Here is a 72,089-nt window from a genome sequence, read left to right as displayed (position 1 = left end):
AAAGTGTTTTGAAATGCAAGGTGTGAAAAGCATTTTTGAATTTTTTGAGTTGAGCAAGCAATTGGGAGTTACCTACCCTAAGTTCGTAAGGTCTTTCTTGTTCTTAAAGTCTTTCGTTTAAGGGAAATAGATTATCCACACCATTAGTTAGTGGGAAGTCCTTTCATTGGATGTAAAGGGACATCGAAGGGTCATCGAATGGTCATAGAAGGCAACTTGTAAGGATGTCTTAGCATTCGAAGGGACTATCATCATTCCCGTAGGCAACTCGGGGGACTAGATTATATTTCGTAGGCAACATCGAAGGGTCATCGAGGGACTATGATCTTTTTATCGAAGGGACTATGATGATATTAATCGGAGGCAAACTTGCTAAGGCATCCTTACGTTCGAGGGACTTGACCATTTAATCGAAGGCAACAAGAGAGGGTTACCCTAAAGGTGAGTGTGTGAACAAGTAAAAAGAATGTGTTTGATTCAGTTATTTAATCTTGAGGTTAGTGGGCTACGTCCAATTATTATCTTTCCATACAATCCTATTAGCATACATCTAAGCAGTTTATAGGTGCGAAAAGTATGCGGAAAATAAAATTAATTTGAAAATAATTAAAATAAGGAAAATAAAAAAGAAAATAGGTTAGGAAAATGTGTGAAGAGAAAATAGGGCAAAAAATAGAATGCAGTCCCTGGGTTTTGAACCCAGGACCCAAGAGTTAGCACGGAAACGTCCCAACCATCTGCGCTGCAGTTACCTATTCATAAATAACTCTTCATCAAATAATAAATAGAAAACAAAATAAGTAAATGGTTAATTCAAACTTAGTCAAAGTGGACCCCCCTGCATATTTGAACGAACCAATCACAAATGGATAGAGGGAGAGATTTTGTTTACCAGCCAACAACAACACCACACATGACATGCCCCCTGTTCATCATCTTATTTTTTCTTTTTCTTTTTTTTCTTCAGATTTTGCTACGATTTACCTAGGGTTTTGCTATGCTTTTTGCTACGAAATTTCATAGCAATCTCTGCAAAAAATCAAACTCAAGAAAAACATGTTAAACATAAACCAAAAGCGCCCAAATCAACTAAAATGAGCCTCCCGAATCCAATGGTGACATCTTTTTGTTATGAAACACCCTGTAGCTAGGGTTTCTACAGCTTCACGACCTTGAACCCTAATAATGGTAGATCGTGGTTCCTGCGTCAAAACTTAGCAACGATGATTCAAAAGGGTCCTAAACATCATCCTAATCATAAATTTATGCATGAGATTTATTTATATTGCATGAATGAAAGGCTTGGATTTTAAAAAGTGATATGCAAATCGTGGTTTCAAAGAGAGCACTTGAGTACGCTTTAAGCTTCAAGGAGTGTATGGTTGATCTCCTGGGACCTTCAGGAGCTGAATGGGATTGATGGTTTCTCTTGAATATGGCTAGAACCCTTTGATACGATTCTTGCACCTTTCCTTTGAAAATTTGATTCTTGGAACCCTAGCCTCCTTGTAATTTTTCGTCCTCCTGCTTCTGATTAGCTTTAGGTATATATGGAGAATGAATTAGGTTAACAATTTTAGAGAGAAGTTAAATAACTCCCATGATTGAGATTTGATGGAAATTTGATTGAAATTAGTTTTTAAATCTTTCTAAATTTGTCAAAATCTATTTTCCAAACCTTTCTCCACGTTTTAGCTGCTCCCTAATATTGATTTGAATTGATTAAAATCTTAACAAATCAAATATATGGCCTTTATCACTAATTTATGATTTACTTGATTTAAAAGGAATAAATTCAAAATTAAATAAAATAAAATCATAACATAGATAGGGATTGGTTTATAGGCTTCCTATGAGGCCATAATCACGTGGGAACTTAAATTGTTAAGGTCCAATACTCAAAAGTTGGAATTTTGCCAATTCTAGTTTCAAGCATTTCTAAAAAATAGCCCAACTTGCACCATCCATAGCTTTCTTAATTTTGATCATATAAAGGTGTTCTAGGACTTTTTTGAAAGCTCAAGGTGTCCTCTAAATGATCTTTTTGGTTTCATCTCAATTGAGTCTTCCATGTTCATTTATGCTTCATTTGAAAAAGATGACTTTTTGGTTGACTTTTGAAAGGACCTATAATGTCTTGAACCATATCTTCCAAATTAAGCATTTTTGGCCAAATCCTTAGAGAGACAAAGTTGTAGAGAATGTAATTTTCTTCCAAATGAGATTTGGTTGGACAATTTCTGATGAAGCATGTTAAAGTTATGGCTGGTCAAAGTTTGGTTGACTTTTTCATCCAAAACCCTAATTTAGCAACTATGAGTTTTGTTGATTTCTGAGATTTTCTTGATAAATCATGACCATCCCTTGATCAAATGATGAATTTAACTTCAAATCCTTGATGTTGACCAAAAACCTCGAAGTTTGACTGTACTTTGACCATAGTTGACTTTTAGGTCAACATTGTCGAGTGTTGACCATCTGAGCAATTGATTGAGCAATCTTGTGATTCAAGGCTTGAAACTTGGTATGAGGATACTTTGAGTCATATGAGATACCATGAAGTCCACTTGAGGCCTTAGAAGTTCAATTTCCTCTGAGAAAAGCAAAACCCTAATTTGAGTCCTGTTGTTTAGGAGAAGGATAGGTGTGCTTAACTTTTGTATAATCTTGAACCACCAATGAGCTTGTGAGCTTGAGGAGATCTTGAAATAAAAATGATTTGAAAATATGAGGGCAAATCTGAGGGTGCAACACACTGCACCAAAACCTTCCCCACTAAAGATGAACCATCCTAATACATCTAGAATCCGTAAATCCAAACGTCTTTTAAGTTCAAAAACCACCAAGTCAAACAAAAATGATTCTGATGAATCTGATGGTGATCTTTGTCCTGAAGATACTGCCGTGGATCCTTCTCAGAACTTTATGTTCTCAAACAATCGTTCCCTTAATTTGTTTAACTCTAAGTGACGCAACAAGAGTGTTATTCCTGGTAAACACATGCATTTTAAAAGCTTTACCACTAAAGGTTACAACATTGAAGAAATCATTTTTGTTCAATGTTGGAAGAAAATGATAACCCTAAAAATTGATACCTACCCCAAACTGGTTCGAAGCTTCTATGGGGAAATGGAGCAAAACAACTCTAACATGGTGATAAAAGCTTCTCTTAAAGGTGTAACCATAACCCTAACCCCTCCTCTAACATGCAAAATCCTTAAAATTCCAGATTCAGGAATTTATTTGTTTTCAAAAGAATGGGTTGCTACCTATAACACTAACCTAAACAACATTTATCTTGATCTTTTTATAGATGTTACAAAACGTTTTGTGTTATCTAATCTCAAACCACTTCCTCGCATCCTTCACAAACTCTCTGTTCACAACATACTTCCTCGTGCAGGGAGTCTTGAAAAAGTATCTAGGTATGATATTTTGATCATCTTCATCTTCTGAGTCGTCACTCTTGCACTTAGGTTATTTAGTTCTCAACTTCATGAAACATGCTCGTAAAAAAGGACGTAGTGCTTCCTATGGTATGTTATTGACCCTAGTATTTCAACACTTCAATATTTCTATTGAAGGAGAAAATTCTTTCAAAGGAACTGGATCCATTCATGAAAGTAAATTAGGAAAAATGAACATCACTATTTTTCCAAACCCTCAGAAATGAAAAATCCAACCTAGAACATCCATCCCTAAAAAGGAAGTCAAAAACACAAAAAACCCTATTCCAGAAAAGGATCATGTCTTTGAGGATTTGCTTTCGGGCAACTCATCAGTAGGGCCCAAAGTATACATTCCTCCAACTGCCGAAGTCACTAGTGGTCTCAACAAAAGTCTTTCCCCACCTTTTGAACAAACTATGTCTCCCTTGACAGAACAAATCCCAACTACTCAATTAGAAAAAACAAATGTTGAAACATCTTGCATCCCAATCATCAACTTACCTCTCCAAACAAATGTTTCCTCACCTATCACTTTGTTTGTCATTCCTCCTAAAGAAACTATAGTAGTTGAAGAAAATTCTGCTTTTTGTCCTTCTTCACCCATAATTCCAACTGAAAACCCTTGCACAGAATCATCTTACCCTATCAATCCTCAACCTGATCACACTCTTCATGTATCTCCTTTGTTTGACCCCTCACCAAGAGAATCTCATGATTCCTCTCCTATGCCCAATTTAGACCTAAATATAGCTTCACAACACTCTCTGGCCGAAATAAATGATAATCTTGACATGCTTCTATTTCAACATCAAGTACTTACCAACACTCATTCTCTGCCTTACTCAAGTGGGTTTGATCCTCATGCTAAAATCCTTCTCTATAATACCTCCTAAAAATCAAAACACCTACTCAACTCCTCCAACTATCAAACCAGATGATGGATCAGTTTTCACTCAGAACCCTTTTGCACTGTTTTTTTCTCCTTAAAAGGCTGACTCCACCTTTGAAAACACTCTAAATGATTTTCTAGGGCCTTCTCCCATTTATGACACATATGAATCACCCCCAAAATTCACTACTCATGGACCTGCTACTCAAGAAACTCTTGCGTCCCTTAATTCCTCCTTTTTCAAGAATACCTCTAAAAATCATGTCAATCCCTCTTTTCATCCTTTCAAGTATGAAAATCAAACCACTCCAGCTTCTCTCAAGACAACCTCTCAGCACTCTAAAAGGCTATCGTCATTATTGGTCGTCAAAATCAAGCCTTCTTTGACTGGCACTCGTCTGTGTTCCTACCAGCATCTTTTCCTCTCATTCCTCCACCTCAGATTCTTGCTTTTGAATTTCCTTTTCTGCAAACCTCCACCAACAACTCTGATGCTGAAGATTGATTGTCCATCTTCTTTCCCCCTTCTTTTTGTTGGATTCCAAAGGAGGGAGTATTAATTAAGTTTATATATTTCTGTTTTTTAAGCTTATATGTTCTTATCTTCTGCTAGATATATGTTGTGCACTCTTGGTAGTTATACCAAGTCTTTTTTTTTTTGTATCTTCCTCTATTACCTCTCAACCATGTAAACCTGGTATTTGATGGAAAAATAAATGAGGAAATTTTGTATTAAATATGTAGTCTCAACCAAGAATCATGTTCCAAATTTTTTCTTAAAAGAAACAACATCTTGCATATAATTAGGGGAGCATAACATAAAAACATTAGTCTTCGAAAAGATAAAATATATTTGTTGTAGGGGAGCTTTTACAAAAACAAAATCTATGTTATTTTTGTCATCCTCAAAAAGGGGGAGAATGTTGAAACATCTCATAATTTTGAGGACATCAAACTATTTGTTTAACACACTCTACAAGTTTATGTTTGATATCTTAAACAAGTTATTCAAATCATTTGATTCAAGATATTAACTCTCACATAAAATTTTGTTTATGCTACAATAGGAATATCTCAATATACTTTGAGTAAATTGTGATAACATCCAAGATGTTTCACTACTCAAAGAAAAGGAAACACGTGGATCTTCCTCTTACAAACAAATTCAAACATGTTGAGTTTTTATTAAATTCTCTGTTTCATCTACTCAAAGGACAAGTATTATGTAGCCTCAAAGGAAAATTCTCATAAAGCACCCTCAACAGTTACTTATAAAAATGGCTATAAAAACTCCATCACACCATACTGCAAAGATCATCAAAAACTGTGAAGAAAAGATCAATCATACTAAAAATCTTGATCATTCTCATTTGTAACTTAAGTTAAGAAGTTCTTTTCAAAAGAAAAGTTTCTCACTGCCAAATAGTGAGGTAACAATTTGTTAAACTATTACATTCTGTATATCCTCAAAAGATATAAAACCTTGAAAGAAATAGTGTAATCAAATCCAAAGTGAAGAAAACTTTAGTGGGTATAAAAGCCTTTTGAGGCTTAGTAAATATTTGCCACATATATCCCCCTTTAGGATAGAGTGTGAGGAATAGAAAAATCTCACTGTGTGTGAGGACTGGACTAACCAAATTGGTCAACCAGGATAAAAACACTGTATGTTATCTGGTTTACTATTTTTATTTACTTGTCAATACTATTTCTAACTACTCAAAATTGTTTTAAAAAAATGGGTCACTTTTCAAACCCCCTTTTCTAGTGATATTTCTTGTTCCAACACTAAATTGGTGCTATGTTTGACTTTTGTGAAACACAATCGCTTAGCAAACATTTGGGTGTCCCTTTTCTTGGTAGAGCACCAAGAAGAACTGATTTTAATTATATCCTATAGCAAGTTAAGTCAAAGTTGGCCCCTTGAAAAGCTAGAAACCTTTCTTTTGTTGGTCTGGTAACTCTCTAAAGTTATTATTGAAGCCCTTCATATTTATATTATAATGACTACAAGAATTCCTAAAGCTTGTTTACATGAGATTTAAAATTTACAACATTCTTTTATCTGGGGAAATAGCAAGGGGCATACAAGAGTTCATTCGGTAAAGTAGGACGTGATGACACTACCAAAGTTCTTAGGAGAATTGGGTATTCGACCATTGGATGTTATGAATAATGATTGTCTTTTGAAAGTAATGAATAGTCTCTTTGTTGTGAAGTTATGCGTGGAAAATATATAAAGAACGATGTTGGTTATGAGGACGTGATTGTTAAGGCAAATGATTCCAGTTTGTGGAAGAATTTCAGTAACTTATGGTCTAAGTTTGTTTAGCTTGTGTATTGGTCTATAGGAGAAGGTGCCATTATATATGTTTGGTCTCTTTGTTGGGTTGAACCAAGTATGATGTTAGTGGATATTAATAAAGATAGTGTCAATACAACTTCTTATCAACATTTAGAGGACTTATTTGATTAACATGGTCAATGGAATGTGGATCTTGTAAAGTACATGTTTCCTTAAAATATGCTAACTAAAATTCTACCTATTCTTCTACGATGGTAATAGTGGAAGAGATATTTTTTGTTGGCCAAGTGATAAATTTTTTTGAATATATTGTTTCATCAAATTATAAATAAATATGTAATTTTGGTAGGCAAAATGGCGAGGATAGTTAGAGGTTGATATGGAAACTTTATTTGGTTGGTGTATCATGGTAGGATAATAACCAATGAGAGAAAAAACAAAATGCAACTAGGAGGACTTTTTGTAGTCAATGTAGAACAGAGGTGAAATCAAATATACATGTCTTACGTGACTGTTCTTTGACTTTTGCTATTTGGACTAATGCGGTTAAGTTGAATACGAGACACTTTTTTTCGCTAGTAATATTAAGGAGTGGGTGGATACTAATTTGCTTTCGGAATTTGATATTAATGGAGATTTATCATGAACCAAAATTTGGGCAATCTCTTGCCATGCACTTTGGATGTGGAGGAATAAGAAACAACATGATGAAATTTTTTGAGACCTAGAATTCTGCGGTGGTATGTTATTAAGTTGCTCATGGGTACTTTTTGACAGCAGTGCTGAATGATAATAAAATGGAGTTGGCTCGAGAGCCTAAGTAAATAAGGTAAACTCCTTCTTCTTCGAGTTAGGAAACATGGATGGAGCTAGTAAGAATGACTTGATAGCTTGATGTGGTGGTCTTTTAAAAGGTTGTATGAGTGAGTGGCTTGGAGGATTCGCAAGATATTTGAGTTCTTATAGTGCATATATTTTTGAACTTTGATGTGTGCTAGAAGGATTAAGATTAGCAAAAGAGCTTGGTTTCTGAGTTATTGAACTTTATATAGATTCTAAAATGGTCGTTCAAAATATTTTGGATTTTGGACAAGGTAGTATAATTGGATTGTGCGAGTTTGTCATATTTACTGTGAGTGGAATACTTGTGCAGATGCACTTGCCAACAAGAGATGTGATCTAGGTCTTAATTTGATGTTTTATGAGCGAGTTAATGCTCAAATTTCCCATCTTTTCTTAATCAATAGTATCAAAATCCCTACTCCTAAATTAGTTATTATGTAATGTTTTTTCTTTAGACTTTGATCCTCTTTTCTTTTAAAAAAATCCAATATGATCAACAGACAATTTCATGCAAAAGAAAATATGTCCTATTTATAAGAAGTCAACAAGTTTAAAATAATTTAGGTATATTATAATAATCAATAGCTAGTTTATAAATATTAATATAAAAATAAAAATAAAACGTTTACACAAATGTTTATACCTCATCCCAAATATGAATGTTTATATTTATTCTGCATAGTTTTTTATATATAAACATAATGAATATATTATGGATTAATTGTGTCTAAAGTCACTCTAACTCTAAAATTAGGTTTTTTAAAAAATTTGTTAAAGAATCGTCCCACTAAAATTATAAATTTTAACTTTTGTTACTCCTCTTAAAACTGTCATTAATTCAGTTGTTAAGTAGTAAATCGTCGTTAAAAATTATCGCTAATTCAGCCACTAAATTGTCGAAGAAATCAAAAATTAAAATTTTTAACTTTAGAAGAACGATTCTTTAACGAAATTTTTTAGAATGACGAAAAATGAAAATGTCTAACTTTAAAAAAAATTTAAATATATTTAACCCATATATTAATATGGGTTAAATAAGTTTCTAGTCCCTATAAATAAGGCACCCTTCAATTTTAGTCCTTATAAAAAATTTTGTCGAACTTTGGTCCTCCCAAAATTTTCCGTCACAATTTTTAGTCTCTCCCGTTAGATTGCACTAACGGAGGCTTACGTGGCACGCCACGTATGACGCCACGTCAGGTAAAGTCAAAACTAAAAAAAAAAAGACAGATTGCGGGGGTTTTAAACCCCTTTAATTAACTTAAAAACAATAATTTTAAAACACCAATTCCCAGCATTGTCCTTCTTTTGAAAGATTCTACTATCTTAGATTTTAGTTTTTTTGCTGTATGAGAATTTTTTTTTTTTACTATGATATATAAGAATGTTTTTTTAGTTGTTGTTGTTTGGATTCTGATACAGGAAAGTTTTTTATTTTTTGATGTTAACATATACAAGGTGAATTTGTCATTTGATGGGAGGCTCCTGTGCTCTATCTGTAGGAAACTGATAATAAAGATGAGCATACAAACTTTAGATTTAAAGAAGTTAGATATATCTAATTTAAAGCATTGTTACGAAACTGTTGAAGTCACAAATTGTTTCAAAACTTGGAATTTAATAACTAGTCAACTAATATGAAAACTTTGAAAATTACCATAAAGGACAAATAAAAAGGTTGTGTAGTAGATCATTTGCAGCTTTGGATTCTTTGTTTAACAAAAGAAAGATCATTGTTGCACTTTCTTTTACTTGGTCTTCATCAAAACCAAACTAAGAAAAAGAGACCTTATTCACTATTATTTTGTGAGTATATCCATGTTATGTTAAATGTCCTTCTACAAAGTTTATTGTATCAGCACTTTTTCTAACTTTTTTTTTAAGCTGAGTCTTTTGAGACTGTTAAAGGTGTGAAAGACATTAGCACCGCGAACGGGAAGCATCACCTATCCAACTATGGAAAGTGGAAGTCCTCTAGGAAGCTTTCTAATGGCGCACGTCTCTGTCAACAAGAAGCTGTTCGTGCTTCCCTTCGATAAATTTTGCAATCGCGTAATGCTCATAAGATGTTTGATGAAATGCACGAGAGAATGTAGGGATTTAGGGAGGTTTGTAACACCCTGAATCTAAGTATTTTTTTTACTTTTGGATTTAAGTGACGTGGCATGTCACATGGCGTGCCACGTCAGCTTCCGTTAGAGCAAATAGACGGCAAGGACCAAAATTAGAGACGGAAAATTTTAGGAGGACCATTCTTTGAAGAAAAATTTTAAAGGGACAAAACTGAAAGTTAATATATTTTTTTGACAAATAGTTTAATTTTATTTAACTTTATGAATTTAAATAATACTCAATTTATTTTGAGTTTGTATTTTTTTTCCTTCCTATATGCATATGGTAAGAAAGGAAATATAAAAACATTTAGTTTAGTTTATATTATTTAAATTGAATATTTTTAAATCTTATCCTCTTTACCTCTTATAACTTTTTGTGTTGCTGGGAATTTAAAAAAAAATGATCGAGATTAGAAATTAATAAAAGAAAATACAAAAATTTATCAGAAAAACTGACTATTTCCTATATAAATTACTACCATTTTCATATTAGATTTACAATAAAACAAAATATAATAAGAAAAAATCATTTTAAAAAATAGAAATATAATACAACTATATGAAGAAGAAGAAAAATTTCTTCTTTATCAAAAGCGCGAAATCAAACTAAAATATCATTCTCCAATTCAAAATCTGATTAAAATCTTTTTAACTTCAAAAATGTTTCGATAAATAGCTGGAGCAATCTGAACATCTTCAATATCAAATACATAATACAATTAAATAAAATATAAACGAAACCAGAAAGAGTATGAATGAAACAAAATGCATAAATAACAAGTTTTCATAGTTTTCCAAAGCTGCCACTGAAATTTCCTTTACAACTAATAACCAAACAAGAATCTGAACACGTCGCCTATGGAAATGACCCCTTCCACACGCCTGCTGCCAGCCTCCACCACTACCAGTTCTTCAACATCTGAATTAGCCAAACGTTCCATCACCAAGTGCAGTGTATCGGTCCTCACACACACTGGAAGTAGTTGTTGGTCAATCATTGCGCATGGCAATCGATGATCACGAAACATTTGCTGAAAAATTAAACCAACATTACTCGTTATAAAAATATTTCATGACAACTTGACAAGTTACCGATGCAGTTCCATAATTATCGATAGGACGAGAGAAATTACCTGATAGATACAATATTTATCCAGACTTATCCAAGCATACCCTTCATTTTTAGCCAGTGCAGTAATATCACTGGAGAAAATAGAAATACATAAACATATATGCTTTAGATATGTCTAGATGTTCTCAGCACAAACATTGGGACAAGGAGGAAAAGAAAAGTTTCTACCTTTTTGAATATATATAAAGTAATGAATTATCAACATTCACAATTGGTATTGAGCTAACTTCACCTGCAAAACGATAGTATATGTAAGATGACAAAAGATAGAGAGAGTAATCAATGTAACTTTTGCTTCTAAAATGGATATATCGCTACAGTAATAAACTCGAGTACCATTTAACGTCTAAACTGAAAATATACTAGGCCCTAATTTGAATAAGAAAAATGGTCACCTTGAATCAATATAGATATAGCATCGCTAACAGAAGCAGCTGGCTTTAGCATTGCAGGTGGCTGCTTATCGGATTCCCCCACTTTTGGAACCCACGTGCCCAAGGGTATTGAACCAACCGGTAGTTGAAGAATGGGCAAAAAACCAGAACAGTTCTTGATATGCCTGCATATACCTGAAAATTAAGTCCATGGTCAGTTCCAAGTTATTTATACATAGCCAACAAATCTAGAAGCTTACATTTTAGAATGTCTGTGAGAGAAGCTATGTGTAGCAGCTGAGGAACTGAACCACCCTCGGAAGAAGAATCTATAACAGGAACTGCTGGCACCTTGTTTTGCAAAAATTTTAAAGCAATGTCTTTTAGACTCTCATCGGGCACAGCCTGCAGATTACAAATAAATAGAGAATGAAATACTATAAAATCATAAAGGATAAGCATAACTAGAAATTGGGAAATTTTTTTGATACACAATTTTTTTCTCATATAACTCTTGAGGAGCACTTACATCAACAAACCTCCAAGGATATGTTCTCCCGCTACTACCAGTTCCGCATTGGTGTAATTCCCTCTCTCTCCATGCTGCTATAGTATGTGTCTTAAGTTGTTCTTCAGGCATAGTGGAAGTAGATCCATGACTCTCCAGCTGAAATTAAGCATGTTAGATGACTCGGAATTTAAAAAACCATGCACTACGTGTTTCTCTAAAAGGTAGGCAACCAATCATTGACATTTTAACAGAGATTAGCTTGGAAATAACACAGTCAATCTCTTAATTACTCTTTGATTATAACAAATCGATAAAGAAAGGAAAAAATCTAGCATAGGGCGCAGATTTTTATGGAAAAATGTTCCAATGACAAAACAAGCCATGCCAATTGTGAAGGACAAGAAACACCATCAATAGAGGCGCCATGAGTGAAATAGCATAAAAAGAGAAGGATTTGACATTTGTTCGATAAATTAGGAATTTTTGGTCATACGCAACACCAAATAAAACAGCTGCTAGAACGAAGGCCAAAAAGAGGAAATTGTCACGGGAATAAGGACACGGAGGAAAAGAAAAAAGAGAATAGAGAGAGGACACCAAACAAAGGGTGGTACAGACTTATTTAAAGCTTAACCATAATCAATCAATTGTGTAATCAAAAATCTACTAAGGATTTAATCAGTAGCCTGTTTCTAGCTAAGAATGAGAAATCATCACAATTACTTACGGACATATCTTTTACTATAGCAGTGAATATTCTAATAATAGATTGAAGGATAGCAATGGATCTATCATGACAATATGCATGATCATGATCCCAGCCAAAAATATCTAAAATGGAAGAACTAGAAATCATTTTTCAAGAAGAAAATAGTATTACGGGGAGCCAAAAGGTGCATATTTCAAGGATCGCTCCTCCCAAATAAATTTCTCTATATAATTCATTCAAGCCTAAGTAGTCTTACTTGAACCTACTCCATTAAATGATAGGTAATTAGCCAAAAATGATGATAATAGGATTCAATGGCGATGACAAAAAATTTCAAATCAAATTTACACGATCAATGTATGCAATAAATGATAAAAAAAATTACTCAGCATAAATCAATATTGTCATCTGCCTTATAGTTTCTTTCTACTTCACATGGATTTAGGCCTCAATTAAGTTACCATATAATAAAAAACTTCCTTCTTCGACCATATTTACCAACTGTTCAGTTTTCTTTTTTTCATTCAGTTTACTAAAAATCTCCACGAACCTGTTTCAGTATTTGAATAATGTCCATTGCACTAAGCACTCCAACAAACTTGCACTTGCTAGAATCCCACACAGGAGCTACAGATACTTCCTGAAAGCAGATTAAGTTACAATTTATAATGTGTGTGCGTGTGGACGGACAAACACACACAAGGTAAAAGTCAACCATGCAGATTAACATACATTACATGTGCATGGATATGTCTTCTGATATAAAGAGAAGAATGAATAACACATCGTATAAATAGTGCAGTGAGGGAGAGGTGAACATACCTGTTCATAAAGAGCATGGAATGCTTGCTGAATTGATAAATCTATATCTAACACAATAACCTGAAATTATCTGAAGCAATTAGCTTCACTAAAGAGCAGATAACTTCCTACTGAATGGATACATTGAAGAGACAATGGAGAGAAAGGTATCAAATTACCTTGCCGGACATGGGAATCAAATCAAACACAGTATTTGATGACATGAATTTAGATAGATGGTAGCGAGAGAGATGCAGGGCAGACTCTGATGTCCTGGGAAAAGCTTCCTGGAAAAGCTCCGAGGGTAAGGTACTTTCTTTTATGTAGTATAAGTTTTAATACTAGAAGGATTATGGGATCAAATCTGACACCCATTTGAGAAGAGGATATTAGAATACAAAGGAAGATATATTTTTTCAAAGCAAATATAAACATTTTTAAGATTTGAAATTTCTAGCATCATTTTCTTTAAATAAAAGAATTTTTGTATGAGAAGCAAAAGTTAATAAAACAAAAATAATCATTCACAGAATCCGGCTCTCCATTCTCTTTGTACGCGCCTAATTAAGAGTCCCTTAAATAAACAATAGGCCTAATATCAAAGAGATGCTAGAAGAGCAATATCCCATATTAGATATAAGGGCTGAGAAGAGTTTTTGAAGACACGACCATTGCTTTGCTTTAATGCCAAACTACCAAAACCCGTGAAGATAATCAAAACAAATTGTTCCACAAAATATGCTAGGGAAGGTCCACATTAATGCTATCTCGCTAAGAAAAGGAGATGAAGTCCTTAAGGGAAGGTCCACATATTAGAGCTTGTGAGTTAGCCCAATAATCCAATGAGAATCAATTTGGTTTCTTCTAGATTTCTCATGCTATGCCATTGTGGTAAGAACACAATTATCGGTATGAAGTAAAAACTTCCCAAAAGCTTAAGTTATTAGGTGAAAGCTTGTGATAGGTTTTATGACTACATGTCACAACTCAATACTTCTTTGGAGTTGAAGAGTTGTGACAATACAAGCTTGCTTTACCTGGTGCCCAAATTCAACTTCTATGTTTTGAAAGATGGTCTTAGAATCCATGCTTAGGCCTAACTAAACCTTAGAAGCCACTTCATGGGTGGCCCGACAACAAATCTAGGATAGGCTCTGGCTGCCACCTTTACCCTCATCTTTTGAGCTGGATCTTGGGGGTAGAGTTAGGCCTAAACCCAAATTCTAAGTAATGGGTTGAACTCCTAATCACATTGTCATGAAATGCATAGATACCATGCCAAATATCAACTACCCCGAAAGGTTAAGATAATAGGTAAAGGACAAGATTGGTTTTATATTCCTAAAAGTAGCAAAATGTATCACCTTAAAGTAAATAGGTGCTCTTTATTATTAATAACTGGTTTATAACTCTCAGTCTAAGATAAATGATATCTTCGGTAGTTCAATAAACTGGGATTTACTGTCATGTGTATGATAGTTTTTTAGTAGTCCATTCCTATTAACTTAAAGACAGAGAAGGATCACACATTTTTTTTACGGATTCACACCACAATAATTAATGACAATTTTCACTGTTTAAATATGTTATGTCAGTATGTTTCTTCCTTTCTTTCAGATTCTGAAACACCCTCTTTATATAGATATTTTTTTAGTTTTTTAAACATTAATGGAAGTTTTGAAGAAAATAACACACCATTTTGAGTATAATAATAATCATAACTGAAGTTGTTGACCTATAACATGGTTTAGAATCCTACCCAAGCACAATATATGCAACAATGCAAGGGGGAAAAATGGGATGGAAGAAGAAACTTACCATGTGCCCAGGCACAAAATGGCCAAGCTCCATGTGGGATCCACTAGGTGTTCCAGCATTGATGATGGAAGGTAAAATATATGGTTGCTCAACAAAAATAGTATTCACTACTCCAAAGCTCGCATTTATAAACTGCTTCTGCTCATCGTGCAGCCACACGCCATCCACAATAAACTTGTACTGTACATATTTGGTAATGATGTTATCCTCAACAACATGAATATGCAATATTAAGTATTTCAGTTTTTCCATAAAATATCTGATATTGCACCAAACAGGTGGATTTTATTTTAAATACCAATCCATTAGTCACTGTGACAGGCCACAATGTAAATGCATCATTGATAAACTAAATAACAAATTTACGATAAATTATATATTTAGTGACGACTGTTTTCGCTGTCGTATGTAATGAATAACTTGTAAACATAGTTATTGGATCTATACATACCATTTATGTTATATAAGATAAGATAACCTTTGTCCTGATGAATGTTGGTCAAACAAAAGTACATAACAAAAACACAGTCTACAATAAATGCCCTTTTCCGTAGGTGGCAACTTGAGCAACATCACCGTCTTTAGATTCATATACATATACTAAAAATGAAGATAAAAAGAAATCTAATCTACTATTCTAAAATCTAATGCATCAAAATCTTAATCGGCACAAATATGGTTTAAAGTAAGTAGTTACAAGCACACACTTCATTCAGCCTTTCTTTCCTTTTCCTTTAGCAATATGAAAAAACAAACTCAATGATCCCATCCCCTCTTTGATCTCCAAGAAGAGAAAGAGGGTATCCTGACCAATGTATAAAACACATAGATATAAAAATTTCAAACAAAAGTAGTTTTTTCCTCAGTTTTTCCAGATTCATAGAAGCCAAACTACCTGATGAAACCCCGGTGGCAAGCTACAAGTAGCTTGAAATGCATTTGGCTGTCCTTCAATCCGAGACATAGGTATAATCGTCGACCAGCTGTGCATAACAAATATCATAGTTAAGTCAATTCTAGCATGCAATAAACAAAAAATTTACAACAACAAAAAAAGCAAACTGACAGCAACACACATCTACCATAACGTATTACTAATACTACTACCATTACCAATCTATGAAGCATAGACACCCCGAATGCGACCTGACACTTACACGGCGATACTGATAATAATTTTAAAAAATAAATAAATTAAACATAATCACAAGTGCCGGTACAAGTGTTCAACACCGACACAGACATGTCTTTTTCAGAGGTGTCAGTGCTACATAGCTTTGATACACAAATAACATAATTAAGCTAACTCAAGCATGCAATAAACAAAAATAATAACAAAATAATAGAAGTTTTTACCCGGTGAAAGAACCAGACAAAAACACAGCTGTTCCTCCATGAGGCCAAATAAACAAGTGAGGAATCAAAAAGGGTTCAGGTACTCCTCCACGACTTCCCTGACCTCCACCTGCAGCCACTGAACCAGACATTTCCATCTCAAACAAGTGAATAATTGAACTGAACAAGTTTGAAAAGTAATGAGTAAGCAAATAGCATAACCTAGTTTGAATTTATATGAATTTAGGTTGGGAGAACGAAAGCATGAAGAACGTGAAATAGCATTGTGAATTGTGCTGCGAATAGCGGTTACAAGATTATCAACCAAGTGGAGTGAAAAAAACGTGATGCAGCGAACAAAAATGGAAAAAGAAGAAGAGTGAGAAAGGATTGACCGTATCTAGAAGAAGCATCCAAGTCAAGTCTCGTTGATCATGATGATGTACGAGTATTGGAAAACGCATTTTGAAGAAAAATGAGTTGTGTTGTTTGTCTTTGTATAAACTGATTTTGGGACTTTCCAACGGCCACGCGAATATGCAATTATCTTATGTCACACAACCTATATTTTTTTTTATTTTTTATTCTGAGAAAATATAATATTGCGAAGAATTTATTTTGGTGTATTGAATTGATAATTACATATACAAATTGTAGCATAGCATTGTATTGAAGAATAATTAAAAATATTAATATGTTAAAAAATTAAAAAAAAAAAAACAATTTGAAGAGACGACCATTGAAGTATATATCTAGAGTTTTTAAAATATATTCGGACACAAAATTCAATCAAATAATTAATTAATCTAATATGTGGGTAAATTATATTTAAATACTAACTGTTAAATTTAAAATTTAACCTATCAATTTATAAGTATTTTTTAAATTGAAAATAATTTTAAAAATGAATTTTTATTTAAAAAATAAAAATTATTATGTAAATATGTATTATTGTTGAATTAAAAAAATTTAAATAACCAAATATTATATAATAATTAAAAGAGATAATATACATTTACCCCATGTCATATAGGCGAGATTCGGGTTACCCCCTATTAATTTTTTTTTTTGGATTACCCCCTGTATTTTTAGGGTACCCCCTAAGCGTGTAAAAAACAGTCAAAAATCAGAGGGTAAATAAAAAAACAAGTTTACAGGGGGTCATAGGGGGGTAAATCATAGAACTTTTCATATTTCAATGGGGTAGTCAAAAAAAAATATATTAATAGGGGGTAACCCGAATCTCGCCTATATGGCAGGGGATAAATGTATATTATTCCTAATTAAAACTATTATACTTTGTTGTATGTTTTAAAACCCGGATCGCTGCGATCGATCAGATTGGTTAGAGCGAGAACCAGAGGGTAGAGCGGTCCGGTAAAATGATTGAACCCAAGTTGTAATTGATCCAGTGAAAATCAGTGTGACTTGGCCCGTTCACTGGTCAGACCAGTGAACTAGTGGATTTCCAAAGTTTAACGTCAAAATGAACTTTTATATAATATTAATTTTGATATAATTCATTGACATAATAAATCATTATAGATTAATCTCAAACTTTATAAGTATGATCTATAAGATACTATGTTTCAATTTAATAGTTGATTTTAAAAAACATTTATTCGAAATGAAGTTATTGAGCGAGTGTAACTCGTGGTGTAACTCATTCGGTGTAATTTGATCCCTCCTTATATATACATGGCCGTTTTTGAGGACGTGTAATGCGGACTACCGCAGGGCCTCAAAATTTTAATGGTTAAATAGGACCTCATAAATCTTTGCCACTTATTAAAATAAAGTTAAATAGGGTCTCTAATTATTTTGTCATGATTGAACCATGACTAATCTACACAAGACCTCCAAAAAATAGACGACCTTATATATATATATATATATATATATATATATATATATATATATATATATATATATATATATATATATATATATATATATATATATATATATATATATATATATATATATATATATATATATATATATATATATATATATATATATATATATATATATATGAGGAGGGATATATTTACTCCAAGAGTAAGTTATCAATACTTACTCCCCATCTTAATCATTTATTCTTCTCAATCTAATGGTTAAAATTAATGAGTAATAGTTTTCTCTCTCCACATTTAATTACTCGTTAATTTTAACCATTAAATTGAGAAGAATTAATGATCAATATGAGGAGTAAGTGTTGATAACTTACTCTTAGAGTAAATATATCTCTCATATATATATATATATATATATATATATATATATATATATATATATATATATATATATATATATATATATATATATATATATATATATATATATATATATATATATATATATATATATATAGAGAGAGAGAGAGAGAGAGAGAGCATTTTATACGTAAGAATGATAAGAATACTTATCAACCTTTTGATAAAAAATAGATGGTTATGATTAAAAAGATTTATATGTGATTCAATCTACTCAATCATTTCATATTAATTGAGAAATAATTGAGCACATTGATTCACATATGCGTTCTCAATCTACTCAACCATCCATTCTTGATCAAAATATTGATAAGTATTTTTTTCATTCTCACGTATAAAATGCATTCTCATAGGATATATATATATATATATATATATATATATATATATATATATATATATATATATATATATATAGGGGTGTAATCGGATTGGTTTGGACCGGTTTTTGATCAAAAAAAGGTCCGAACCAATAATATCTTCATCGATTTGGTTTGGTTTGGTTTTTAATATTTTTCAAAAATGGAACCGAACCAAACTAATTGGTTTGGTTCGGTTTGGGTTGGTTCGGTTGATCGGTTTTTAATATTATTTTCAAACATTATATTCATCCATGTATTTTCCAATATTGTATTTTTTGGTATATTTTATGTTATTATTTTTTAAAATAACATATTTCATGTCATTTATTTCATGATCTAATTTTTCAAACAACTTACAAGTTGCACTTAATCCATATAAGAAACAATGACATAGTTTCATTGCATAATGAAACAAATTCACTATAAAAGTTGAATTTTTACATCGGAATGTTGAAAATAGATTTGAAAGTTTAACAAATAGAACACAGAAAAACACACATCAATTAATATGTTTCCGTCTTAAATACACATAAAAACTATTTTGTAACAAGACAAGAAGAAGTTTTGTTGAAGAAGAAATCAGAAAGGTAAAAACAAATATGAAAATTAACGAAGAGAATTTGAACCCGAAGAAGGATACCATAAGATATCATAGTGGCGATAGTGAGAGCAATATTTGAGGTAGACAACTAGAGAAGTAGTTTAGTGAAAGCAAATTTTTGTGACTTATGATTTTTACTTTATATATTTTGGAGTTTAGTTCTAAATGCGTGTTTTTCTTAAAGGAAGAAAGTGAAAAGAAAGATGGAGAATGGTTGGAAAGGTACAAAATTTGAGCTTAATGAAGGGTGGAATAAAGGATTTAGAGCGTAATTATTTCCATTGGTTCGGTTCATCAGTTTGGCGGTTCCTAAAAACTAAAACCGAGAACCGAACCAAACCACATCGGTTTTTATTGGTTCAGTTCGGTTTTAGAATCGAACCATAAACAATCGATTTTATTTCGGTTTGGTTTGGTTTGGATTGTTGGTTTAATTGGTTTTTTCTTATCCGCTTACACCCCTATATATATATATATATATATATATATATATATATATATATATAGAGAGAGAGAGAGATATTCTTACTCCAAGAGTAAGTTATCAAGACTTATTCCACATCTTGACCATTAATTATGCTCAATCTAATGGCTAAGAATAATAAGCAATTAAATGTGGAGAGAGAAAATAATACTCATTAATTTTAATCATTAGATTGTGAAGAATTAATGGTCAAGATGTGGAGTAAGTCTTGGTAACTTAATCTTAGAGTAAGAATATCTCTCCTTATATATATATATATATATATATATATATATATATATATATATATATGTGTGTGTGTGTGTGTGTGTGTGTGTGTGTGTGTGTGTGTGTGTGTGTGTGTGTGTGTGTGTGTGTGTGTGTGTGTGTGTGTGTGTGTGTGTGTGTGTGTGTGTGTGTGTGTGTGTGTGTGTGTGTGTATGTGTTCGCTACGAACAGAACAGGTGGCCAGCAACCATCAGTTTGATCTTCAGTGATGGTTGAGAAAAAATGGGTTGTACCTGCAAGGCCCTCCGATGACGAAGTGAGTAAGAGAACAACAAGGTACAACATAAAGTATGAGAGTTTGGGTGAAAATTTGGATTACCTTGTCATCTAGGGATAAAGGGCTATTTATAAGTGTTTCCATGGAGCATAATGGGTCTCCTATCTTTGTGGGCTTGGGCGTGATTTCTGGCCCATAATATAGGGGACCTTTGACTAGGGCTTGGGCGGGATCTCAGCGTGCTCGACTAATCTCCAGTTGTGCTTGAAATGTGGGATAAATGGCATACCCTTGTGGCTTTGGTGAGTTGGGTCAATTCTCATTGGGCCGCCTTTGCCAAAGAGTGGGTTGGGTCAATTGAAATATTTGGGTCAGTCCAGAAATATATATATATATATATATATATATATATATATATATATATATATATATATATATATATATATATATTTATTGAAATTTTTATTTTTTAAAGTTTCCCTTTATCTCTCTTTTTTTTTATATCAAAATATTCAATTTATGATATAATTTTACATTTTCTAAAACTATAAGTATAACAATAAAAGACTTTTGTTTTTAACAAATGATAATATTCTATCACTCTTTAAAAAAAAAAAATCAAACAAACTATGAACTATAATATTAATAATTACAAAGATAATATTAAAATATCATCTCATTTTATTTTATTTGAAATTAAATAAAAGATAATATTCAACATTTCTCTTACTAATGTATAGTGGAAACATCTTAATAAACAACATATACGAATTTTCACTTAAAATTTTAAAAATTATTATATATTTTAAAAAAATTAATAGTTTTTAAATTTTTTTACGAATAACTTAACAAATTTTTAAATAAAGGTATAAAAACTATAAGAATATACTTATACCTTATTCCCCAAATATTTCATTTAATTTTTAATTAATTTTAAATATTAATTTGTAATAAAAAACATTTAAGTATCCACTTTTTCCAAAAACATTTATTAAAATTATTATTATTATAATTATAGTTATTATTATTATTATTATTATTATCAATTCTCTAATAGGTATTTTCATATAGTTTTTGAGAATGAATGGTCAAATAAAATATTCATAAAAATAGAGCATTTTAATATTATATATATATATATATATATATATATATATATATATATATATATATATATATATATATATATATATATATATATATATATATATATATATATATATATATATATATATATATATATATATATATATATATATATATATATATATATATATATAACGATCAAATAGAATAACCTCTCTTCATAATATATATTAAAATAATTTGATGTTTTAAAAAAAATGTGAAATTTTGATTTAAATTAAAACACTAAATTTCAAGAAAAAAAATATAAATGAGAGTGAGAGAGAAATAATTTTTTTAAAAATCATTTTAAAAAACAAATAGTATTTAATATTAAAAAAAGAGAGAATTTATATTAATTAAATAGAAAAAATTTAAAGTTTAATGAATAAATATGGACCTTTAGATTAAAAATATGAATGGATATGCTCCGTTTTAGAACCAGAATCAGATGCAATTGATGAGTTGAACATTCTGAACTGGTGGTGTCGATCTCTGATACGACGACATGAGGTGGACTTGCAAGTTTAGCACTCCAACGTCTAAGTTAGTTCAAGATTCAAGATGAGTGTAGTGGAAAGTGAAGATCAGAGAATATAACTTCCTTTTTGTGTGGAATGACTTTATACTTTGAGTTAAGTTGAGTGGATTTGAGATGAATTAGGCCTCTATTATTTGGGCCTTTGGTCGTCCCAAAATAGTTGTCTCAAAGGCTTTGTTGGGAATTTAGATTGTCTGGAAGCCTTTAGTAATTTTGGCCGACCTTTAAGGATGTTGTTCAATGTAAACTAGAAGTGAAATGCTTGGAGTCAGTTGAAAAAGTAGTGGAGAACAAGCGCATTAAATGCATTTCCATTATAGAGATGTTTCACTACGTCCTCCAGGCATGTAGACTGACGTAACTTGTTAAGGCATGGCGTCACTTATAGTGCACTCTAATGCATTTGAGTCTTCTTGCATTTTCAGGGGAAATCTAGCCATTAATTGTGTAACACCTTTTATTGTTTATCTGGATCATTCAATTATTTCGCATATATATATATATATATATATATATATATATATATATATATATATATATATATATATATATATATATATATATATATATATATATATAAGGATTTAAACCCTGAGGAAACTTTTCACAATTCTTTGCTTTCAAGTCCATTCATAATCGTTATTTATTAGCAAATGTCTTATTTCCTTCCTTCCTGAGAGCGTTCATCAACAATTGTAGTTTTTTTTATCAAAGTTTCAGCCTTTCCCTGCCACTTCGGCTGATCTACCTCGCATAACCAGCTACCTTTCTCAACTCAAGCTTTTACCTTCAGAATTTCCTGTTTTCTAGCCAATATGAGTGATCATATTGTTCACTTAATTAATAAGTGATTTTGATAGCAATGTTTCTTCTAAAAGGGTCAAGAAGTTATATCATTGACTGACGATTCAAATTCAAAAAGGGTATCTGAGAACTCCCTTGATAAATGAGATTTTTCATTCAACTCTTTCAAAGCTCTCTTATTGGATGACACTGGAATAAAAAATTGCATTGAGGTCCATATGCCTCCTCCCATTATCAACAAGTTTTACGTTGCTCTTCTTCGACTCGTCAAAATCTGCCAACCATACCTTTTGACCTGTCAGGTGATTCGAGTAGCCTGAGTCGAGGAACCAGATCTTGTATTTGACATGGTTATCTGCAACTGTAGCCATAACCACCATATCTTTAGAATCATCTGAATCTTGGCGTACAAGGTTTGCTCCTTTGTCCTTGCCTTTTGTCGATCCATTGTCTTTTCTATACCAACAATGTTTAGACAAGTGACCCCACTTCTCACAGTGATAGCACTGCACACCTTTACCTTTCTTATCTTCTTTGTCCTTTCGATAGTTTCCTCCTCATCCTTTTGAGGATTCAGAAGTTCTATCTTTCACCTGCTGCTTGTGAGAGTTCGACCAAGGCTTCTTTCCCTGACTCTTGTCGACTTTGCCTTTGAATTTGTTGGAACCACCATTATTTTTCCATGACTGAGTATACAAAGCTTGTATCGAATCTTGAACTTCTTTTCTTTCGACAATCCTAATCTCATGCGCCGCCAACGAACCAACCAAATCTTCCAATTTTAGGGTTTCAAGTTAATTGTATTATTGATAGCTACGATAACGTGATCAAAGTGAGAGGTCAACGTACGCAGTACCTTCTCAACTATCATCTTATCAGTTAGAGTTTCACCACAACCCTTCTTGAGATGAATGAGTTTCTGCACCTTCGACACATACTTTGCAGCCTTTTTCGTCTTCTCCCATCGACAACAGTTCATATTATCGATGCAAGGTCTGGAACTTGACAACCTTGACTATCTCACCTCCTTCTTAATATTTGACAATAATATCCCATGCCCTTTGCCGATTCAGCATGAGATATTTGTCAAAATTTGCAGTATCCACCGTCGTTTGAATGCAATACGCAGCATTGTAATCCTTCTTCTTAGCTTTGTTGTGGGTTGTTTTCTATGCGTCTGATGCATTTGCAGCCAATGCTGGAAGACCGTCGGTAACCACTTTTAGGGTTTCCTGAAAGCCAAACAAGGATATTGATTCACGTTCCCTAGAAACACGATCTCTGACATGAGGTTCTCAAAAATAATAACCGAAAACTCTGAATACCAATTTGTCAGTGTGTGAGGCCCTTGTACAAATAATGATACAGACAATGACTATTTATATACAACCCTACGTATTAGGAAGTTTATATGGTAAGTATAATGTTGACCTTAGTTCGATCTATCAAGTGGTTCCAGTCCTCTCCCAATCATAGTTGTAAGGATCGTGTAACACCCCATTTCTATCCGATAATTATAGTGAAAATTAGAGTATAAAAATTCCAACCAACACATGGGATATCACATTCACAACTTAATAACAATGACATAAATGCATTCAATACAGATACGTAACACTTTTAAATGGCTAAACTCGTATTCAACCTGTTGAGTCTCTTTAAAAATAAATCAACTTTAATTAACCACGCAGCGGATTCACAACTTTAAACTTCAAATCAAATACACATAGTATCTTACTTCGACATATAACAACTTCAAAAATAACAAGTCTTAAGGAAAACAACTCAAAAATTCGGCAATGGAAACAAATCAACAATAATGAAAAACATGTGTTCGTTCCCCCGAGTGCTACGTATCAGAGCGACAACACTGACTCGAACTAATGAAGGTAACAACTATCCTTCTTGATTACCTGCACGTTACCAACATAGGGGTAACATTCAAACCGAATGGGTGAGATATCGAACTATATAAATAAGTGTATGATAAACAATATATTAGAATTCGAGTATATAAAATCACCACTTCATACGGACAAATACTTCAATTTTCACAACTCATCAACACAACAACTTAAATATGCGACTTAAAATGCGACTCAATACGATGCACATGAATGTGGTACCATTGAAGCAAGACTCCCAACTTAAAACTGCCAATTAATAGAGGCATCAACAAGGCATAAGCCTTCAACTTAATTTGCCAATGTAGACCAACTTTCCGAGCATCAACTCCAACTTAATATGCAATGTATGCGACACAATTATGAATGTCACAATAATAATAATAATTCATCAACAACACAACAACTTAGAAACATTGTACCAATAAATAGAGGTACTCATCATCACTTCGACACTAGCCATATGCCTACAACTTAGTATCAACATATCAACAACAACAAAACAACAACAACATACCAACGACAACATATCAACAACAAATCAACAACCGTAAATTAACACAAATAATTCAACAGCAATTCAACGACAAATCAACATAGGCCATAAAGTCTACGACTTTATCTTGCCAATAATTATAGGCAATTCAACTAAATTCATCACCACCTGCAAATTAAAATTTTTCAACTAAATACTCAACAAATCAAATCACCAAAACGCCACAACCGTTCCCTAATTACTCGGAAAATTTTCAACTAAAACTGGCTAAAAAATTATCGGCTACAAATTCTATTACGCTTACTTCGGACTAATGTGTGTTACTGTTAATAGCTTCCTTTTTATTCCAAAAAGTAATTCCTTTTGTCATCACATTTCCTACTGTGGTTTATTTCCCGTTACTGTTACTAAATATAATTACCTAGAGTTTAGTTTCCACAAATTTTTCTGCTGCATTACTACTGTTATAATTTTCTGCTAAATTACCCATATTTTCAGCTCTGTTAATGTTCTACTATTCTCACGACTAACTAATGTATTTTACTCTGTACGGTTATGAACCAATTTATACTCCTCAGACTATTATTTCCACTCCCAGTCATTGTTTTACCTTCTGTATCAATTTTCTGTTAATTACCTTTCTGTCAGTGTTACTAATATATATAACTAAATGACTTTTATACAACTTTTACTACTTAATACTATTTCTAATCATCAATATGATACATTAAGGCATGTTTCCTACTACACATATGTTCATGAAATAATAAATAAATACTAGTAACCACATGTACAAATATTACTTGAATACATGCACTAAATTATAGTGACCCCCACCTTAAGAATAAAGGGTGCCCATCCTAGGCATATGGGGCGCCCACCCCTTACTTGTGTGGCCCCTACCACAATTCTTCTTCTTCTTCTTCTTCTTCTTCTTCTTCTTCTTCTTCTTCTTCTCCTACTAATTCCTAACTCCAGAATTCAATTTCATTCCTAATTTTATCGACCTCTTAATACAACATTCAGTATGAACATCAATTTAGGTTAAATCGACACAAACAAATTTTCTTTTGCAACAACATTACATTGACAGGATCAGGATCAATTCCCTTATCTATTTCAAAAACATCACAATAAACAATACTAACACAGCCAACAAACAACACCAAACACAATAGTAATTCCAGCAACCCAAAATCCCACATATCATTTATCATAATCCCGGTTATAGAGTTTGAACCCCACCCTTACCTTGGATTGAAGGTCACCCTAAAATTCTCCGATTGAAATTCCCAACCTTGCCTCTATGTTGCAGCTGCTATATATCCTCTCCAAACCCTTGGCTTTTATTTTTCTTCTGCTAACCTAATTCTTTTACTGATATTTCAAGGTTATATATTTCCTCTAATTCTAATTAACTAATATAATGGAAAGACTATTTTTATGTTATTCCTAATGGGCTTAATTCTACCCTCCCACATTTCTACTACTCACACAACAACTAGCCCAATTAGTCTAATTTAATCTAATATTATTTCTATGACTAAATCGACTAATTTAATTAACTAATTACACGACAACTTAAATCAGACATATCGAAATCTGAACAATTCACGAGAGTTAATCGAAAATAAATTAATTAAATAATTAATTAATTTCGGACGCTATAGATCGAATCGTAATTCAATCTACCAAGTCCAGCGTCAATCATTCCTGGACCATCTAAATATTGGTTTTAATTTTTTTAATATTAAACAAATGAACATGGCCTCTTTCTCTCTCGTACCCGTACTCTAGTGTTTTCACAATCCTCTACTTTCCAATTCACAATTACAGTTCTTCCCTCGTCTCTCTCGACGTTTCTCTTTAAACCAAGACAAGATAAACAAAGAAAGAAGAAAACTCTTCTTCCAACTTATTTCACAAACCTTCTTTTCTTCAAAAACTGGTCTATAATTATATATTCCTCTATTTCATCTTCCTTCTCACCGGACCTAACACTGTGAGAGAGTTATTGAAGACATTGTTGATAAAGATCCGGTTTCCCTCCACACTCCGGTTAGCATTCTCTTGGCTTTGTTTCTTTCGTTTATTTGTTTTGTTGAATTTACCCATCTATTTGAATTTCATGTTGCTCAATTATGCGCACCACGTGTTCGATAAAATGCTGTAGCGGCTTCTCACCAACATTAGCATCACCATGTTTGATAATAATAAATTTGTATTTCTGCTCTATTAATTGTTGCTTTTGTCGTGCTTGCCAAGAGCAATACCAACTCAAATTTTCTGTTTTTCAGCATGAGCACTGCCTGTGATTAAACACTGAGAGCAGTACACCGACTTCACTTGTTCTCAGCTTGAAGAATCAAGCAGTATTTGCCCCCATTTAAATTTTAGCGTTTCTATTTAACCATGGCTGATTTTCAGACATCTACCCACCGAGCCAGGTGGATCTTTACTCCACAACAACTGGTACGTGTTTTCTTTCTTTCTTTGCTATTCATTTGAAATCACGATGAACAACACGTTTCACAGATTGCTGCTCTTATTTCTCTGCACGGGTTCATAAATTGCTTTAGTTAGATAGTAGGTTGGATGTTGAATTTTGATTTATTACTAGTTTCAATTTTCTCTTATCATGTGCACAATTCACAAAAAAAAAAACTTCTCTTGTATCTGTTTTTCTTTTAGGTTGAGAAATATACAGCTGCTAATCAGAGAGCCAGACAAACCCTAGAGAAGGTACTCAGAATTTCCATGTCTTTGTACTCAGAGTTTCCCTGTTTGCTTATTTGTTGTTGTGTTTTTTCTTGGATGGTTGTAACCTCATTTGGAACTTCTTTTCTCTTATTTCCTAAAAAAAAAATTTCATCATAATCATAATATGATATAATTTGATAGCTTATTATTGGGTTGCTGATTATTATTGATTTCTTTTATAGTGTGGAGCAAGTCTAATGGAAGTAGATAGTAATGGGTCTTTGTCATATCCTGAACCCCAGACGACCGCAAGCGATAGTGGTAAAGTTGTTTCTGAAATTTATTGTCCTTTTCCTACTCAATTGTCTATAAAGCATTATGTCTTTTAAGTTTTTAAGTGCTGTGAAAATTATTTTTCTCCCGTTATTTGTGTGAACTTCTATTTTCTACTGCTCACAAGAGTTGTATTTCTTGGCAGCTGAAAAACATTCTCGGGTAAAACCTCTTAGTAATGAAGAAGAACGGTGTATGAAGGTATTTTATGAAATCAAGCTACAAGAAGTGTGCAACAATTTCCACTTCCCTCATAAGATCCAGGTAGGCAAGCTCGTCTGTGTTGATGAATAATTTCGGCAACACTGTTTCTTTGTTGTCAACCTTTTGAAATAGTTTATGATACACAGGCTACAGCCCTCATATTTTTTAAAAGGTTCTATCTGCAATGGTCGGTGATGGAACATCAACCAAAAAATATAATGTAAGATTTGCTTTAGTCCTTGGGACGACCTCTTGAGTTTTGACTAATGATGTATTGCACTTGTTTCGTTGATTAAGTAGGAATTCAGACTCACTGGTCAATTTGGTGAACTCATACTTAGTTTATTAATTGTTTGAAAATGTTGAAATTGGTTGATGTATTGTTGCACGACTGCACCCGATGATGCACTTCTGAGAGATGGATTGATTATCTACTCTCTTTTCATTAATCTTTTTATCTCTTTGAACTGAATACTTATTTTATATGATATCATTTGTTTGATTAGCTATGTGACTGTTGATGATAGTAAATATATTTTGTATTTATTATTTTATTAGTATCCTAGATTCCTTCTAGCTCATTCTGTTCTGATTTGATCCCATTAATGTGTTTGTGTTTGCTCTACCTCTTGTATGTATGTATATACCTGTAAATCGCTTATGAATGATGAGAAATATTCAGATTGTATATACTTCATTAAAGTTGGCATTGGATTTGTATGATTTATTTATTATCTACTAAAAGTTGTATTTATTCATTAGCTTCTTAATAACTCAGGAAACCTTTGTACAGGTTGACCTGCATATATGCTGCTTGTAAGATAGAAGAAAATCATGTATCTGCTGAGGAGCTTGGTAAGGGGATTTCGCAAGATCATCAAATGATTCTCAATAATGAGATGATAGTTTATCAGGCATGGATAGGCTTCAAATATCAAACTGTTCTAGTTTTTTAATTTTATATTTTAAATTCATATATGACAAGAAACCGTTGTTATGCAGAGTCTGGATTTTGATCTTATAGTTTATGCTCCATATCGCTCGGTTGAAGGTTTTACAGATTATATGGAGGTTCGTCTAATTGGTTGTGTGGATTTCTTTTTAAATGTCTACGATTTTGTGCATTTAAAAATAAATCTTGCTTTCTCTCATTTTATTTTTGGTTGAGAAATGATAACTCTGACTTGTTTACCATTAAACTTTTTTTTAATGATTTTATGTTGGATTGGAATTTGTGACTACGATCATTGACAGGAATTTTGCAATGCTGGCGAGGATGAGCTTCCAAAATTCAAGGTACTAGTATCTTTGTCCAGCATAATTAACCATCAGACCGAGCACATTGTTGTGGTCATTGGTAGATGAGCGGTCATTACTTATTCCTTGTCCAGGATCGAGACTGATGGGTCTTAAAGCACAAAATAGTAAAGAAATGGATAAAACAGTATGATAAGAATAAAGAGACTGCAATTGTATTACTATAAGATCCACAATTACAGGAAAATAGGGAAAGAAGAAATGAAAAAAAACAAACTGGTAGTGGCTGCCAATTCCCAAGCACGGAGTGCTCCCAAATCACCAAAAGTGACCCCACCAAATCCTAACTGAATTCCTTCCTGATTATTCCCTTCCAGCTGTAGCTATATATAGCCACTCTCACGCACTTAATTCATTCACAGCCACGTCATCATCTTTAATTCCTGTTGTCCTTTTCCTCGTGTAAACTCTCCACACCCTTGGCCTAGGTCCCACTTCACTAATCACATTTCTATCAACTCCCGCCTCCTTAGACAATGCCTTGTCCTCAAGGCAGAATTCAGGAAACTGACCACGCAAAAATTCGTTATCCTCCCATGTCACATCCTCTAAAGCTTTGTTTTTCCATTGTATCAAGGACTGCTGAACTTCATTACCTCCCTGCACTGTGACTCTTGAACCCAGCACCTTATCAGGATATACATCATTCTCCTCGGTCACCTCCAAATCTTTTGGTAACTCTCCCTGTACCTGATAGTTCCCAACAGCTTTCTTGAGTAATGAAACATGAAAAACTGGGTGAATCTTAGATGTTGCTGGCAGTTTCAACCTGTAAGCCACTTCACCAATCTTTTCCGCCACTTGGAATGGTCCATAAAATCTTGCAGCGAGTTTCTGATGAATCCTTTTCACCACAGACTGTTGCCTATGAGGTCTGAGTTTCAGAAAAACCCATTCATCAACTTCAAAACACAAATCCCTCCTCTTCATGTTTGCATACCTTGACATTTGTTCCTGCGCTTTGAGCAAATGAAGTTTGAGTTGGTTTAGGGCCTCATCTCTTTCACTCAATTCCAATTCCACGGCAGCCACTTTCGTCTCATTAGACAGAAACCTCAACAATGCAGGAGGTTGTCTCCCATATACCACCTCGAACGGAGTCTTCCCAATTGATACATGGAAGGTCGTGTTATACCAATACTCAGCCCAAGAAACCCACACTGACCAAGTCTTTGGATGGTCAGAAGCAAAGCACCGCAAATAACTCTCCAAGCACCTGTTAACCACTTCCGTTTGACCATCTGTTTCCGGATGATATGCTGAACTCATTTTCAGCTTAGTACCCTGCAATTTGAACAGTTCCATCCAGAAATGACTTATAAATAAAGGGTCTCTATCACTGATTATCGAGCTAGGAATTCCATGAAGTCTCACCACTTCTTTAACAAAAAGTTCAGCAATAGATTTTGCAGTATATGGATGCTTAAGTAAAACAAAATGACTATACTTAGATAGTCTATCCACAACCACTAGCACAGCCTCATAACCTTTAGACTTAGGCAGCCCCGTGATAAAGTCTAAGGACAAATCCTCCCACACACCATTAGGAATAGGCAGAGGTTGTAGCAAACCACCCGGAGTAGTAGCACTATACTTTTGTCTCTGACAAACTTCACAAGATCTAACATAATTCCTTACACTCTTCTGCATCCCCACCCAATATAAGGAATCTGCCAGTCTTCGATATGTTCTTAGAAAACCTGAGTGCCCTCCAGCAGGAGTATTATGAAATTCTTCCAATAACCAAGGAATAGAGGGTGATTCGGGGGAAATCACTAGCCTACCATGATACAATAAAACTCCTTGTTTCACCTGGAATCCAGGTCTAACATCAGGAGACTCCTGCACCTCCTTCATCAGCTTTTGAATATACGGATCCCTAGTTATTTCATCCAAAAGTTTCTGTCTATCAGCCCACAACGGAAACGAAATGATAGAATTCATTTCTATCTCACCATGACATCTAGACAAAGCATCCGCAGCTCTATTTTCCAGACCCGGCTTGTACTTGACTTCAAATTGATAACCTAGCAGTTTGGCCAACCAACACTGCTGATCTGGAGATGAGATTCTCTGCTGTAAAAAATGCTTCAAACTTTTATGATCAGTGTGCACAATAAATTTTCTGCCCAATAGATAATGCCTCCAATGCTGAATACAAAGTACCAGGGCCATTAATTCCTTCTCATAGACAGATTTGGCCAAATTCCCATCAGATAAGGCTTTACTGAAGAAAGCAATAGGTTGCTTCTGCTGCATAAGAACAGCACCTATACCTCTGCCAGCTGCATCACACTCGACTTCAAAAGGTAAATCAAAGTTTGGAAGAATTAGCACCGGCGGAGAAGTCATGATCTTCTTCATCTCTTCAAAAGCCTGGACAGCTTCTATGCCCCAAGAAAAATTGTCTTTCTTCGTTAATTCTGTGAGCGGTTTTGCTATTTTACCATAATCTTTGATAAATTTTCTGTAATATCCTGTGAGTCCCAAAAAACCCCGTACTCCCTTCACATTCTTTGGGATAGGCCATGCAAGGATACACTTCACCTTTTCCGGATCCACTGCGACACCTTCTCCAGAAATGATATGGCCAAGATAATCAATTTGAGCACAGCCAAACCTACACTTTGCTTGATTTGCCACAAAACAATGCTGAACTAAAATAGCCAAAACCATCTTCAAATGCTTTTGGTGTTCCTTGATATCCCTACTGTAAATCAAAATATCATCAAAAAATACCAAGACAAACTTTCTCAAATATGGCCGAAAGATGTCGTTCATGGTAGCTTGGAACGTAGCTGGGGCATTCATAAGTCCGAACGGCATTACTAAATATTCATAGTGGCCATTATGTGTACGAAATGCCGTTTTAGGAATATCATCCTCATGCACTCTAATCTGATGGTATCCCGATTTTAGATCAATTTTAGAGAACATAGTAGCTCCATATAGTTCATCTAACAGCTCATCAACTATAGGAATTGGATACTTATCTGGTATTGTAGCTTTATTTAAAGCCCTGTAATCTACACACATTCTCCAACTCTTGTCTTTCTTCTTGACTAATATCACAGGACTTGAGAATGAACTCATACTCGGTCGAATAACCCCAGCTTTCAACAGTTCTGACACTTGCTTCTCAATTTCTTCTTTTTGGTGATGAGGATACCTGTAGGGTCTGACATTAATGGCGCCATGATCAGGATAAAGCCTAATCCGATGCACTTGACTCCTCTCAGGGGGTAGCTGAATGCTGTCTCCAAACACTTCTTGGAATTCTTCAAGTATAGGATTTAAGCCTTTGGGAACCACTGATTTGGTTGCTTCCATCGACCGTAAATGAACCCACCACCAGCCCAGCTCAGTTCTACTATGAATGTCCGCAAGATATGAGTTCAAATAGCATTGTCTGACTACCTTATTGCCTTGACCTTGCAATTTCACCAACTCATTTTCGTAAGAAAATTGCATAGTCATAGCCTTCCAATCCATAATCACCTTCCCAAGAGTGCTTAGCCAAGCAACTCCTAACACCATATCCATTCCCCCTAGCTCCAACACCAACGCATCCACCGTTACTTCAATCCCTCCTATCTTCATACTGATCCCTTTACACACTCCAGTTGTTAGCACCTTGTGACCATCACCAAGCTTGATACTCTTAGCTGCTGTAGGTGTGATGACAAGACCCAACGCAGCAGTTACTTTGGGAGAGATGAAATTGTGGCTCGCACCACTATCAATCAACACCAACAAATCTACATTCTGTATCTTTCCTTCAACCTTCATGGTGTGAGATTCACCCATGCTTCCCAATACCCCCATCAATTTACATTCCACCTCCACTTCTTCTTCACTCCCCACCGTCACATCCTCCATACTCACAATCTCTCCTTCTTCTGTCATTGTTTCACCTTCTCCTAGGATTAGAACCCTAAGAGCTCTTTCAGGACATTTATGTAACGTAGGGTGGTATTTTCCCCCACACTTGAAGCATAAACCCTTTGCTCTCCTCTCTTCGAATTCATCATTGTTGATGCTTCGGATTCCCTTCCATCTTTCCGCCGTGCCAGAACGCGAACCTCCATCACTTTTACGCGCTGAAGAGATCAAAGAGGAAGTGGAATTTGTGTTGGATCCAATTGAACCCGTTTTCTGACTCGGGTTTGACCCACCCGACTGAAATGAACGAGTAACATCTTTGGGTTGAGGCCCACCTTTACTCCTTAGTAACCCGGCCCAATCCCTTTGGCCCACACACTCGTACCCTCCTTTTTTCACGTCACGACGCTCTCCATCGTCGTCTTCCTCCTTCAATTCTTCTTCAACATCTTTCGCAATTCTCATCATCTCCATCCTATTGCGAGGATTCAGGGTACGCACTCTTCTCCGAATTTGGGGTTTCAATCCACTCATAAAATATCCCAGGTATTGTTCTTCCGGAAGTCTTCCAACTTGTGAAGACAACAGCTCAAAAGCTTCAACGAATTCCTCCACACTCCCCTTCTGTCTCAGCGTCGAGAGTTCTTCAAATGGATTCTCCAAGCGACGCCCTCCATAACGAGCAATTAACGCTCGCTTCAGCTTCTCCCATGACAACTCATCCTCTGTCTCCATCAACAGGTTGAACCAGTGAATGGTTGAACCTTCCATACTCAAGCGAGCCAACTTCACACGCATATCATTAGATGTGTTCTGAACATCGAAGTAAATTTCGGCTCGTGTAATCCAAGCCACAGGATCATCACCATCAAACAAAGGCAACTTCACCTTCTTTCCAGCGAGACGAGATTCACTCTGTGTAGAGTAACCCACAGAAGTTTCCCCTTCAAGAGTGTCTCCTTTCTTGCCAATCTGTTTGCTTAGTTCCGCTAGAACCACGCTTTGTTGATGCATCTGTTGAGCGTGTTGCTGCATCTGCAGAGAGAGCTCTTGCAGCGTTGTTGTCACATTCCCCATCTGTGTCTCCAAAGCATCAACTCGGTCACCCATCTTAGGCTTCCTTGGCATCTACAATCGTCTTCGTGGTGTGAGTTCGATCCGGTAGGTCGGACCAATTGATGGGTCTTAAAGCACAAAATAGTAAAGAAATGGATAAAACAGTATGATAAGAATAAAGAGACTGCAATTGTATTACTATAAGATCCACAATTACAGGAAAATAGGGAAAGAAGAAATGAAAAAAAACAAACTGGTAGTGGCTACCAATTCCCAAGCACGGAGTGCTCCCAAATCACCAAAAGTGACCCCACCAAATCCTAACTGAATTCCTTCCTGATTATTCCCTTCCAGCTGTAGCTATATATAGCCACTCTCATGCACTTAATTCATTCACAGCCACGTCATCATCTTTAATTCCTGTTGTCCTTTTCCTCGTGTAAACTCTCCACACCCTTGGCCTAGGTCCCACTTCACTAATCACATTTCTATCAGAGACTGTGTTAAATTTTTAGAGAACTGTAGGCAATCTCTACCATAGAATTTTCTTACTTAATAGGTGAAGTAATTGTTGCATTGAGAACTGCACATCATGCAGTTTCTTTCTAAAATGTAGATGATCTCATTCCCTTCATTCATGTTTCTTGTCTACTTGTAATATAATGCAATTACTTATATTTCAATTGAATGCAATAAATGGTAGAATGTACCAATGCCCTATTGAACACAAAAGGCACCATAGAGTGTCACAATAAAAACACACTTACATTAAAAACATATCAAGTGAGAGGTGCAGGAACCAATACGCGTTCAATCCTATAAAGAAATAGCTACTTGTTTCATGATAATTTTTTCTCCTGCTGTTTAGGCTTTGCAAGATACGGCAGGGCGGGAAGTTGATAAAATGATGCTTACAGATGCACCACTCTTATTTACTCCTGGGCAGGTATGCTCAGAGTCCTCTGTAAATTTTGTAACTATTGTTGCATTCAGTATTTTTTGTGACAACAATTGTCTGTTTCATCATAATGCAGTTGGCCTTGGCCGCTCTACGTACCTCAAATGCACTCCATAAAGTTGTCGACTTTGATAGGTTGTTTCACTTGTTTCTTTGTGATAATCATCCCCAGCTCCTATAATCCGCTTCCTTTAGCTTTAATTTGTTTCATAATCATGCAACAACAAACCCCTGGGGTTTGATTTTAATATTTTTTGTTCTTTTTGACCCAAATCAATGTATCTACTGAGACATTTACTTCTACACTGGCACTTAATTGCAGTTTTCTGAGCAGAGTTTTTTCCCTTAAGAATTCTACACACACAATGGACGAACTTCTTGAATCATTGGATGCAATTGATTCTTGGGTAATTGTTTCTCATCCTAGTAGTTGCCGTGAAACTGAATTATTGACGTGTAATTCCAAATTTCCACGTTGTATTATTAGCTTGGTAATGATGTTATACTGTGTTTACATGGACCAATGTGGCATTGGCTATATATGCAGGTTAGAAAATACGTTAGTCCTTCAGAGAAGGAATTGAAGCATATCGACCGGAAAGTAAAGTCTTGTTGGGGTCATAGCTCTCATGACGAGTACTTTCTTTTTAACCTTTGATGTGGATTTGCCTGTTGGTTGTTTACATCCCTCCACCTACACACACATACACCACACACACTAGGCTAGGGACCCAGACAATTGTCTTTTTGAAAGAGATTTTCTGATTATTATATAATAATTTTGGATTTCCTTACAGCGGAAAGAAGAGAGAGAAGAAATCAAAGCACAAGTCCAGAAAGAGCTCAAAAGAAGCACAAAATGTGTAGTCTCTTCTATAGTTTTATATCCCGTTCAATTGAGGTACTCGTTTTCTGAATTTCGGAAGAGTTTTTTGGGTTTCTATTAATTGTTAAAAATTTGAACACGAAGGATGTGGGGATGATGAAGAGCTTGTATTTTTTTCCCCTTCTCTCGAGCTAGTTTTAGCTTACCTCCAAAAGTGAGATAATTTAAAGATGAATTATTTGTTTAAAATTTGCACTAAATTTACATATTTCCTTTATTAAATTTTCTTTCCTATTGTCAAACCAAATGGACCAAACAGACCCAAGTGACAAGTAACATCTCCTTCGCAGAGCAATAATGACCGACCATGAATATTTGGAACACTCCTACAGTAAGCTTACTAGTAAGTCCGATTTTGGGATGTTTGCTGCAGCACATGTCTTTCGATTGCCTTTTGTATGACATTTTAACCCCCAATGAATTTAGTGAGTTTGGATTTATGGTGATATAAACAAAAGGCAATTTCTCTTTACATTCTGTCACCTCCCAGGCCCCTGACGAAAAAGTAAAAAATGCCGTCCTATGTTTGGGAATATATTTCGAACGTTCCATTTTCTCATTTTACTTAAAGGTTAATTCGGAGACGCATTTACAAAGTGGATTTAGATCATTTCTTCATTTTACTCCGGCTAATTCGAAGATGTATATCTGAAAATGACTTGATACTATATATCAAACAAAACTAGAAACATGCTAGTATCATTGAATTGAAAACAAAACAAACACCAACACTAACTTCTCATTAAATTAAAACACTCAATATAACATATATAGTGATTAAAATAAATTCAACACTACATATTGTTATAATCGAGACGTTGCAACATAATGATTATATCTTTGATGGATCTTTGAATCTTCGCATTTATTTCTATCAGACCATTTAATTCATAACAGAGAAGGGCATTCCACATAACATTTAAATCTTCATCCGTCTTCAATTCAAAATTGGTGAAATGGATATTTTTGTCGTTGTCAGACGAGGGTGGCCGATACTCAAACTTAACAACTGAACAATTTTTTGGAAAGTGTAGGAGAGTATTCAATTTGGATATCAAATCTACGAGAGATGTTTACTCGGTGATCATATATGAAGGTGACGTCTTCTCGCCATTGAAATACACAAATGCAATGTAGAGATATAAATGCATTATCTGATTTTAGTGTGTAGTGTTGAAAAAAAAAAGTTGAGAGACACCTTATTTTTACAAGTATTAGATCACTTTGGACCTCAGAAACCTTATCATGTATCAGGTAACTTTTAAAAAATGTATCTCTGAATAAACCTCATCTTGTTTTACAAAAAGGATACTTCGGAGATGCATATCCGAAAATGTCACTGATTGTTTTTTTATAAATACTTGAGGTTAATTCAGACATGTATATCCGAAAACTTACCTGAACCAGAAAAAATTAGAAACTTAGTATACAAGCACATACAATGTAAACCATAAACAAACCAAAAAATTAATCAGGAATTACACCATCATTGCTGAGGTTATATATTACTCATGTATTAAATCGTATCAAGATTACATCGTTGACGATAATATATACAAAAAGTGTATCGATTACAATCTAAAATGCATCAAAAGATTCAATACCCCATAAATTTGCAGTAGGTTCTTCCTTTGACTTTTCCTGATTTGATTCTCTTTCAAGCTCGCTCAATTTGGTGAACTTTTCCATCCTCTTCAAAAATTATCCAGCCAAGTTTTCGCCTTATTTGTTGAATGTGCCGTCCACTCTATCGATGTAGCTGGTATTGGGCACACGTGTTTCAAATTAACCTCAACAAAATGTAGCAATTTTAAAAGCCATCCTATGTAGCGGAAAAAATGTCTCTAAGAACCTATATCTTGTCAAATCAATACATACTCTAAGGTGGTCTGTATCAAGGAAACACATCCATTTTAAAAATGGTGTGTTACCACTAACACAAGGAATAAGTGCATCCTGAATTGAATCAAAATGAGTTTTTTTGTCTTGTATAAATTTGTGTAGAATTCCCAATGCATCGTCAACTCTTTCATAAAGGCTATGCAGACAAGTTGGTGTTTCTCCTCTCCTTTACAGAGAATTCCAGATAAGACCCGAAAACCACAATCCATCATCCTTAACATTCACAATCCGCTCAACGTGTCTGTGAATAAAAAGCGACATTCTTTAATATCCTATACAAAAGAAGGTCTTTAGTGGGAATTCTTTTTACAAAAAATCTCCAAGCAAAGACTTTTATCTTAGAAGGAATTTTTAGATCCCACAAAGCTTTAAGAGAAGAAGATAAATCAAAAGACCAAGCAAAAGTTTTAGAATCTCTTACTAAGTTAGAGATACAAGCCAGCGAAAAAACCTTCTCCACATTTGCTTTCCATTCAAAAATGTCATGATCAAACTCTATAGGAGAAACTAGATCCACCATCGCGTTTAGATTCTCCCAACTAGACTGGTGCAGCACTGAAAACGCTGCAGGAACAACAGCAGTGCCGTGGCCAAACAACCACTCAAGCTTCCACACAAACTCGCTATTGTTCCACTCTATAAGATCCGCAAACGCATAATACTTCATGGTTGATATATCAAACAATTCTGGAAAAAGATCGCGAAGAGATTGATCGCCCAACCATAAACTATGCCAAAAAAGAATGTCTTTTCCATTTTTGCAAACACAACTAAAACAACCATTAAAACCGCCATCAATGATATCGTCTAACAAAATTTTATTGACAATACCCCTCCACCTAATCGAATCATCACCTCTAGCCAAAACACCTATCGGAGCTTGCACCTTTAGTTTTGGACAATTATATCTCCAATACAAAAATCTACTCCAAATTGTTTTATCCTCCTTCAAAATTCTCCACTTCCATTTGAGGAGGAGAGCCTTGTTCACTTCACCAACATCCCTAACTCCGAGCCCACCCTTCTCTATAGGATTACACACCGTCTCCCACTTCACCCAATGAATACAATTCTTCCCCATCTTTACACTCCATAAAAAGTCACTTTGAAGCCTTCTAATCACTTTTAACACCTTTGACGGGGATTTGAAAAAAGAGAGCGTAAATATTGGAATTGCGTTTAAAACTGAATTGATAAGAGTGACTCTACCTCCCATTGAAATGTTCCTCCCCATCCAACAAGAAAGTCTTCTCTTAATCTTATTAACCACCTCCAACCAAACTTTCTTCTTTCTAGGACTTTCCCCCACAACAATGCCCAAGAATTTGAAAGGAATACCACCTTTTTTGCAAGAAAGAAACGCCGTTGCCGATTTGAAGAACCAATCACCTACATTCACACCATGGATATTGCTTTTATTAAAGTTAATCTTCAAACCCGACACCAACTCAAAACCTCTCAAAATAACTTTCAAACTCCATAGGTTATCATAAGAAGCATCACCAAGAATTATAGTGTCATCCGCAAATTGTAATATATCAACATGATCCTCTAAACCAAACTTAAAAGGTTTAAAATCTCCCACCTCCACCTCTTTCCTAACAATAATCTCCTCTACCTGTCACCTTAAGCTTACTCCACTCCCCTTCCACCATCTTAGAAAACTCCTCCTTGTTGAACCATTGATTGTTGAACTTAAAAGGTTTAGGTCCCCAATTTCTTTTGTTGTCTTTAATCCAAATAGGAGCATGATCAGAAACATTCCTTTCCCCTATGGTTTGACCTTCCACCTTCCATTCGCGTATGAAATTATAGGAGAGGAGAAATCTATCCAATCTACTCATAGCACTTCCACACCTATTGCTCCAAGTAAACTTTCCTCCTATAGTAGGCGGATCCACAAGCTCCATGTCATCAATGAACTCCTTAAAGTCGCTTATCTCCCTACTATAATTTTTCTTAGATTTACCTATTCTCTCCTCTGAAGAAGATATTGAGTTGAAATCTCCCACAATGCACCAAAGACCAAGACTATTCTTATTCTTCAAGTCCAAAAGCTTTTTCCAAGTTCTCACTCTACTATTATGATCACAAGAGGCATATGCATTGACAAAGAAAATCACTTTATCCTCCTTTTCCACACAAATGCCCGAAAAACCTTCACCTCTAAAACTGTAAAGAATGTTAAAAAAATTCTTCTTCCACATGATTAAGATACCTCCCGATGCGCCTTCCGCATCCGAATGAGACCATTCCACCGAGTCATCCCCCCAAAACTCTCTAACTACATCAATCTTAACATCCCTAAGCTTTGTTTCTTGTAAAAAAGCAATGTCCACCTCCCCCTTCTAATATTGAAACCCACTCTCTTCCTTTTCTCATAATTACCACCACCTCTAAGATTCAAAGAATAAATAATCATTAGTTTCTGTTGTGAGTCCCCTTCTCCTCCTTCTCCTCTTTTTTATCTCTCATCTCCATCTCCTCCTACAACAAGTAAGTATCAGATACAATTGAAATATTGGTAATTCCCAATTTGCACATTGAATTTCCTAAACCTTCGGAAGCCTTGCCAAAAACACCCTTTCCCATTCTCAAATTACAGTTCCTCACATCAGAATGAGTTAAAGATTCGCAAGATAACACGTTTACAGTAGATACAGAATTGAAATTGGAGTTCTTAAACCTCGAATCCGTACCTGTGTTCTTTAGCCTTTCCTGTTGCACCGTTATGAAAGCCTCCATAGGATATGCGAAAATTTCCACCTTCTCTCCTAAGTTTATGACATCTCTCATTTTTTTCTCACTACCTTGGAGTTTCTGATTTTTAAACATTGTTCATCAAAACAAAGAGGAGCTTGGTTCGCATCTTCTTCTTCAGGATTGGTGTCTTTTTTCTCCCTAATATTGGATAAAACAAATTCATCCGTGGGCCCCCCTCTCTATCAACTTAACGTTATCGTTTGCAAACGTGGCATTAAGAGAATTTGTCTTTACTAATAAACTTCTATTATCAGAAATCAGCGGGCCCACCTCAGACAAACCTTTCTGTCCACGCGCCCCTACTTCAACGTTAACAACCAAGTTTTCTTGTACAACACCCTCAGGCCCCACTACCTTTTCCACTTCTTTCTTGAAAGGCGTAAAAGATGCAAAACCGATAGAACAAGGAACCAAAGAGATGAAACCGCTGGATATACTGTCAGAATTAGACTGTGACAGATGCTTCACAAAAGAATTTCCCTTATTCATGCAACAAACCACATCTCCCTCTTCGTCCTTTGGGTAACCACTAATATCCTTTGGTTTCGAACTGTTTTCCCTTTTTCCCTTTGGTCTCCCCCGGCCTTTTTCAACCTCCCTTGACCGACCAAAATCTCTCTCCTCGCCGTCCTTTACTATTTCTTCCTCTCCACCACTCTTAGCGACCGACAACCGGAATCCTCCATCCTGATCCGATGAGCTCTCCATATCATACTCTGATTCACTACTAGTTGAAGACTCCTCTCCGTTACTAACCGACATCTCCTCATTCACTATTATGTTCAACCTTATACCATCCACACACGCTACTAGCTTACAATTGATAGGTCCCATGAGTTCCATGAAGATCAAGAGTCTAAAGACATCCAATCTATCACTCTTCATCTCCAGAACATCGCCGTTTGCCAAGACTCCAATATCAGATAGCATAGAGTCGCAAAATCTTCTGTTGCGAGCAAAGCATGGAATTTCATAAATTGAGACCCAAGTTGCTCTCACACACTCAGCGTCTGCCTTCCTCCACCTCCTAACCTCCTTGAAAAGACTGTCCTTCCAATCTCCGGCGTCCTAAAGCAGAGTCTCGAGATCTCCTTCTATTGTTTCCTCCAACAGACACAAGTTTGGACCCAAAGGTGTAGCCACCACAGAAAAAACCTTCTTCAAGCAAGCTTTTACTCACCCCATAAGCTAAACCTAGCTTCTTAGCGACGCCCATCATAGCCTTCTCAAAACGTTTACAATCATCAGGTAGAGATTTGAAAAAGAGCGTATTGCTAATGACCTCCTTATTACTAGTGTTGCCCGTATTACCCTCTTCACCCACAACAGTCTTATTTTTCATAACATCAACAAAGGATTTATTGAACCCAGGTTTATGAACACCAAGTCCCGAACTAAACTTGGTTCCTCCCCTATCTACTCCCTTAGATTTAGTATCCCTTCTGATGGACCCTGCAAATTTGGAACTTCCCCCGGCTCCGGTGCTAACATCAGTCTTCCTTCTCTCAAACTTTGTAACATTAGCTTTCAACTTTCTCCCTTCTAACCAGAGGTTGTCAATATTAATCTCCAACAATCTAACATTCTCAACATTCACAAATCTAACAAATCCATACCTTTCACCCCTCCAATCCTTTTTAGGTGGTATAACAATTTCGTCAACCTGACCTAACTCCTTGAACTCAAAAAACAAGTCTTTGGCTCTCCATCTTGAGTCAAAATCGGTGAAGAAGTGGGAAATTAAAACCCCCCGTTCCTCCTTCATTTGCGTTCCTCATGATGTCCCATTTGTCTCCTTTAAAAAAGTTTCCTTCCCATTCCGAGAACCTTCATCCATCCTCATGCAATCGACTTTGACGTTTGTCCCATGAGAATAGATTACAAAAAACTATTTCATATCAACACTAATACTTTGAACTGAAATGAATAATGTTCATATTATGCAAGGGCATTGGTTTAAGGATATAAAATAATTAAAACTAAAAAGAGGAAATATATATATATATATATATATATATATATATATATATATATAGAGAGAGAGAGAGAGAGAGAGAGAGAGAGAGAGAGAGAGAGAGAGAGAGAGAGGAGGGATATATTGACTCCAAGAGTAAGTGCTGAACACTTACTCCAAATCTTAACTGTTGATCTTCATTAATCTAACGGTTTTAATTGATCATTAAATTTAATTATTTTTGGAAATTTTTTTTATAAAAAAAATTAATTAAAGCCGTTAGATTAATGATAATCAATGGTTAAGATTTGGAGTAAGTGTTCAACACTTACTCTTGGAGTCAATATATCCCTCCTCATATATATATGGTACACTATATATATGAGTACACTATATATAAGGTATAAATTTTGAATTATTTAATAGAAAAGACTTAAAGTTTAATAAAGCCTAATTTGACTCGGTCGATTCTCATTCATAAGTGGATAAAGTTGGTGAATTGATATTTGTTAATTGAGTTAGATGAATATAAGCTATTGGTCTACAATTTAATTTTTAATAACGATATTTATGTGTATTTTCTCATAACGCGATTATTTTTTCGACCTGTTCCAGAAGAAGCCAAGTTCTCGTCCATGTTGAGTCCCGCTGGGGGAACTTCAGAAATCCTAATTTTCTGGAGCTTCATCCCGAGGTCTTCAGTGGCCTCACTAGTTTTCTCCGTAAGACCCTCAGTAGTCTTTGACTCGAAGGGACCTTCAACTTCAGTATGGTGGAAATCTTTACGGCTAGCTGCTCGTGGTTAGATAACGGTGTTTTTCCGCCAAGTCTAAATATGACCAACATTACACTCATTCCGAAAGGAGAGACACAAACTTCTCTGAAAGACTGGAGACTGATAACTTTGTGCAACGTTCTGTATAAGGTGATTGCCAAAGTCCTTGCAAATCGCCTAAAGAAAGTCTTATTCAAATGCATCTCAGATAACCAATCGGCTTTCGTCTCTGGAAGATCAATTCTGGATAATGCTATGGCAGCCATTGAGGTGGTACATCATATGAAGACTAAAACAAAGGGTAAGATTGGTGAGATAGCTCTAAAACTTGATATTAGTAAAGCTTACGACAAGATTGATTGGGATTATATTAGGGATTTCCTTATCACCATGGGTTTCAGTCAAAAGTGGGTAAGATGGATTATAATGTGTGTGGAAACGGTTGACTATTCGGTGAATTTGAATGGTAACACGGTTGGTCCTATAGTCCCTGGCAGGGGGTTGCGGCAAGGGTTCCCCTTATCTCCATATTTATTTATCCTATGTTCTAAGGGTCTCACATCACTTATAAAATAGGCAGAAGCAAGGGGAGATATTCATGGCATTAAAATTTTCAAGAACACCCCTATCATATCCCATCTTCTTTTCGCCGATGATTGTTTTCTTTTCTTCAAAGCTGCACCTAATAAAGCATCTATGATGAAGAATATTTTAGCCACCTATGAAGAAGCTTCTGTTCAAACTATCATCTTGAAAAATCGGAACTATTTTGTAGCAGAAATGTTGGGGCTGATGTTAAAGCTGTGTTGGCTGCAACATTAGGAGTTCAACAAGTGTTAGGTACGGATAAGTACCTTGGTGTCCCGTCCATGATCGGTAGAAGTAAAAAAGCAACAATCAAGTACATAAAAGATAGGATATGGAAAAAGATCAACTCTTGGAGTAGTAGGTGCCTATCTCAAGCAGTAAGAGAAACTCTTATTAAATCTGAACTGCAAGCTATCCCTTCTTATATTATGAATATTTTCTTGTTACCATCATCTTTAAGTGATGAAATTGAGAAAATGATGAATTCATTTTGGCGGGGGCATAATCGTGACAGGGCCAAAGGTTTTCATTGGCTTTCTTGGGATAGGCTATCTATGACTAAGAAGAATGGAGGTATGGGTTTCAAGAATCTGAGTGCTTTTAACTATGCAATGCTTGGTAAACAAGTGTGGAATCTTATGACGAAGCCAGATAGCTTAGTTACCAGGTTGTACAAGGCTAAATACTACCCCAACTGTGACTTTCTTGAATCATCAATTGGGCACAATCCGAGTTATGTATGGAGGAGCATATGGAGTTCGAAATTTGTGGTTGGAGGATGGTACAAATGGAGTGTCGGTTCGGGAGAGAGTATTCCAACGTGGGGTCAAATTTGGTTGCATGATAGTACATCGTTGATGAATCCATGGCCGAATAACCCGGTGATATCCAGACTGAAAGTTTCAGACTTGATGCAACCAAATGTCAAGCAGTGGAATACTAACCTGATTTATTCTCTTGTAGGGGAGGGACTAGCGGAGATAGTTCTCAATACTCCATTATTTGGAATGGTTCTGGAGGATAAAACTGTGTGGAAATTAGAAAGGAATGGTGATTATTCAGTGCCCAGTACTTACCGTTTTTGTATAAATAAAGCCATCGATACATCTCATCTTAGGATTGCTGAGAATTGGGATTTGATTTGAAACATTAAGACCCTTCCAAAGGTTAAAAACTTTTTGTGGCGCTTGTGCAGGAACTGTGTGCTAAATAGAATGCGCTTAATAGAAAAAGGTGTTGATTGTCCGCCTAATTGTGGTATATGTGGGGATCAGATTGAGAATAATAATCACTTATTCTTTTAGTGTCCAGAGAGTGTAGAGTGCTGGAAAAAAGTGGGTCTCTGGCCGGTGTTACAACAATTTCAAAATAATCAAATTGCTTGTGCTACTGTTGTATTCTCCATTTTGCAGGTCGCTAATCAAGAGCAACAAGCTGTATTCGCTACTACCCTGTGGAGTCTTTGGAAATGCAGAAATAATCATGTTTGGAATCAAATTGAAGACTCTCAAGATACTATCTGCAATCGTTCAATAAACCTGCTTCATGGAGGGAGAAGAGCACAACATATAAGGAATAACAATATCTCTCAATCTCAAAGTCCTATGGATCCTAAGTGGAGCAAGCCTTCGACTGGTAGTCTCAAATGCAACATAGACGCATCTTTCTCTAATAACAAGGTTGGTTTAGGTACTTGTATAAGAGATGATAAATGTTCCTTTATTGCAGCTAGAACCGAGTGGTTTTCTCCCATCACATAAGTCGTTGTCGGGGAAGCTTTAGGGCTCTTCGCATTGATTAATTGGGTGCACGAGCTTGGTTATGATAATATGGATTTTGAGATGGACGCTAAAAGCGTAGTGGATAGTGTGAATAGTCAATAATCTAACTATATAGATTGTGGTGCTATTATTCGGGAGTGTAAACGCTTATTAGGTGAATGTTTTAAGAACTCTCATGTTAAGTTCACTAGGAGACAAGCTAATAAAGTTGCTCACACATTAGCTCGGGCGGCTCCAAAATTTGCTAGTTTCCATAGTTTTACTGATGTACCGACACGTATCCAGAACCTTATTACTATTTAAATTGAAATAAATTAAGAGTTTTACCGTAAAAAAAAAAAATTATGAATCCCATTAAATGTATACGAGATCCACATTATTTAATGTAATTGTGTATGCGGTAGACAACATCTAAAACTAAAAAAAATTAATATTTACGGATTCAAATTTTAAAATTGATATTCATAACTACAATGTTTGTTTAAATTATAGCTAAAATTTCTGAAATTAGAATGACAACCCAAAGATCAATACTAATTAAATGTTTATTATCAATTAAATTTTTTGAATTCTTTTCAAGATCAATTTAATAATCAAACCGGTTCAAAATTGTAATCATGCATAACTCATTACTCTTATTTGATAACAATTCCAAAAATTAAAATTGAAAAATAGGAATAAAAATTGATTGAAATATTTAAAATAAAACGTCTTTATTATCTTAAAAAAAATCTTAAATGCAATACTCATACATCCTTAACTTGAGCAATGTAACAGAATTGAATAAACTATGTTTTTTACTTAACTAAACAAAGAAAAAAATTAAAATAAAACAAAATAACATATTTTAATTGAACTTGTCATTTCCATTGAAACGGTGGAATAACCCATACTGCAGGTGGATTTTCTTTAAACCAATGATAAAAAGGACAATGTTGACTACATTTTTTTTCTTTTACATTGTAGATTTTCATATCAAATGGTCCATGAGGGTAAGGTGGCGTGTCTCCGTAAAAGTCATTTGTATAATAAATTGAATCCTTTTGAAGATGATTAGAAAAATATGAAGCTGACACAGCAACAGAATCACTATCACCCACAAATAAGACATTGTCTCCTAAACTATCAATTTTTAACATTTGTATAAGTTCACCTGTTTGAAGATCCAATTCCAAATTATATACTTCGAATCTTTTTGTACCACTACTAGGCTCAATATTATCTTCATCATCTTCGTCACCGTGATACCCAATAAATTTTCTTACAAGCCATAAGTCTCCTTCCAATGATTTTACAAGATAAGCTCGATGAGCATAATCATCCCCTTTCAAAGAAACAATTTTGGGAATTACCCTTCCATCCTTTAAATAAGACAAATCAAAAGAGACAATGTTATTCCATAGTCCCACCGCATAGACCAAGCCTTTGTAGAATATAACATCATTAAAGAGACGATGAATATCATCAATATAAGTCCAATTCTTTTGTCCAGCTTTTAAAAAAGCAAGACATTTCCGCATATTGTAAATGGCTACAACTACATAATCATGTGGCTTAAATGTAGGATTGGTAGATAGAACAACCTTATGCACATCATACTCATAACTTTTTCTTCTGTACATATCCATGAAGTAGATGGGTGGTAAAGTGATGGATACGGCATCCTTAAAAGGATTGAGGAGTTTTATAAGAGTAACTTTAGAACTAGAATCTACCTTGGCTAGCCAACCATGACTTGAACCACAAAGCCTCTTGTTATAAGGTACTGGGAGTTTGAACTTGTAAGAAGTTTTGGATGAAATTCCGTATAAACTTTTCTTGGTTGCTTTCCACATATTTTTTTTGCACTTCTTTTTTGTGGGAATCATAAGCATGGGCAATACATTATTTTGTATTTGTCGATTTTGATAATTAAACTTTGCAATGGAATACCAATTCTTGCATACGGCACTGAAATAGATGTGATCTATACGTTCCACTAATTTATCAAAAATTAAACTTAAAGGAAGTGCTTCTAAGTTTCCCCAATCTATCTCCTCCATAAACAATATTTAGAACTATAAGAAAAGAGAGAGAAAGTGAGAAAAAAAGAGTAGCTTTAAACAATAAAAAAATCAGTACATTGTTGTTGCTATCCGATATATTTATATTAAAAATTCCAATTTTTGTTATCTTAGCATGACAAGAAATTAGGGATTTTGTTAGAGAAAATCTTTGAAGTTGTTAAGGATTTCGATATTTTGGTCAATCACATTAATGCATCTGAATCAAATATTCCAATAAAAAGGGGTTTGCTGCCGTTTGTCATGTTAATAGTACTAAGAATTTCATTTCAAATATTCCAATAAAAAGGGGTTTGCTGCCGTTTGTCATGTTAATAGTACTAAGAATTTCATTTTAAAGATACAAAATAAATATTTTTTTAAACTAGTAATTACGTTTTAGATTTAGTAAAATAATATATTTAATTATTTATTTTCAAATATTATTTTTTCACTTTTATTCTAATTCATTTTTTCAAATAAAATTGTAGAATTATTTCTAAATAAAATAAAATTGTAGATATTTTATTCTCATTTTGCTCTATTTTCTGTTGAGGGGTCAAAAGATAATTGATTAAAAAGCATCTTAATCATTAATACGTAGGACTCACATAAAAATAAGAATTGAGTTACTACTTGAAACTCACATACAATCTTGAGTATATAAGTTGAGCTAGAAAATGGCCTCCATATATGAGCTTCAATAAGTTGAGCTTCAATAAGTTGAGCTAGAATTTTAAAATTCAATATTAATTAATCAATAATTTTATATAAACACAATTTTCTTATAATATAAATTAAAGTGATCAAATCCAAACTAATTCAAATAAAGACAGCAACTCAATTTTAAAAACATCGAAAAAACTACAACAATAAAAAACTGAATAATTTTGGATGTGTTTGAATTTTTCTTCTTCCTAAAAACGACTTGTATTGGACCGAATTTAAATTGATTTTCAAAAACTGATACAACCGAACTGAACCATATTCATATACTTTAACACTAAATTATTTTTAGAGTGAAGACCCATTTTGGTCCCTCACAACAATCACATATCCTAAATTAGTCTCTCACAAAAAAAAGAGTCCACTTTAATCTCTTACAAAATTTAACCGGACCATATTAGTCCTTCTATTAATATTTTTTCAAATCAGTTTTTTTCCTACTTTTAAACCGTGACTGGACTGCCACGTTGTATTTTTTTTATTTTTTAAATATTAAACCGTGACTGTCACGTTGTATTTTATTTTTTATTTTTCATTTTTTAAATACTAAATTAATTTTTAATTTTTAATTTCATCTTTTAACAATTATAATTTCATCTTTTAACAATTATAATTTCATAATATCCAAAAAGTCAAAATTGTATCTTATAAGGAATTGAACCCAAGACTTTTAAATAATATCTTAAATTTTTACCACTAGGGCAATATGCATTCATGACAAATAATTTCGAAGAATTGTAATAAAATAATTCTGAATTTAAAATAAAAATTACAAAATTTGTACCAATGGGGTTTCGAACCTAAGTCCGATAAATGATAATCACTTTACAACTAAACAAATCAATTTCTATTTCTTCATGATAAATACTTAACTAAATAATTCTGAATAAACATTTACTTATTTCAAATAACACACAAATGAATATTTACTAATTTCAAATAATACACGAATTAAAAATAAATTTTATAAAATGTAAATCCTATTTCAAACTAGTTCAAATTAAATAACAATTAGTTAATTTTATAGTAATTCAAATTGTTAAAATATTTAATTAATTTAAATTAAATAATTAATTTTTAAAATTATTTAGTTAATTCAAACTAAAAAGTAATTAATTAGTTTAACAGTAATTCAATTAAATATTCATTTATTTATTTTATTTGATTAATTATATTTAGGTTTTATATTTTATTAATTTTATTTTTAAATTTTTGTATTATTTAAATTTTTATTAACTAAAGTGACTATCATTTAAGTTGAACGTATATGGGTTTAATACCTTATTAGTACAAATTTTAACTTTTTGGTTTAAAATTCATAATTATTTAATATTACTAAAAATCATAGGAAATATTTGTCATGAATGTACATTGGACTATTGGTAAAGACTTAAAATATTGGTTAAAGATCCTGGGTTCAATTCCATATAAAAATAATTTTTGCTTTTTTGATATTATTAATTCAAAATTGTTTAAAAATAAAAATTATAATTAAAAATCAATTTAGTATTTAAAAAATAAAAGCCAACATGGCAGTCCATTCACGATTTAAAAGTATAAAAAAACCCGATTTGAAAAAAATATTAACAGAAGGACTAATATGGTCCGGTTTTATACTCGATTTGAAAAAAATATTAACAGAAGGACTAATATGGTCCGGTTAAATTTTGTAAGGGATTGAATCAAGTCCTTTTTTGTGAGGGACTAATTTAGGTTATGTAATTTTTGTGAGAGACTAAAATGAGTCTTCACTCTTATTTTTATTAGAACGATATATTACGCCAACTTATTGTTCATTCATAATTTTTTTTTTAGTACTATTTATTGATTTAATTTATCTACTAATTTTTAATATTATTTGTTTGTAATTTTAATTTTTAAAATATTTGTACAAGATAAAAAAGGATATACACTGATAGTGTAAAATAATTTTACAACGTCAACCAATCACATTCATAATAAGTGTCGAATCACAATGTTATTTTAAAAAAAGTTATGTGACAAGATGATTGATGAATCTCAATTGGATGACAGTGTAAAATTATTTTACACTGTTAACACATTATCCTCTTTGTACATTACTCTAAACTTATTATTTTATAGTATTTTTATAATAATAATATTTATAAGTCATTATAATTTGTAGTTTTAAGATCCAAACATCGATCAAATTAATGTGCATGAAATTCAATTGTATTGGATCAAATTTCTTTAACCAGTGATTCATATCGAACCAAATCAAAAATATTTTTTTGATTGTTATATAAAGTTAAAGATACAATAAGAAGTCCAACCGTAAACACTATCGGGTATTTTGAAAAATCTGATAAAAACATAGACTTTGAAAAATCCGGTAATATATTGAAAAAATCCAATAAAAATGCAAAGACTTTTTTTAAAAAATTCAATAAAAAATTATATATATTTTTTGAAAAATCTAGTAAAAAGCTCATAGAATTTTGAAAAATTTGGCAAAACTCATATGTTATTTTAAAAATATGGTAAAAAATCATAAATATTTGAAAAATTCGGTAAAATTTTATAGATTTTTATCTAGTATTATTTTTGTATATTAAATAGAAAGTTCTTATTCAAATTTGATGAACTTTGTTGTTATTTGATAACGCATAAATGACTAAATACAAAATTATGTTGTCATCAATATGGGGAGGTTATTAACGGCCTTCATCTTAGGGAAATTTCCAAGGGTTCCGCTTTTCCAACTTTGCCTTTAACAAATCCAGAGTATAATGGTGATTCCAAACCGGAACAAAAAGCACAGACATAACATAGCACATTGTTGACCCTACTAACAACGAAGTAATATTGTGGTTAATCTTGATTTTACTGTAATTTTAGAAATCTTGATTTTACAGTATTTTCAAAACAATCGATTTTGCTGTATTTTCAAAAACTCAATTTAGCTGTATTTTAGGAAAAACTCAATCTTTACTTTATTTTCAAAAATGAAGATTTTACAGTATTTTTAAAAAACTCAATCTTACTATATTTTCAAAAAAAACTTGATTTTACTGTATTTTCAAAAAACATAATTTTAATGTATTTTAAAAAAAAAACATGATTTTACTGTATTTTAGGAGAAACACGATTCTATCGTAATTGGGAAAAAAACACTTTATTTTATTGTTTTTTAGAAAAACTCCTTTTTTAGAATCGAGTTTTTCCTAAAATACAGTAAAATCAATTTTTTGAAATTACAATAAAATCAAATATTTTGAAAATACTGCAAAATTGAGTTTTTGTTAAAAAATACAATAAGAGTTTTTCTAAAAATACAATAGAATTGTTTTTCTAATTACAGTAAAATCTAGTCTTTCTAAAAATACATTAAAATCATGTTTTTTTTTTGAAAATACATTAAAATTAGGTTTTTTGAAAATACAATAAAATCAAGTTTTTTGAAAATTTAGTAAGATCGAGTTTTTTGAAATTACAGTAAAATCAAGTTTCTTTAAAATACACTGAAATCAAGTTTTTTTTTTTTAAATTTAGTTTTTCCTAAAATACAGTTAAATCGGGGGTTTTATAAAAATACAGTAAAATCTCATTTTTCTAAAAATACATTAAAAAAAGAGTGTCTGTGTAGAGATTGTGGATGATTGTTGATGAAAAATGAGGGTGGACAATCTCTTATTTATTGACTGAAATTAGGTTAAAATCAATCCTAAATAAGAAAATAATCCAACCAAGCAGGATTCATACCCGTGACCTAAACTGTTTGCAAGCCTTTCCTTCTTATCAATTGTGTTATGTTATTTATTTGAAATAAAAAGTCAATTAAAAGTATACGAAGCATAGACAAAGGTTTTTCTATTTATTAAAATATAAATAATTTAAGAGGTGCGGGAAAAATAATTCAATTTTAAAAATAATTTAGAATAGCTTGAAAAGTGCGGGAAAATTTTGGAGTACAACAGACATTCTTTGTGATATATACATGCTTTGTGATATTATTCCATGATGTTAAAGGTGAATTCTTAAAATTTGAATTATTTTGAAAAAGGGGAAATAAAATATATCGATTTTACTACAACATTTTTATTTGAATTGCTTTGATGGTAAAGTTACATTCTTATTTATTTGAATTGCTTTGATGGTAAAGTTACCTCCTTTGTAAAATGCTTTGAAAACAACAAACATTTTTAGTATTTTAATAAATAATTAAATGTGTTAAATAAGATGGAATCATATGATTGGTTGGAGGTACACTATCCAACTTTTTGGGATGGGTAGAGAAGTTGTCCCCTAAAAATAAAGGAAGTTCATCATATAAGACCCCCGAATGACCTCTGCTAAGTTTCCTAGACTCTGAGAAGGTTGGAGGCATTTCTAACGAATTGTTCCCCTGAGTAATCATCGCTACTATAGGACAATTTAACGTCTCACGAATTTTAATTGACAAGGAAGTTCATGTGATATCCTCTACTCCTCTCTGTCTGAAAAAATGGGTATGGAGACCATATGATGGCTCGAATTTATGAGCGCTCAATGGAACTACCACTTATCCTTAGGGTTACGTAGAGCTAATGTCATTTGTAGGAGAAGACAATGATATATGATCCATAAACAATCAGTTCATATTCATCCCATGAAAGATCCATTATAAATTCATCTCGGGTAGGCCTTTCACCGCAGCGTTAGATGTCATAGCTTCACGCGTGCAGTTAAGACTCAAGTACCACAACCTTCATGGAGAACCAACCATTTTGCACGCCGACTCTGAAGCATCCAAAGAGATCCACCATGCACTCCAAATGGGCCATGGAGAAGGTACAACTATGGAAATCAACATGATCTCCCTCATATGGAAGCTATCAAGCATGAACCCTTGCATACCCTGATGTGGCTAAGGAGGGAAAAAACTGACAACAATATAAGAGGCTGAAAACCATTCGGTCATATTTCATATTTTACGTCTACATGCTACATATATAAATGTGTAAACTTTTATGTAGCATATCTAAATGATTGTTCACTAAGACAACGTGTACAACTTAACGCAACACGCTCGCAAATGAAACATAGATACACAACCTCTCAAAAAATTTAAGATTATTTACGCTTCAAGAAAATATTATTTACCTCACTTTATATAACAACAAATTGTAAATAGCGGGGTTCAACGATAAACTCGGGAGCTCCTTGGCTCTCAGTCAGCTCAAAATCATGATTGACAGAAATACAATGAAAAACCAAAAATCAAGGATAAAGAATGTAAATAATATATCTATTAACAAAGTATTGTTTACAAGCCAACGCGCGAAAAAAGAGGGGACAATAGGCTATTTGAGAATGGAGACGATCCTCTCTTCCAAGAGTATCTGACCTGGCCGGATCTGCTCCCTCAAAAAAACCAGTGGATAGTGAAAATGTTCCACTTATTGCAACGCATTTTCAAAGGACTTTGCAACTACCTCAAGGCTCACATAAGCACATTCTTTCAATTTTTGGATCAGAGAAGTGTTTTGGCTGCAAAGGAACTCCAATTTCTTCTGAGAGGAATCAAGAGGCTTAGTATTTCTCTCCATAATTCTCGACAGATACATCACCTGACTACCCTCGGAACCAGGAAAATTTAATGGTGCTAGAACTTTCTATATCTCCTGCAAAGAGGAAGAAATTTTAAGCAGGACAACATTGAGTATAATAAAGAGCTTGAATAGTTATCAACTATCCACTATTTTCAGACACCATCCACTATAATAACTAAATAAAATATAATATAAAATAATTACTCCGTTCTTTAGTTTTAAATTTTTTTTTTAAATTTATTAAATAATTAATATATATGATTTATTATATATACATTACTTAGCTAATAAATTTTAATTTTTTTTTATAATAAGAATTGAAAAAGTACATTATTTAGCTAATTAATATATATGATTTATTATATAAAAATATTTAAATCTAATAAAAAACCTGCGTATCACCTCCTTAATATGTTATGCACCACAATCCAGGCATCCACCGTATCAACATAGAAACTCATTTTTCATTTTTCAAGTCTTGTTATAATACTTTTTTCCAATGTATACTAAGGGTCTGTTTGGTAAAAATAGCGGTTGACTGATAAGCTAGCTTATAGCTTATAGCTTATGACTGATGGCTGATAACTGGTGACTTATAGCTTATAGCGGATGGTTGAGACTGATAGCTTATAAGCTAATTGAAGTGTTTGGTAAAATTAGCGGTTCAATTAACTTATAAATGTAAAATGACATAAAAGATATTTAATATATATTTATTTTATTTTAAATTAAAATAAATTACAAGGGTTAAAAATGAATTTTAATTAAAATAATAAGGATAAAAAAGGAAGAAAAAATGATAAGCTATAAGACATAAGCTAAAACGCTATTTGAAATAGCGTCTGGAAAATAAGCTATAAGCTAATAAAATAAGCTATAAGCTCGTGATGAAAAGATCGTTACCAAACAAGTCTAAATTATCATATGAGCTTATAAGACATAAGACATAAGCTATAAGCTCAAAAACTTGACTACCAAACAGAGCCTAAATGTTTGAACTAAGACTTGTGTTATTTAAGGGTATTCTTTATTGGGTATAAAGAAATTAAGAGTCTAGAAAGGCTTAGAAAAGGTAGAGACGTCAACTTATCTCCGTTAGCGAGGATTCCTGTGGGAATTCCCTGTTTGGAGCCCCAAAGACGGGGAATTTCTCCCGCAGGGATGGGGAATAAAATCTCCCCGGAGGCACTTCGGGGATGGGGGTGGTGTAAATATCCTCGTCCTGCCTAAAATAGCATAATGTCTTTAATTTATATATAATTTTAAATTATTATGTAAGTTTATTTATCTTTTCATATAATTAATCTTATACATAAATTTAAAATATATATGTATTTTTCTTAGTTTGAAATTTTGGTGGTCATGACACTTAATATTATAGATTAAATGTTGTTAAAACAATATATTTATCATAAAGAGATAATTTCTAAATTTCTTGTGGTTAATTTTTGAAGCTTTTACTATTAATTTGAATTAAAATAAAAAAACATGTTTATGCATGACCGCATGAACTTTGGGGACCCGCGGGGACGAGGATGAGGGACAAAATCCCCCCGTAGCGGGGGTGGGGAATATATTCGAGGGCAGGATTGTGGTGGGAATATATCCCCCGCTGTCATACCCTAATTTTGACCCCCCTGAGATGTCACATCTCCATAAATTTCATCAACTCAAGACAAGTACCCAGGGCAGTCATTTGTTTACCAAATACTCAGTCAAGGGTGTCCAAGGACAAGAAGCTCAGGCAAAGGATCAATCAATAAGAAAATGAGCTCCAATACAATCATAGGACTCAAAGTGATTCATCCATCCACCTATGATGATCAGACACCAGTCATCAAGACTCAGGCTTGTTTAGGTTACCAAAATAGGGATTTGAGCCCATCAAGGACTAAAATCAGGGCCCATATTTGGGAAACCCTAAAAAGCTCCAGGGCATCAATCAAAGTGTTTAATCATCCTCAAATGATCCCTATGTCAATATCCAATGGGCATTGTACTTCAATTCAGAGGCCACAGTTAGGGGTGTGCATGGATCAATAACCAAACCAAATTGAACTATATATATGGTTTGGTTTGGATCTTAAAACTATTTTACTAAAACCTGTTTATTTTTTTAAAACCGGTTTACATATGGTTTGGTTTGGTTCTAAACCGGTTTTTCACAAAAACCAGTTTTAACAAAAAACCGGTTTTAAACCGGTTCTCTCAAAACCAGTTTTTAATCATGCGAATCTATTTTCAATCACGAAGAAAAAAACAAAATAAAGAAAACAAAAATGGATAGTCAGGAGCAACTGAAACATAAAATCTAGTGTTTAACAATTGAAATTTGTGATAGTAGCAAAAGAGAAGAGAGAGTTGAGCGAAAGAGAAGAGAGTTGAGAGTCTCAAATTGGGTACCCAATAAGCTGATCCAAATTGATTATTGGTTCATGATTTTTTTTTGGTTTTGATAAATGGGCCATCGGTTCTAAAATTTTACTTTGGACTGGGTTTTTAAATATGGTTTAATTTGGATATAGATTTGGTTTATGGTTACCGGTTTTTTTGCACACCCCTAGCCACAGTCATCAATTCCATCTGGTCTACAATTAGGGTTTTTGGCCTAATTCACCTAGATAGTTGACTTTTAATCAGGACATGGCTCCACAACTCAAACCATGATTCCAATACCTCAAATACTTCAATATAATCCATTCATTTAATTCATTTAAGAAGGAGGGCTTGATTCATCACAAAAGCCCAATATCTCACTTCATCTAGAAAAAGTCAACTGTATAAGATCACCTTTGACTTTTAAGATTTTGGATCAAACCATGACTTTTAAGGATCAATATCATCAACATATGATTATTGAAGTCATTTGACCAAATAAAATCAAGAAAATCCATCAAGGATCAAAAAGTCAACAAAAGTCAAAATTAGGGTTTTTCAAGGGTATTTTGGGAATTCAAAATTTTGCTTACACGCTCAAAAATCTCCCAACATAAAAGTTGTAGATCTTGCCAAATAAAAAAACTCTTCACATTGGATCTTTTTACAAAAGGTCAATCATTTGAGAGTGTAGAGTGCTGGAAAAAAGTGGGTCTCTGGCCGGTGTTACAACAATTTCAAAATAATCAAATTGCTTGTGCTACTGTTGTATTCTCCATTTTGCAGGTCGCTAATCAAGAGCAACAAGCTGTATTCGCTACTACCCTGTGGAGTCTTTGGAAATGCAGAAATAATCATGTTTGGAATCAAATTGAAGACTCTCAAGATACTATCTGCAATCGTTCAATAAACCTGCTTCATGGAGGGAGAAGAGCACAACATATAAGGAATAACAATATCTCTCAATCTCAAAGTCCTATGGATCCTAAGTGGAGCAAGCCTTCGACTGGTAGTCTCAAATGCAACATAGACGCATCTTTCTCTAATAACAAGGTTGGTTTAGGTACTTGTATAAGAGATGATAAATGTTCCTTTATTGCAGCTAGAACCGAGTGGTTTTCTCCCATCACATAAGTCGTTGTCGGGGAAGCTTTAGGGCTCTTCGCATTGATTAATTGGGTGCACGAGCTTGGTTATGATAATATGGATTTTGAGATGGACGCTAAAAGCGTAGTGGATAGTGTGAATAGTCAATAATCTAACTATATAGATTGTGGTGCTATTATTCGGGAGTGTAAACGCTTATTAGGTGAATGTTTTAAGAACTCTCATGTTAAGTTCACTAGGAGACAAGCTAATAAAGTTGCTCACACATTAGCTCGGGCGGCTCCAAAATTTGCTAGTTTCCATAGTTTTACTGATGTACCGACACGTATCCAGAACCTTATTACTATTTAAATTGAAATAAATTAAGAGTTTTACCGTAAAAAAAAAAATTATGAATCCCATTAAATGTATACGAGATCCACATTATTTAATGTAATTGTGTATGCGGTAGACAACATCTAAAACTAAAAAAAATTAATATTTACGGATTCAAATTTTAAAATTGATATTCATAACTACAATGTTTGTTTAAATTATAGCTAAAATTTCTGAAATTAGAATGACAACCCAAAGATCAATACTAATTAAATGTTTATTATCAATTAAATTTTTTGAATTCTTTTCAAGATCAATTTAATAATCAAACCGGTTCAAAATTGTAATCATGCATAACTCATTACTCTTATTGAATAACAATTCCAAAAATTAAAATTGAAAAATAGGAATAAAAATTGATTGAAATATTTAAAATAAAACGTCTTTATTAACTTAAAAAAAATCTTAAATGCAATACTCATACATCCTTAACTTGAGCAATGCAACAGAATTGAATAAACTATGTTTTTTACTTAACTAAACAAAGAAAAAAATTAAAATAAAACAAAATAACATATTTTAATTGAACTTGTCATTTCCATTGAAACGGTGGAATAACCCATACTGCAGGTGGATTTTCTTTAAACCAATGATAAAAAGGACAATGTTGACTAAATTTTTTTTCTTTTACATTGTAGATTTTCATATCAAATGGTCCATGAGGGTAAGGTGGCGTGTCTCCGTAAAAGTCATTTGTATAATAAATTGAATCCTTTTGAAGATGATTAGAAAAATATGAAGCTGACACAGCAACAGAATCACTATCACCCACAAATAAGACATTGTCTCCTAAACTATCAATTTTTAACATTTGTATAAGTTCACCTGTTTGAAGATCCAATTCCAAATTATATACTTCGAATCTTTTTGTACCACTACTAGGCTCAATATTATCTTCATCATCTTCGTCACCGTGATACCCAATAAATTTTCTTACAAGCCATAAGTCTCCTTCCAATGATTTTACAAGATAAGCTCGATGAGCATAATCATCCCCTTTCAAAGAAACAATTTTGGGAATTACCCTTCCTTCCTTTAAATAAGACAAATCAAAAGAGACAATGTTATTCCATAGTCCCACCGCATAGACCAAGCCTTTGTAGAATATAACATCATTAAAGAGACGATGAATATCATCAATATAAGTCCAATTCTTTTGTCCAGCTTTTAAAAAAGCAAGACATTTCCGCATATTGTAAATGGCTACAACTACATAATCATGTGGCTTAAATGTAGGATTGGTAGATAGAACAACCTTATGCACATCATACTCATAACTTTTTCTTCTGTACATATCCATGAAGTAGATGGGTGGTAAAGTGATGGATACGGCATCCTTAAAAGGATTGAGGAGTTTTATAAGAGTAACTTTAGAACTAGAATCTACCTTGGCTAGCCAACCATGACTTGAACCACAAAGCCTCTTGTTATAAGGTACTGGGAGTTTGAACTTGTAAGAAGTTTTGGATGAAATTCCGTATAAACTTTTCTTGGTTGCTTTCCACATATTTTTTTTGCACTTCTTTTTTGTGGGAATCATAAGCATGGGCAATACATTATTTTGTATTTGTCGATTTTGATAATTAAACTTTGCAATGGAATACCAATTCTTGCATACGGCACTGAAATAGATGTGATCTATACGTTCCACTAATTTATCAAAAATTAAACTTAAAGGAAGTGCTTCTAAGTTTCCCCAATCTATCTCCTCCATAAACAATATTTAGAACTATAAGAAAAGAGAGAGAAAGTGAGAAAAAAAGAGTAGCTTTAAACAATAAAAAAATCAGTACATTGTTGTTGCTATCCGATATATTTATATTAAAAATTCCAATTTTTGTTATCTTAGCATGACAAGAAATTAGGGATTTTGTTAGAGAAAATCTTTGAAGTTGTTAAGGATTTCGATATTTTGGTCAATCACATTAATGCATCTGAATCAAATATTCCAATAAAAAGGGGTTTGCTGCCGTTTGTCATGTTAATAGTACTAAGAATTTCATTTCAAATATTCCAATAAAAAGGGGTTTGCTGCCGTTTGTCATGTTAATAGTACTAAGAATTTCATTTTAAAGATACAAAATAAATATTTTTTTAAACTAGTAATTACGTTTTAGATTTAGTAAAATAATATATTTAATTATTTATTTTCAAATATTATTTTTTCACTTTTATTCTAATTCATTTTTTCAAATAAAATTGTAGAATTATTTCTAAATAAAATAAAATTGTAGATATTTTATTCTCATTTTGCTCTATTTTCTGTTGAGGGGTCAAAAGATAATTGATTAAAAAGCATCTTAATCATTAATACGTAGGACTCACATAAAAATAAGAATTGAGTTACTACTTGAAACTCACATACAATCTTGAGTATATAAGTTGAGCTAGAAAATGGCCTCCATATATGAGCTTCAATAAGTTGAGCTTCAATAAGTTGAGCTAGAATTTTAAAATTCAATATTAATTAATCAATAATTTTATATAAACACAATTTTCTTATAATATAAATTAAAGTGATCAAATCCAAACTAATTCAAATAAAGACAGCAACTCAATTTTAAAAACATCGAAAAAACTACAACAATAAAAAACTGAATAATTTTGGATGTGTTTGAATTTTTCTTCTTCCTAAAAACGACTTGTATTGGACCGAATTTAAATTGATTTTCAAAAACTGATACAACCGAACTGAACCATATTCATATACTTTAACACTAAATTATTTTTAGAGTGAAGACCCATTTTGGTCCCTCACAACAATCACATGTCCTAAATTAGTCTCTCACAAAAAAAAGAGTCCACTTTAATCTCTTACAAAATTTAACCGGACCATATTAGTCCTTCTATTAATATTTTTTCAAATCAGTTTTTTTCCTACTTTTAAACCGTGACTGGACTGCCACGTTGTATTTTTTTTATTTTTTAAATATTAAACCGTGACTGTCACGTTGTATTTTATTTTTTATTTTTCATTTTTTAAATACTAAATTAATTTTTAATTTTTAATTTCATCTTTTAACAATTATAATTTCATCTTTTAACAATTATAATTTCATAATATCCAAAAAGTCAAAATTGTATCTTATAAGGAATTGAACCCAAGACTTTTAAATAATATCTTAAATTTTTACCACTAGGGCAATATGCATTCATGACAAATAATTTCGAAGAATTGTAATAAAATAATTCTGAATTTAAAATAAAAATTACAAAATTTGTACCAATGGGGTTTCGAACCTAAGTCCGATAAATGATAATCACTTTACAACTAAACAAATCAATTTCTATTTCTTCATGATAAATACTTAACTAAATAATTCTGAATAAACATTTACTTATTTCAAATAACACACAAATGAATATTTACTAATTTCAAATAATACACGAATTAAAAATAAATTTTATAAAATGTAAATCCTATTTCAAACTAGTTCAAATTAAATAACAATTAGTTAATTTTATAGTAATTCAAATTGTTAAAATATTTAATTAATTTAAATTAAATAATTAATTTTTAAAGTTATTTAGTTAATTCAAACTAAAAAGTAATTAATTAGTTTAACAGTAATTCAATTAAATATTCATTTATTTATTTTATTTGATTAATTATATTTAGGTTTTATATTTTATTAATTTTATTTTTAAATTTTTGTATTATTTAAATTTTTATTAACTAAAGTGACTATCATTTAAGTTGAACGTATATGGGTTTAATACCTTATTAGTACAAATTTTAACTTTTTGGTTTAAAATTCATAATTATTTAATATTACTAAAAATCATAGGAAATATTTGTCATGAATATACATTGGACTATTGGTAAAGACTTAAAATATTGGTTAAAGATCCTGGGTTCAATTCCATATAAAAATAATTTTTGCTTTTTTGATATTATTAATTCAAAATTGTTTAAAAATAAAAATTATAATTAAAAATCAATTTAGTATTTAAAAAATAAAAGCCAACATGGCAGTCCATTCACGATTTAAAAGTATAAAAAAACCCGATTTGAAAAAAATATTAACAGAAGGACTAATATGGTCCGGTTTTATACTCGATTTGAAAAAAATATTAACAGAAGGACTAATATGGTCCGGTTAAATTTTGTAAGGGATTGAATCAAGTCCTTTTTTGTGAGGGACTAATTTAGGTTATGTAATTTTTGTGAGAGACTAAAATGAGTCTTCACTCTTATTTTTATTAGAACGATATATTACGCCAACTTATTGTTCATTCATAATTTTTTTTTAGTACTATTTATTGATTTAATTTATCTACTAATTTTTAATATTATTTGTTTGTAATTTTAATTTTTAAAATATTTGTACAAGATAAAAAAGGATATACACTGATAGTGTAAAATAATTTTACAACGTCAACCAATCACATTCATAATAAGTGTCGAATCACAATGTTATTTTAAAAAAAGTTATGTGACAAGATGATTGATGAATCTCAATTGGATGACAGTGTAAAATTATTTTACACTGTTAACACATTATCCTCTTTGTACATTACTCTAAACTTATTATTTTATAGTATTTTTATAATAATAATATTTATAAGTCATTATAATTTGTAGTTTTAAGATCCAAACATCGATCAAATTAATGTGCATGAAATTCAATTGTATTGGATCAAATTTCTTTAACCAGTGATTCATATCGAACCAAATCAAAAATATTTTTTTGATTGTTATATAAAGTTAAAGATACAATAAGAAGTCCAACCGTAAACACTATCGGGTATTTTGAAAAATCTGATAAAAACATAGACTTTGAAAAATCCGGTAATATATTGAAAAAATCCAATAAAAATGCAAAGACTTTTTTTAAAAAATTCAATAAAAAATTATATATATTTTTTGAAAAATCTAGTAAAAAGCTCATAGAATTTTGAAAAATTTGGCAAAACTCATATGTTATTTTAAAAATATGGTAAAAAATCATAAATATTTGAAAAATTCGGTAAAATTTTATAGATTTTTATCTAGTATTATTTTTGTATATTAAATAGAAAGTTCTTATTCAAATTTGATGAACTTTGTTGTTATTTGATAACGCATAAATGACTAAATACAAAATTATGTTGTCATCAATATGGGGAGGTTATTAACGGCCTTCATCTTAGGGAAATTTCCAAGGGTTCCGCTTTTCCAACTTTGCCTTTAACAAATCCAGAGTATAATGGTGATTCCAAACCGGAACAAAAAGCACAGACATAACATAGCACATTGTTGACCCTACTAACAACGAAGTAATATTGTGGTTAATCTTGATTTTACTGTAATTTTAGAAATCTTGATTTTACAGTATTTTCAAAACAATCGATTTTGCTGTATTTTCAAAAACTCAATTTAGCTGTATTTTAGGAAAAACTCAATCTTTACTTTATTTTCAAAAATGAAGATTTTACAGTATTTTTAAAAAACTCAATCTTACTATATTTTCAAAAAAAACTTGATTTTACTGTATTTTCAAAAAACATAATTTTAATGTATTTTCAAAAAAAAAAAACATGATTTTACTGTATTTTAGGAGAAACACGATTCTATCGTAATTGGGAAAAAAACACTTTATTTTATTGTTTTTTAGAAAAACTCCTTTTTTAGAATCGAGTTTTTCCTAAAATACAGTAAAATCAATTTTTTGAAATTACAATAAAATCAAATATTTTGAAAATACTGCAAAATTGAGTTTTTGTTAAAAAATACAATAAGAGTTTTTCTAAAAATACAATAGAATTGTTTTTCTAATTACAGTAAAATCTAGTCTTTCTAAAAATACATTAAAATCATGTTTTTTTTTTGAAAATACATTAAAATTAGGTTTTTTGAAAATACAATAAAATCAAGTTTTTTGAAAATTTAGTAAGATCGAGTTTTTTGAAATTACAGTAAAATCAAGTTTCTTTAAAATACACTGAAATCAAGTTTTTTTTTTTTAAATTTAGTTTTTCCTAAAATACAGTTAAATCGGGGGTTTTATAAAAATACAGTAAAATCTCATTTTTCTAAAAATACATTAAAAAAAGAGTGTCTGTGTAGAGATTGTGGATGATTGTTGATGAAAAATGAGGGTGGACAATCTCTTATTTATTGACTGAAATTAGGTTAAAATCAATCCTAAATAAGAAAATAATCCAACCAAGCAGGATTCATACCCGTGACCTAAACTGTTTGCAAGCCTTTCCTTCTTATCAATTGTGTTATGTTATTTATTTGAAATAAAAAGTCAATTAAAAGTATATGAAGCATAGACAAAGGTTTTTCTATTTATTAAAATATAAATAATTTAAGAGGTGCGGGAAAAATAATTCAATTTTAAAAATAATTTAGAATAGCTTGAAAAGTGCGGGAAAATTTTGGAGTACAACAGACATTCTTTGTGATATATACATGCTTTGTGATATTATTCCATGATGTTAAAGGTGAATTCTTAAAATTTGAATTATTTTGAAAAAGGGGAAATAAAATATATCGATTTTACTACAACATTTTTATTTGAATTGCTTTGATGGTAAAGTTACATTCTTATTTATTTGAATTGCTTTGATGGTAAAGTTACCTCCTTTGTAAAATGCTTTGAAAACAACAAACATTTTTAGTATTTTAATAAATAATTAAATGTGTTAAATAAGATGGAATCATATGATTGGTTGGAGGTACACTATCCAACTTTTTGGGATGGGTAGAGAAGTTGTCCCCTAAAAATAAAGGAAGTTCATCATATAAGACCCCCGAATGACCTCTGCTAAGTTTCCTAGACTCTGAGAAGGTTGGAGGCATTTCTAACGAATTGTTCCCCTGAGTAATCATCGCTACTATAGGACAATTTAACGTCTCACGAATTTTAATTGACAAGGAAGTTCATGTGATATCCTCTACTCCTCTCTGTCTGAAAAAATGGGTATGGAGACCATATGATGGCTCGAATTTATGAGCGCTCAATGGAACTACCACTTATCCTTAGGGTTACGTAGAGCTAATGTCATTTGTAGGAGAAGACAATGATATATGATCCATAAACAATCAGTTCATATTCATCCCATGAAAGATCCATTATAAATTCATCTCGGGTAGGCCTTTCACCGCAGCGTTAGATGTCATAGCTTCACGCGTGCAGTTAAGACTCAAGTACCACAACCTTCATGGAGAACCAACCATTTTGCACGCCGACTCTGAAGCATCCAAAGAGATCCACCATGCACTCCAAATGGGCCATGGAGAAGGTACAACTATGGAAATCAACATGATCTCCCTCATATGGAAGCTATCAAGCATGAACCCTTGCATACCCTGATGTGGCTAAGGAGGGAAAAAACTGACAACAAAATAAGAGGCTGAAAACCATTCGGTCATATTTCATATTTTACGTCTACATGCTACATATATAAATGTGTAAACTTTTATGTAGCATATCTAAATGATTGTTCACTAAGACAACGTGTACAACTTAACGCAACACGCTCGCAAATGAAACATAGATACACAACCTCTCAAAAAATTTAAGATTATTTACGCTTCAAGAAAATATTATTTACCTCACTTTATATAACAACAAATTGTAAATAGCGGGGTTCAACGATAAACTCGGGAGCTCCTTGGCTCTCAGTCAGCTCAAAATCATGATTGACAGAAATACAATGAAAAACCAAAAATCAAGGATAAAGAATGTAAATAATATATCTATTAACAAAGTATTGTTTACAAGCCAACGCGCGAAAAAAGAGGGGACAATAGGCTATTTGAGAATGGAGATGATCCTCTCTTCCAAGAGTATCTGACCTGGCCGGATCTGCTCCCTCAAAAAAACCAGTGGATAGTGAAAATGTTCCACTTATTGCAACGCATTTTCAAAGGACTTTGCAACTACCTCAAGGCTCACATAAGCACATTCTTTCAATTTTTGGATCAGAGAAGTGTTTTGGCTGCAAAGGAACTCCAATTTCTTCTTGAGAGGAATCAAGAGGCTTAGTATTTCTCTCCATAATTCTCGACAGATACATCACCTGACTACCCTCGGAACCAGGAAAATTTAATGGTGCTAGAACTTTCTATATCTCCTGCAAAGAGGAAGAAATTTTAAGCAGGACAACATTGAGTATAATAAAGAGCTTGAATAGTTATCAACTATCCACTATTTTCAGACACCATCCACTATAATAACTAAATAAAATATAATATAAAATAATTACTCCGTTCTTTAGTTTTAAATTTTTTTTTTAAATTTATTAAATAATTAATATATATGATTTATTATATATACATTACTTAGCTAATAAATTTTAAATTTTTTTTATAATAAGAATTGAAAAAGTACATTATTTAGCTAATTAATATATATGATTTATTATATAAAAATATTTAAATCTAATAAAAAACCTGCGTATCACCTCCTTAATATGTTATGCACCACAATCCAGGCATCCACCGTATCAACATAGAAACTCATTTTTCATTTTTCAAGTCTTGTTATAATACTTTTTTCCAATGTATACTAAGGGTCTGTTTGGTAAAAATAGCGGTTGACTGATAAGCTAGCTTATAGCTTATAGCTTATGACTGATGGCTGATAACTGGTGACTTATAGCTTATAGCGGATGGTTGAGACTGATAGCTTATAAGCTAATTGAAGTGTTTGGTAAAATTAGCGGTTCAATTAACTTATAAATGTAAAATGACATAAAAGATATTTAATATATATTTATTTTATTTTAAATTAAAATAAATTACAAGGGTTAAAAATGAATTTTAATTAAAATAATAAGGATAAAAAAGGAAGAAAAAATGATAAGCTATAAGACATAAGCTAAAACGCTATTTGAAATAGCGTCTGGAAAATAAGCTATAAGCTAATAAAATAAGCTATAAGCTCGTGATGAAAAGATCGTTACCAAACAAGTCTAAATTATCATATGAGCTTATAAGACATAAGACATAAGCTATAAGCTCAAAAACTTGACTACCAAACAGAGCCTAAATGTTTGAACTAAGACTTGTGTTATTTAAGGGTATTCTTTATTGGGTATAAAGAAATTAAGAGTCTAGAAAGGCTTAGAAAAGGTAGAGACGTCAACTTATCTCCGTTAGCGAGGATTCCTGTGGGAATTCCCTGTTTGGAGCCCCAAAGACGGGGAATTTCTCCCGCAGGGATGGGGAATAAAATCTCCCCGGAGGCACTTCGGGGATGGGGGTGGTGTAAATATCCTCGTCCTGCCTAAAATAGCATAATGTCTTTAATTTATATATAATTTTAAATTATTATGTAAGTTTATTTATCTTTTCATATAATTAATCTTATACATAAATTTAAAATATATATGTATTTTTCTTAGTTTGAAATTTTGGTGGTCATGACACTTAATATTATAGATTAAATGTTGTTAAAACAATATATTTATCATAAAGAGATAATTTCTAAATTTCTTGTGGTTAATTTTTGAAGCTTTTACTATTAATTTGGATTAAAATAAAAAAACATGTTTATGCATGACCGCATGAACTTTGGGGACCCGCGGGGACGAGGATGAGGGACAAAATCCCCCCGTAGCGGGGGTGGGGAATATATTCGAGGGCAGGATTGTGGTGGGAATATATCCCCCGCTGTCATACCCTAATTTTGACCCCCCTGAGATGTCACATCTCCATAAATTTCATCAACTCAAGACAAGTACCCAGGGCAGTCATTTGTTTACCAAATACTCAGTCAAGGGTGTCCAAGGACAAGAAGCTCAGGCAAAGGATCAATCAATAAGAAAATGAGCTCCAATACAATCATAGGACTCAAAGTGATTCATCCATCCACCTATGATGATCAGACACCAGTCATCAAGACTCAGGCTTGTTTAGGTTACCAAAATAGGGATTTGAGCCCATCAAGGACTAAAATCAGGGCCCATATTTGGGAAACCCTAAAAAGCTCCAGGGCATCAATCAAAGTGTTTAATCATCCTCAAATGATCCCTATGTCAATATCCAATGGGCATTGTACTTCAATTCAGAGGCCACAGTTAGGGGTGTGCATGGATCAATAACCAAACCAAATTGAACTATATATATGGTTTGGTTTGGATCTTAAAACTATTTTACTAAAACCTGTTTATTTTTTTAAAACCGGTTTACATATGGTTTGGTTTGGTTCTAAACCGGTTTTTCACAAAAACCAGTTTTAACAAAAAACCGGTTTTAAACCGGTTCTCTCAAAACCAGTTTTTAATCATGCGAATCTATTTTCAATCACGAAGAAAAAAACAAAATAAAGAAAACAAAAATGGATAGTCAGGAGCAACTGAAACATAAAATCTAGTGTTTAACAATTGAAATTTGTGATAGTAGCAAAAGAGAAGAGAGAGTTGAGCGAAAGAGAAGAGAGTTGAGAGTCTCAAATTGGGTACCCAATAAGCTGATCCAAATTGATTATTGGTTCATGATTTTTTTTTGGTTTTGATAAATGGGCCATCGGTTCTAAAATTTTACTTTGGACTGGGTTTTTAAATATGGTTTAATTTGGATATAGATTTGGTTTATGGTTACCGGTTTTTTTGCACACCCCTAGCCACAGTCATCAATTCCATCTGGTCTACAATTAGGGTTTTTGGCCTAATTCACCTAGATAGTTGACTTTTAATCAGGACATGGCTCCACAACTCAAACCATGATTCCAATACCTCAAATACTTCAATATAATCCATTCATTTAATTCATTTAAGAAGGAGGGCTTGATTCATCACAAAAGCCCAATATCTCACTTCATCTAGAAAAAGTCAACTGTATAAGATCACCTTTGACTTTTAAGATTTTGGATCAAACCATGACTTTTAAGGATCAATATCATCAACATATGATTATTGAAGTCATTTGACCAAATAAAATCAAGAAAATCCATCAGGGATCAAAAAGTCAACAAAAGTCAAAATTAGGGTTTTTCAAGGGTATTTTGGGAATTCAAAATTTTGCTTACACGCTCAAAAATCTCCCAACATAAAAGTTGTAGATCTTGCCAAATAAAAAAACTCTTCACATTGGATCTTTTTACAAAAGGTCAATCATTTGAGAGATATAAGTTTTGAAAGTTATAGGTCATAAACACTTAGTAAAATTCTAAGTGTTTTTTAACCTAATTTTCTTCAAACTTCCGACCCATTTTATACAATTTTCCCAAATGATTTTGAGGAAAATCCAAACTAATTAATTGAAGTACATATCAAGGGATTTCCAAATTATGTTCAACCTTCTCCAAATTCATTTTGAGCTAAGAGTTATGCTTGTCCAAAGTTAGGCTCATGAAGTGAAATTACAAGTCATGACCAATTTTGGTTTGGTCATTTTTATGCAAACGCCTACACTAATTGGTGCCTCTAAACTTCAGAAACATCATAAGGGATAGGATTGGATCAATTTCATTGTTGAACAAAGATTGGAGAATATTCAAGAAAACAATGACATGTGATTATGTAATCATTACATTTAGGAATTTATGGCAAATGATGATTCACCAAGATCAGAAAAGATCAATGGCTAGGGAGCTTGCTCGAAATTTTCATCATCACATTTGGGATATTCTTTGAATTTCTTCATAGCCAAGAAACCAAAACTACCTCATTAAGCAAGCCCACTTTCTCCAACTACTCTGAGCTCTTTTCCTATAAATATAAGTGCTCTCCTCCATATAATTCACACAAAAGTAACTCTGATTCTTGCTTTCTCCTTCTCTCTCTCATACTTAGGTTTTTCAAAGGTTCTTTGGCAAGAAGACTCGGATTCTTCAAACCAGAGCTCTTCCTTTGAAAGTAAGTATTCAAACATATCAAGGAGGCTCATTAGAAGTGATCCAAGCACCTGGAACACTTCTGTAAGTGCAAGAACATCCTCATCACTTTCGACTTGGAGCCAAGTCATTTGGAGTCGTGCATAACAATTCAAAAGGTGTCAAAGCTTCCTAAGCATTTCAACATGTTCCTTGGAGTGTAGTGAAGCTATTCAGATGGTCGCAGGTCATCTGTAAGTGAAGAATCACCACCTTCCATTTTCACTTGAAGCTCAAGCAAGAGGGGTCGAGTAGATTGATTCAGAGGTTTTCAAAGCAATTCAAGTGCCCAGATAGCATCAACAAGGTCCCATGAAGCTTTTGCAATCATCCATTCATAGCCAGAAGCTCTCCACCATCACCACGACCTTCAGTTTCAAAGGTAAGTTTTTTAACTCCACCTCTTTAATTCGTGCACTTATCTTGCTAAAACTCAATACCAGTTCATTCAGCATCATCAGAAGATTAAAAACCCTCTATCATCATTCATTTATTCTTCATCATCATTTAATTTTATTTTCAAAATCTGTGGTTCTTCACGTTTTCTTGTTAATTCAGTAGCTATAGTTAATTATAGTTTATGATAGTTACATATTTGAAATCGTGAGAGAAATTAGAGCAAGTTTGATGTTTATATCATCCAATTTGGTTGAGAAACGAATGAGATGGAAATTCAAATCCATGGGAGCTTGAGGTTGAAGACAAAGATGGTGTTCGCGCGCCATTTTTAAATTCTCATAAATGAGTTTTAAATATATTTATTGTAAAGCATATACTAAACGAATACATCGTTTAGCTCACTTGGTCACATGCGCTTCATATCTCTTTTGCCATAAGTTCTGGGGTTCGATCCACCCTCAAACCTTTTGTTTTATTTTTCCATTTTTATAACACTTGTTTCACATATAATCAAGTGAGATCCTTTCTTTAACAAGCCACGCGCGTGGTGTGGCTCCCCTGGCTTTGTTTTGTGGTGGTAACTTCAAGGGCGTGTGTTCAAGCCTTGGTGGAAACAAAACCCATTTTTTTTACCACTTTTCTCATATAATTTCTTCACAACTTCACACAATTAATTCACCAATCAAATTAAATCATTTTCTTTTGATTTTTCACACACTTTTCATTTAATATATCTATTTTATGAATAGACCAAAAAAATCACAAAAGATATTATTTATTTGACACTTATTTATTAGGTTTAAAATGACATATTTTTAAGTCTTTTTAAAATACTTTAAATATAATTTTCATTTGATTTTTGAAACCTAATCTCTTGTAAATATTTTGTGACGAAACCCTAATCCATTAGGTCTTAATTAAACGTATAGACTTTGTCTTTACCTTAATTAAGTTGACTTTTGTCAAAAATTCAAAACTGTTTTAATCTCTAAATTAAGCAGACGATCAAGGTTTTCAATCAACAAAACCTTGCATCATCTAGCAAATCATTTTCTTTCAACTGTTTTTCATAAACAGTAAATATATCTTTGGGCCTCTTGAATATTAGAGAGTGTAAGTCCCAATCCTTTTTCAACTTTATTTCATTTTCTCTTTAACTGTTTTTCATAAACAATAAATAAACTCTTTGGGCCTCTAATAGAGGGTAAGTCTCAACCCCTCTTTATTTTATTTTCAAACTTTCAAA

At 32.8% G+C, this 72,089-nt stretch overlaps 5 protein-coding genes across 7 annotated transcripts; 2 read left to right on the top strand and 3 right to left on the bottom strand.

The window, feature by feature from the left end:
- Nucleotides 1-10,225: 10,225 nt before the first annotated feature.
- LOC131633920 (sucrose nonfermenting 4-like protein) lies at nucleotides 10,226-16,765 on the bottom strand. 3 transcript variants are annotated; one of them, XM_058904594.1, is made up of 13 exons: nucleotides 16,503-16,765; nucleotides 16,302-16,419; nucleotides 15,841-15,928; nucleotides 14,946-15,125; nucleotides 13,307-13,414; nucleotides 13,149-13,208; nucleotides 12,877-12,966; nucleotides 11,636-11,773; nucleotides 11,367-11,511; nucleotides 11,128-11,301; nucleotides 10,901-10,964; nucleotides 10,734-10,803; nucleotides 10,226-10,631 (listed from the first exon to the last, which is right to left on the bottom strand). In XM_058904594.1, the coding sequence occupies exons 3-13, from the start codon at nucleotides 15,907-15,909 to the stop codon at nucleotides 10,425-10,427; spliced, it is 1,305 nt and encodes a 434-aa protein (XP_058760577.1). In that variant the 5' UTR covers nucleotides 15,910-15,928; nucleotides 16,302-16,419; nucleotides 16,503-16,765; the 3' UTR covers nucleotides 10,226-10,424. The 3 variants fall into 3 exon arrangements, with proteins under 3 accessions (XP_058760577.1, XP_058760578.1, XP_058760576.1); XM_058904595.1 differs by having other exon boundaries at nucleotides 16,302-16,410; XM_058904593.1 differs by lacking the exon at nucleotides 16,503-16,765 and having other exon boundaries at nucleotides 16,302-16,480.
- Nucleotides 16,766-27,140: 10,375 nt separating this feature from the next.
- LOC131633925 (cyclin-H1-1-like) lies at nucleotides 27,141-36,915 on the top strand. The gene is made up of 14 exons (XM_058904601.1): nucleotides 27,141-27,415; nucleotides 27,655-27,829; nucleotides 28,049-28,099; nucleotides 28,300-28,378; nucleotides 28,536-28,654; nucleotides 28,741-28,814; nucleotides 29,388-29,508; nucleotides 29,597-29,665; nucleotides 29,849-29,890; nucleotides 35,718-35,795; nucleotides 35,884-35,942; nucleotides 36,130-36,214; nucleotides 36,355-36,443; nucleotides 36,605-36,915. Exons 2-14 carry the CDS (start codon nucleotides 27,770-27,772, stop codon nucleotides 36,672-36,674), a joined length of 996 nt encoding a protein of 331 aa, XP_058760584.1. The 5' UTR covers nucleotides 27,141-27,415; nucleotides 27,655-27,769; the 3' UTR covers nucleotides 36,675-36,915.
- A 7,232-nt stretch (nucleotides 36,916-44,147) lies between these two features.
- LOC131633933 (uncharacterized) lies at nucleotides 44,148-46,435 on the top strand. Its single transcript, XM_058904612.1, has 3 exons — nucleotides 44,148-44,494; nucleotides 44,863-45,736; nucleotides 46,088-46,435. The coding sequence occupies exons 1-3, from the start codon at nucleotides 44,148-44,150 to the stop codon at nucleotides 46,433-46,435; spliced, it is 1,569 nt and encodes a 522-aa protein (XP_058760595.1).
- Nucleotides 46,436-47,316: 881 nt separating this feature from the next.
- On the bottom strand, nucleotides 47,317-48,291 carry LOC131633932 (uncharacterized). Its single transcript, XM_058904610.1, has one exon. It carries the CDS (start codon nucleotides 48,289-48,291, stop codon nucleotides 47,317-47,319), a length of 975 nt encoding a protein of 324 aa, XP_058760593.1.
- Nucleotides 48,292-59,166: 10,875 nt separating this feature from the next.
- On the bottom strand, nucleotides 59,167-60,141 carry LOC131633931 (uncharacterized). Its single transcript, XM_058904609.1, has one exon. It carries the CDS (start codon nucleotides 60,139-60,141, stop codon nucleotides 59,167-59,169), a length of 975 nt encoding a protein of 324 aa, XP_058760592.1.
- Nucleotides 60,142-72,089: the final 11,948 nt, after the last annotated feature.

Source organism: Vicia villosa, unplaced genomic scaffold (genome assembly GCF_029867415.1).
Source record: "Vicia villosa cultivar HV-30 ecotype Madison, WI unplaced genomic scaffold, Vvil1.0 ctg.001190F_1_1, whole genome shotgun sequence".
Classification (NCBI taxonomy): Eukaryota; Viridiplantae; Streptophyta; class Magnoliopsida; order Fabales; family Fabaceae; genus Vicia; species Vicia villosa.
Note: the sequence above shows the minus strand (reverse complement) of the source record. Positions and strands in the feature narration are given on the sequence as shown.

What these genes read in the sequence shown, in the direction of transcription:
- LOC131633920 (XM_058904593.1), bottom strand. Translation starts at nt 16,438, where the DNA reads ATGGAAATGTCTGGTTCAGTGGCTGCAGGTGGAGGTCAGGGAAGTCGT. An exon ending in ATCCTTGGAGGTTTGTTGAT is followed by an intron (nt 11,512 to 11,635) that starts GTAAGTGCTCCT and finishes TGTAATCTGCAG; the next exon opens with GCTGTGCCCGATGAGAGTCT. An exon ending in TCTCACAGACATTCTAAAAT is followed by an intron (nt 11,302 to 11,366) that starts GTAAGCTTCTAG and finishes CTTAATTTTCAG; the next exon opens with GTATATGCAGGCATATCAAG.
- LOC131633925 (XM_058904601.1), top strand. Translation starts at nt 27,770, where the DNA reads ATGGCTGATTTTCAGACATCTACCCACCGAGCCAGGTGGATCTTTACT. An exon ending in GACGACCGCAAGCGATAGTG is followed by an intron (nt 28,379 to 28,535) that starts GTAAAGTTGTTT and finishes ATTTCTTGGCAG; the next exon opens with CTGAAAAACATTCTCGGGTA. An exon ending in ATGAGCTTCCAAAATTCAAG is followed by an intron (nt 29,891 to 35,717) that starts GTACTAGTATCT and finishes CCTGCTGTTTAG; the next exon opens with GCTTTGCAAGATACGGCAGG.
- LOC131633933 (XM_058904612.1), top strand. Translation starts at nt 44,148, where the DNA reads ATGACCAACATTACACTCATTCCGAAAGGAGAGACACAAACTTCTCTG. An exon ending in ACCATGGGTTTCAGTCAAAA is followed by an intron (nt 44,495 to 44,862) that starts GTGGGTAAGATG and finishes ACTATTTTGTAG; the next exon opens with CAGAAATGTTGGGGCTGATG. An exon ending in AAAGGAATGGTGATTATTCA is followed by an intron (nt 45,737 to 46,087) that starts GTGCCCAGTACT and finishes TCCATTTTGCAG; the next exon opens with GTCGCTAATCAAGAGCAACA.
- LOC131633932 (XM_058904610.1), bottom strand. Translation starts at nt 48,291, where the DNA reads ATGTGGAAAGCAACCAAGAAAAGTTTATACGGAATTTCATCCAAAACT.
- LOC131633931 (XM_058904609.1), bottom strand. Translation starts at nt 60,141, where the DNA reads ATGTGGAAAGCAACCAAGAAAAGTTTATACGGAATTTCATCCAAAACT.